This window comes from Taudactylus pleione, unplaced genomic scaffold (assembly GCF_031769625.1).
Source record: "Taudactylus pleione unplaced genomic scaffold, aTauple2 ptg000184l, whole genome shotgun sequence".
NCBI lineage: Eukaryota > Metazoa > Chordata > Amphibia > Anura > Myobatrachidae > Taudactylus > Taudactylus pleione.
This window is the reverse complement of record NW_028284586.1, coordinates 2,327,689-2,399,777: the sequence shown is the minus strand read 5'-3', so window position 1 is coordinate 2,399,777 and position 72,089 is coordinate 2,327,689. Positions and strand designations below refer to the sequence as shown.

General features: G+C 43.9%; 1 protein-coding gene across 1 annotated transcript; it reads left to right on the top strand.

The window, feature by feature from the left end:
- Positions 1-15,588: 15,588 nt before the first annotated feature.
- PDILT (protein disulfide isomerase like, testis expressed) lies at positions 15,589-61,877 on the top strand. Its single transcript, XM_088476193.1, has 11 exons — positions 15,589-15,787; positions 19,885-20,091; positions 21,791-21,924; positions 22,594-22,731; positions 25,159-25,269; positions 25,364-25,489; positions 28,200-28,397; positions 30,837-30,957; positions 35,154-35,335; positions 60,270-60,356; positions 61,821-61,877. The coding sequence occupies exons 1-11, from the start codon at positions 15,589-15,591 to the stop codon at positions 61,875-61,877; spliced, it is 1,560 nt and encodes a 519-aa protein (XP_088332319.1).
- The last annotated feature ends 10,212 nt before the right edge of the window (positions 61,878-72,089 follow it).

Below are 72,089 nucleotides of genomic sequence, written 5' to 3'. Positions count from 1 at the left end.
TCTTGAAGAGTACTTGTTTGTAATATTCGCAAGGTCTTGTCATGATGTGCAAACAGGATATTGCTTTGTGTAATTGTGGGAATATCTTTCTGCCAGACATTCACATTGTGTGTCCAGAATTTTTGCTCATCAACCTGTAACAAATGAGAGTATAAATATCATAGTTTATATGAAATTTTTTTCATTAATAAAATGAAGGACATAAGTGAATCTGAATCTTCTGGGGAGCTAGTGGCCTTTGGTAGAGAGTTGACATAGTGTCTTATCTGCAAATATGCATAAAAGTATTGAGATGATAACCCATATCTTTCTTGTAAATTTTGAAATGAATATATCGTGCCTCCCGAGTCAAATACGTCTGCAGTAGTTCTAATTCCCTTAATTTTCATCCGTGTGAAGATTGCGTTCTCCAGGCCAGGTAAAAACAGTATGTTACCCCACAGTGGTATAATGTTAGACCTTCTTGGGTTTCTTTAGAATTTCTTATTAATAGCCCACCAAGCATTATCAGTATCTCTAAAAAACTTGTTAGCAAGGATATTTGGTGGTATATGAGAATTGGGAGTATGTAACAAAGCTCCAGGTGAATAAGGGCTCATAAGAGCACAATCTAAATCATATATGGTATAAATACTCCTCTCCATTAGCCAATCCAGTACATATCGAAATAATATAGCATGAGAATATTGAACAAGATCAGGGAGGCCTAATCCACCCTTATCACATAACAATTGTAATTTGCTACGAGCTATTCTGGACTTTCCGTTCTTCCAAATAAATTTATAAAGAAATTTTGTATCTCTGTTTTTAAGGCGTATCGGCAACATTTGCATTATGTAAGAAAGATTGGGTAAAACAATTGTTTTTATGGCTGACACTCTGCCCATAAGCGACAAGGGAAGATTCATCCAATTGTTTAACATCTTGGTAATTTCTTTAATTATCAGTGTGTAATTAATGTCATATAAGATTGAAATTCGAGAAGGGATAGATATTCCCAGGTATTTAAACTGATGAGCCACTATCTTAACCTTACTGAATGGGTCTCCTTCAGCGAGGTAGGATAAGTCATCACAGAGTGGCAGAATCTCAGATTTATGTTGATTTTGTAACCTGAAAAGGTTCCAAAATTTTCAATGAGCTCCAATACCAGTGGCAGAGAGTGTTCAGGGTGAGATAGAAATAGCAACATGTCATCAGCAAATAAGGATAAACGCAGTTCCACCCCACCTATAGCTATTCCAGCAAATAATAGAGATTGTCGTATAGCTATTGCCAATGGTTCTAATGCTAACGCAAACAGTAACGGTGACATTGGACAACCTTGCCTCGTCCCTCTACTAATTAGAAAGGGATTTGAAAGATATCCATTACATAATATCTGAGAAGTGGGATTAGTGTATAACGTTTGCAAGAAAGAAATGAATTTCTGAGGAAATCCAAATCGCAACAGAGTACTAAACAAATGTTTCCAACACACCATATCAAATGCCTTCTCGGCATCTAAAGATAATATAGCTTTTGGGACAGTGTTGTTGGATTGCTGGCCGTGAACAATTGCTGCCAAAACTTTCCGTATATTTGTCACTGAGTTCCGACCCATTATGAAGCCAGTCTGGTCTTGATGTATGTAGAATACCCTAGAATACCCTTCAGTCTGTCTGTCAATATTTTTGTCAAAATCTTGTAATCAATGTTGAGCAAGGAAATAGGGCGATACGAGCCTGGTTGAGATAAATCTCTACCTGATTTTGGAAGAAGATTAAGTATAGCTGAATTAAAATAACTAGGAATATTCCCTCTATCCAATATTAAATTAAATACTGATGTCAGTATTGGAGTTATTCGATTTGACATCAATTTATAGAAATCTGCAGTTAGGCTGTCAGGTCCTGGTGCTTTACCCTTCTTTAGACCCGTTATAACTCGAGACACTTCCAGTTCGGCTACGGGTGTTATTAGAGAATCACAATGAGAGTCAGATATTTGAGGTAATGACATGCCACCCAAAAGGGGGAGTTATCTGAAAAAGTGGAAGGTGTTTCTGAATATAAATTAGCATAAAATGTTTGCATTGTTTCTGCTATTTGTGAATTTGATGTAGTAATATTTCCATTTGATAATCTAAGAGGGTGAATCACCATAGGGGGTCATTGGCCACGCAGTAGATTAGAAAGTAGTTTTTCCGATTTATTTCCAAATTTAGAATATCTATGATCTTTATGAAAAGAGTACTTAGTTTCCATTTTAATAAAAAGCCCATCAAAATAAGATTTGGCTTGTAAGTATTTATGTCTGTTTGCAGCAGTGGGACATGTTTGGTAAATTTGAAAAAGATTCTGTCAAGGATTGCTGGGCCTTAAGATAATATTTTGAAATATCTTTTTGCAAAGAAGAAGTATAAGATATTATTGTGCCCTGAAGGACCACTTTGGAAGCTTGCCAAAACAATAGTGGGTCATCAGTGGATGTGGATAAGTTATTGATGCTATACTCCTCCCAGGCTGATTCAACCTCACCTCTAAATTGAAGTGAATTTGCCAAGTTTGCGGGGAAACACCATATTCTGTGTGGACTTCTCTCTATGGTGGTATGGAGATCATGCCAAATTAGTGCATGGTCAGACATACAAATCGGTTCCATTTCCACTTTTGAGATCTTAGAGAGCAATACACCAGACACAAGCATATAGTCTACTCTGGACATAGTCCCGTGTGCAGCAAACATGAGAAATCACATTCAATGGGATGGAAAACACGCCACATGTCTAGTAATTGTAATCTCTTCGCAAAGGCAGGAGCGCCCAATGTGGGAGACCTGCTTCCACCTGCTAATGGGAATTGTTTGTCTAATTATGGTGACGAAATCAGGTTAAAGTCACCACACACTATCAACGGTATATCAAGCTGAGGACTAACAGTAGTTATCATTTTCTGGTAAAATATTTTGGAATATTTGTTAGAGGCATATATATTACAAAGAAGGTATTTCTGATGGTTAATAAGTACCGTACATAATAAATAACGCCCTTCTGGATCAGCCACAACAGAGGAAACCTCTACAGAGAGATGTTGTTTCACAAGGAGGGCTACCGCTCTCGCCTCAGATGTAAAGGGGGCTGAGGCAAGTAGTTTCCACTTCAACATGTTTAATTTGATTAATTCCGTGGGTTTCAGGTGTGTCTCCTGTAGGAATAGCATGTTTAATTGCATTTTATTCAAGTAAAGTAAGATTTTCTTACGTTTCTGTGGGGAATTGATACCCCCCACGTTCCAAGAACCTATTCTTATAGTAGACATAAGAGATTTAAGTATGTATCAAAAATTTTCGTTACTATCAAGAATGATTTAAATCGACTCAATATGATAATGGTATCAGAGTGAAGCATACCTCCGAAAAAAAAAGGAAAATAAAAATAAAAACATTGAGATAAAGGAAGAGAAGTGTAAATTCTCCAGATAAAAAAGGAGAAAACAGACAAAAAAGATACATAGTCCTAACATGTATTATATTTATTAATTATTTTGTAAGTGCTGTGAATCACAAGTTATGATGAATGTGAATGGACAAGCACAGTATGTAGGGAGGGGGGATGATGTATTGGACTTGGTATGAATGAAATGAAGACCAATACTAAAAATGAATGGTCAGTGGTAAATGTGCCGTCCAGTAACTGGCAAATACAGGGTACAGAGGGAGGGCATCCCACACCCCACTGTACCTAACAAAACAAAATCAGAGTCAGCAAAAGGAAAGTCAAAGTTTGGAAATGTAAATTCAGTCAGACCAAAATAGTGGTCTGTGGGAAGTCTGGTAATGGTTAAAATCCTGGTGAGGCCTCACCTTATGATGAACGTGGAGTTGTTCCTGGTCCTGTTCCATTCTGTCCTGGAGGTCCCAGCTCCCTCTCTGTCACCGCCGATGGTAGGGCCGTATTGCGGTAACTGCCTCTATTGCAGTTACAGGCTTGGTCCCCACAGTGTCCGTATGCCGAATCCCATGCAGCGCCACGATCTCGCGAGAGGTCGCGGGCTGTAAGGGAAACTGCCGGCTCCGGACTGCTGTGCGCTCAACTCGCCAAGCCTGTAACCAGAATACGGCCCTACCATCGGCGGTGACAGAGAGGGAGCTGGGACCTCCAGGACAGAACGGAACAGGACCAGGAACAACTCCACGTTCATCATAAGGTGAGGCCTCACCAGGATTTTAACCATTACCAGACTACCCACAGACCACTATTTTGGTCTGACTGAATTTACATTTACGAACTTTGACTTTCCTTTTACTGACTTTGATTTTGTTTTGTTAGGTACAGTGGGGTGTGGGACGCCCTCCCTCTGTACCCTGTATTTGCCAATTACTGGACGGCACATTTACCGCTGACCATTCATTTTTAGTATTGGTCTTCATTTCATTCATACCAAGTCCAATACATCATCCCCCCTCCCTACATACTGTGCTTGTCCATTCACATTCATCATAACTTGTGATTCACAGCACAAAATAATTAATAAATATAATACATGTTAGGACTACTAGAGTGTCTCAGACTCAGTCATTAATATATGCTATCATTTGTACACCATTTCCGGAGCGCAGTCCCACTTTTGATACATGTGTGAGTCCACACATGGGTCATTCCTAGTTCCAATTGATATAGTTAGACCTTGGGTAGTCTAATATCGGGATTTGCAGCACCTTTGTTTACTCACATTCCCTTATAAAAAAAGCGAGCGCCGATCTAAATTAATATAAAAAAGATACATAACCTATGTATAAGAACTGATTAACAGCAGTAAATAATGACAGCCAATATTATACATGCGACTTCCTGGCATTTAGAACAGCATGATATGAAGGAGAAAATAGGGATACAGAAAACAATAAACATTGCGTCGAGAATGGAGAATCCTTGACCCACATCACCCAATAAGACATGGTATAATTTTATAGGCAACAGGTACCAAACAAAGAAAATACAGTCAAGATTAATATTGGTATTAGAGCTCTCAGTGTGTCTAACACAGACTTCCTTAGGTGTATTTAGCTACTTTTGCTAAATGAACCACAATCTGCGGTTTCTTAATTATTAAGATATATGTTAGAGTGAACATATAGTTCATGAGCCAGTAGGACTGTGGGCAGCAGCACAACTTTCCTTCAGCTGTTGTAAGTAATTCTCAGCTTTGGTCACTGTAGTGAACTCCTTAAACGTAGAACCGTCATAGATCCTAAGACGTGCATGGTAAAGGAGGGCAAACTTGGTACCAGTTTGAACCAGGTGACTGCATAAAGGAGACAATTATTTCCTAGCCCTGGTTAGGTCAGCAGAATAGTCCTGAATAAGAAAAGTTTATGTCCTTCCCAGACCAAATCTCATTGTTTGCGTGAAGCCATCCAATTGGCTTCCTTGTGAATGTAATTGAGGCTTTTAAATATAGTCACTCTAAGTCTTGCCCCTTCTTGAGTACGCTGTGGTCCTATACGAAGGGCCCATTCAATGATCATATCTTCACAAACATCTTATATATGTAATATATCTGGGAGTATCTTGCGAAGAAAATCAAATAAAGGGGGACCCTTCAGGGTCTCAGGCAAACCAATAATTCTAAGGTTATTGCGGCGTGACCTGTTCTCAAGGTCATCAATTTTATTCCAAAGGTGATTATGAGATTTAGATGTATTAGAGATGATTTTTTTCAGTTCAACGAAATCTTGGAACAATTCTCCCACCCTAACCTCAGTATTTTTCACTCTATGGGAAAGTTGTGAAAGTTGTTTTTTAATATCAGCAGTCTGAGCCTGAAGCAGAGGGCTCTTATAGCTTGTACCATGTTCCCATAAGTAACTGGGGTGTTTGGTGAGGGTAGTACCTCATCTGTGCCACTGAGAGTGGAGTCTGAAGCTCCGGGGGTGTTTCTGCAGGAGGGAGCTGTGAGGAGCCAGCTGTGTCTGCGCCCATGTCCGTGTATTCAGCAGTGCTTGCCACCATCTTGGACACAGTGCAGCATCTCTCTCTGTCTTGCCGCTGACGTTGTTGCTTGTCCGGCATCAGAGGAAAGTATCTCTCCATGCAGTGTCGGCAGACCCAGTGAGAGGAGTGGGTAAGATGTGGTCCTATGTGGAGGCTGTAATAGCCTTGTAAAAGGTGTTTTGGATGCGGGATAATGGAGCTCCACTCAGACGCCTCCGACCATGCTGCAGCCAGAACCGGATGTCTCTTGACCTACACTCTTAATATTGGTCTCAGTGACTATATTACCCTCTCTTGCCAACAGTGCTATATCTAAAAAAATAATGTGATCAGAGTAATAAGTGCTGGTGAAGTGTAATCCAAAATTATTTTGATTTAGACTGAATAATATAATAGATTGGTGATCCCCCTCCCAAATAAAAAATAAGTCATCAATATATCTGACATAAAGAACCAGTTTTGCCGCATATTGCCCACCCCATATGTGCTGATTCTCAAATCTACCCATATAGAGGTTGGCAAACTTGGGGCAAACCTGGTTCCCATGGCAGGTCCCAGAATTTGCAAAAAAAATTTAGAATCAAAAACAAAATAATTGTGTTTAACAATGAATTTAATTTAGGTCAGAATAAATTCCAACAATGTATTTGAAATATTTTAATCCTATTTCAGGTAATATTCAACAGCTTCTAAACAAAGATCATGTGGAATGTTAGAGTACAATGATTTCACATCATACGTAACAAAATAATAGGTGGCTTTTCATTTAATATCCTTGATTAACCTCAAAAACTGTGAAGTGTCTTTAATATATGATTTCAACAGTTTCACATGATCTTGTAAAAACTGTCAACAAAACAATATAAATTGTTCGTAAGAGAACCCACACTCAAAATAATAGTTCTCCATGGTTGTGATGTGAGGTTTTTGTGAATTTTTGGTAAATAATAAAACATGGGGTCTACAGTATGAAATTAATATAAAAAATTAAAAGTGTCCTTATTGATAGCTCCTTCGGCAAGGCCTTTCTTTAGTATGTTGCTCAACCTTGTTTGGAAAAGGGTGGTGGGATTGGTAGATAGTCTTTGATAGAATCTATTATTCTCAAGTTGTCTGTATGATTCTTTTAAGTAATCAGAGGTGTTCAATATCACAATCCCACCAACCTTGTCCGCTGGCTTGATAATGATAGTGGGGTCTGTTCTTAAATCTTTTAGGGCTTTACGTTCATACAAGGTAAGGTTGTCTCTAATTTTCTCATTCCCCACTTTATCACATAATGTTTTAAAATTCTCCAGAGTGGATTTAAAGAAACTTTCTATAAAAGGTCCTCTCAATTGCATAGGATAAAAATCTGACTTTGATATCAGAAAATATTTCAGAAATTTGTCACTGCCCAAGGGATCAACCTCAAGAAGAACAGCTATGGCTGTGAGATAAAGAACATTGACAAGCAACTGCTAGACTAGATGATCCCCCAGCATTCTGTCAAACTGATCGGCGGCACACGTTAAACCACTATAGATATAGCTCTGGTCTGTAATCACTTGTTCCATGCCTGCATATTTTTATCCCCCAATCAATCACTGCATTGCGTAAGCTGTAGTAGGGTAACCTAGGTTGATTGGGGCTCTTCAGAGTGTTAATGGTGCTAAATGAGATAAGCTTCCAGTGCTTGGATAGTCTCATGGCTTAGCAATGCTAATGTTATGGCTTGTCCATTCACAGCTTCTACAGACCCTTGGCCTCATCTTTTACACCATATTTGCATCTCATTGGATGCCATCTTCTCTGTACAGCAGGACACCAAGGGTGACATGACAAAGTAGACAACCTTTATCTGGGAGACAGCTATTCACATGGATAGGTATCTTGTCCCTTTTGGTTTTAAAGCTGCATTTTGAGGTAGAGAATGTGGTATTTATGTATTAATTCCAGGAGCTTTTTTTTTAGAACTAACCACATGAGATAAATCTGTGGTGATGAGGAAAACCTAGTTATCCTTTTTGTAGCCTTTAAGGGTAATTATTGCTCCTAAGATAAGCTTTAAGTTTTAACTATAGAGGGCCAAATGTAATAGGGTGAGAGTGTAGAAAATGTGATGGTTTAGCAGTAAATTCTCACATTGGTCGAGTTTTATCTTCAAAATGGGAAAACATCTGGATGAGAGTTTAATCCGTGAGTTTTTCGAGTCTGAAAAGCATGTGAGTTTGTATGTTCTTGGACTCTATTACATTGGCCGAGTTTAAAAAGTGTGAGAGGTTACTGCTAAACTCACATTTTATAAGCTTTCACCCTATTACATTTGGCCCTTGGTGACTTAGTTATTATTCCCTACTCCAACCATACCTGTACATGATTTACCAGATCCGTAACTAGACAGTTTGGTACCCTGTGCCAGAAAGAGCATTCGGTATCCCACACCCAATAGGGATGTTAGAGGCGCGTACGGAAAAAAAATGTTCTTTGCCTCATAGGGAAGGGGCTTTGCCTCATGGCACACCCTCATGTTCATCAAGTTGGGGGTGTCCAGCACTCCTGGAGATGCTGAACGGCATCTATTTTGTGACAGTGCAGTGACAGCTGATGGGGGTGGCTGGTCTGTCGTGTTTCTGTAACTGCTGATTGCGGCCTGGCTGCGGGTTGCAGTACTTCATTGTGTGTACATCTTAATCTGTACTGTGATTCTGTACGAACACCATTGGAATGTTTGATTGTTGTAACTCAGATACATGCACAGTCAAACAACATTGTACAAGAGAAAACTAAAACACATCGACCTCCACAGGAAAAAAGAAAATGCATTGGCTCTCGACAGTGAAAAATAAAACACATTGGCCTCCACAGGAGAAAAAATACCAAACACATTGGCCTCAATAGGAAAAATAAAACACATTTGCCCCAACAGAAAAAAAACCCAAACACATTAACCTCTAAGGAAAAAAAAACCAAGCACATTGGGCCATGGCAAGATAAAACAAAACAATACAAAACTATGGCCCTCAAAAGTAAAAAAAAAAAACACATTGGCTGCCACAGAAAAATAAACACATACACACACACACATGAAAAAAATAGAATACATTAGTTCCCACCTTGTATGCTCAAGTCCCCACTTTATTTTCACTATATAGTATTCAATATTATACTTTAGGATTATATCACTTTGATATATAGATGATAAATAAAATTTTGATACTATATATAGTTTTTAATTATGATACTTTATTTTCTAGAATATTGTATTAGGACTATAAAAATTTTTTGGTATAATACACAACCTATTAATTTCCACAAGGTAATATTGATTTGGGTGATTTAGTAATTTAGTAACTTATATATAAAAAATGTTTTCATTATCCTCCGTTTCTGCTCTGCACTACTTTAATTTCTCAGTAGTAATACAGATACATTTTTTCTCCCCCTTTTTTTCCTCCTTTATATTGATCCTTTTATTATTATCATCTTCCCTACTGCTACCTATTTGACTTACCTGCTTAAACGATCTATTTTAGAAGATGTATGCGCTTCCTCTGAATATTTAGCTCTTGTAATCACTCTACGCAGCTTAATGAGCTGGTGTTTATTATTTACATTCCACTGCATGCACGCAGGGAGAACAGCTCATGATAAGCTGCTGACGTAACAGCATGAGCCTCCGTTCCCGACTCCGCCCCTGCTATCTGATTTGGCCAGTCTATTTGTGGCTGAGCTTGTTGATGATTGGCTGGTATAGGTGTCAATTGTCTCTTCCAGCCTCCCGATTGGCTCACTGAGCCTAGATAACCGGTGGGAGCCTGTAGCTATTTTGCAGCTGATTTTTCCGTGATCAAGCCTTGCTGGTGAAACGCGCATCGGTCTCCAGGGTGCCCTGCATGTGCACGATGTAGGACACCCCTACACTCAGGTTATATTTGGGACTTAATTTCTTTATTGTACCATAGTTTGGAGTTTTTCCCATGTACAGCGTTTATGACACTGACGCTCTATTTGCAGCAGCTGTATACTTATACTGATGTATTGCTTGTATCTATTACATGCCTGTGAGTGACTCTAATTGATACTAGTACAGATTTTTGTTGCCCTATTTAGGCTACATACAGATTACTACATTCTGCGGTATAGCAGACTTGGCTGCTGTTACATTTTTGTATTATAACCAGACAGTACTTTTTACTTTGTTGCTCGTATAAGTTTATAGCTACCACTCTTAGGGTCTGCTTTTTACCTTTAATTAGTGTAAATTGACAATTATTGTTATAGAAGCGGATTGTGTTTAAATGTATGTGTGTATAGGCAAATGCTTTCAGTATACAACTAGAAATTTGTCAATAAGCCGCAATACGCTAAGTACATGAGATGCAAATTGCTTACTGATAACCTGCCAACCCTCTCTCCCCCTTTCCATAAGGATTAACTATCTATTACCTGTAACTACATTCTCTTTGAATAGAGCTAATTGTTTTATGTTATTACATCTTGATACAGGTCCAGGTTGATTTATCTTATTTCCTATCTTTCCTCGCCTACAGCCGAGTAACTTCCCCCTTTTTATTGTCCAATGCCACTGTAGCAAAACAATAAAGGGGTAGAAATGAATGTCTGTTCAAGGGGTTAGATATTGTCTATATTTTCTTGGGGTTACTGTGAAACACGGGTCTCTCACCTCCCAGCCTCTGCTTATTGCAAGATGGGAAGCAGCAGAACTCGTTGATGGACCAGGCTTCTTATACCTCATACTTCTATTTTTCTGTACTATATGGTATTTACATTGTAATTTTATAAGGACCTTTAGAAATCGAATCTGATCATTGGTACACTATAACTATATATTCTTTCACTTCCCGCCTGCAGCCCAGTAATTTTTTCCTTCCTCTCTGTTCAATGCTATTATAGTATGACAGAGGAAGGAATTTAATGAATGCCTGCTACAGGGTCGTGATTTTTTCTTTATTTTCGAGGGGCTACTGTGACATACAGGTCTCTCACTTCCCATTCTCTGCTATAGCATGATGGCAAGCAGTAGAACTCTGTAATGAATCGGGACTCTTAATAGCCCTCACTATACCTTCTTTCTGTACTATATGGTAAAATATTCATAAACCGATTGGCCCATTCACAGGACCTAATTGTGTTATTGTGTTGGTATTGAATTTATGATTGTGACTATATTTGCAGTTTGTGATATTTCTCTATTCTATGCGTGCCATGACATTTATCCCTAATTAATATATGACCTGAGTGTATTTTTATATATTCTGTTTGTGATATACCAATACTGTTGAGTATTGGGTATAACTTTTGTGTATTTATGTTGTATTGTCTTTAGTATATTTCGCCTTTTTATGGTAATATTCTTATTATCAGCACATTTGCACCATTTTTCCTGTCTGTATGTCATGTTAGTCCGTTTTAGCTAGAATTCATTAAAAGTTACATTTTATTTACTTATCAGCTATAATGAGTGCGCCGTTATAGAGTCTTGGATTTGGTCCTTGGACCTCTTCCCTTTTTCTTTGTTCCATATTGTATCACTCTGAGCAGCACCACCACAATTCCATTTAGTTATTTATCAATTTGGATCTATAGGAACACTGAGAGTATAGCTTGTTTTCTTCCCCCCTTTTTTTCTTATATAGAAGAATATATTCTTTGATTTTCCTCTATAATTATATGGTGATTTTTTCGCTTGTGCGGTTAGTGTCTTTTTCCCTTTTTCCCCATTCTTATCCCTTTATATGCTCAAGTCCCCGACAGAAGATCTGTCAGGATGAATCTAGCCAGAACCAATTATCTTGTGAGCCGCATCTGACCCGCAAGTTAATTTCAGAGGCAACTGCAGGGTTCCCAGGAGCTCCACCTGGAGCAAGCACATGTTATGGCGCCCCTAAAATTATGTATATTATACTGTATATATTTATGTGTATTTATGTATGATTGTATATATGAATGCACTTTTGTCCGAAAGCCCTATAATTGGGAGTCATCCACACACCTGAAAAAGAGAGCAGCGCAGCACATTTTCCACCCTGCATGCCACCACATACCACTCTGACGTTCTCATGTGCCTCCAGATGTCACTCTGACCATCCCACCTGCTTCCACATACCCCAACACATGCCACTCTGACCACCCCACATGCTATAACCAGGGCTGGATTAAGGGCCACATGGGCCTGGGGCTGAAAATATTGAAGGGCCTATATTAAGAAGGGGAAAAGCTGTAACCAGTGCTGTGTGGGTGTGGCCAGAGTCACGTGTCTATGTACATAGCATACACTTATCAGTCCTACTGACTCCCTAAATATAAAAAAGATAGAGTGGCGCTGCAAACACAGGTCTTAGCCAATAAATCAATAGCAGTTATATAAGAATCCTTATTAAAAATACTCAGAAATAATAAGCACATTGAAAATCCTAGGAGTAGGCAATATATAAATGCACAATAAAAATGTGAATTAATCCCAAATACACAAATGACAATAAGAATACACAATTCACACAATAAAAATGTACACCATAAATAGTGAACAGACCAATCCACAAGCTTAGTAGTACTTGGATGAATGCACAATCATTTAACAAATGTTAAGTGCATAGTTCCATACTTAGACATCAAATTGTAATGTGGTTAGTACTTGGCAGAATGTAAGGAGCAACTAGTAAAAACCAATTAAGTATTCCTGTAAAATGTATAACTATTGAAAGCTGGAGGCTCCTATAGGATGGTTCATCAGTCTTACAGTATATTGCGATGATTGTGATATTTCCAGAGGGAGGTATGAGTTAAACTGTAGAATAGTATTGCCAGAAGGTAATGGCAGCGCTGCATACAGATGTATTGTTCTTGGTAACTGAGGTAAAATGGGGCAGGCACTGACAGCAAAGTGGGACCCCTGCTCCAGCCAGTGAGCAGGGGGCTGGGTAAGCTGGACTCGCCGTAAACTGCTGAAATTGCTCAGATGTAGACTGACGTGGTCAAGGTTAGTAGTGGCAGATGGATCTCCACAGCCACAGCCCGGAGCTCAGATCTCCTCCTCTTGTCAGCAAATACTAAGCGGCGTGATGCGAATAAAGGACAATCAGCTGTAGCTACTTTAGGACACCAGTTCCGTGGCCTTAACGCATTTCACTGCACACTGCGGATTTCTCAAAAGGCTTTGCCAACTTTTATTGGCACTGTCTGCTTAAAAATAAAATAATTTTGTGAGAAAACTATAAAAACAATTTTAATATTTATAATTTATGGCTGACTTTGTGACCAGCTAGGCAGCTGTCATGACTATGCTGATGATGGGCCTATTTTTATGTGGAGCAGCATAATCTTAACAGCAGACTAACCCTAACCACAGCCTAATACTTACAACAGCCTAAAACTAACCCTGCCCTAATTGCAGTCTAACCCTAACCGCAGCCTAATCCTAACCCTATTCTAACTGCAGCCTAACCCTAACCGCAGCCTAATCCTAACCCTACCATAACCACAGCCTAATCCTAACCCTGCCCTAACTGCAGCCTAACTGCAGCCTAATCCTAACCCTACCATAACCACAGCCTAATCCTAACCCTGCCCTAACTGCAGCCTAACCCTAACCGCAGCCTAATCCTAACCCTACCCTAACTGCAGCCTAATCCTAACCCTACCCTAACTGCAGCCTAATTGCAGCCTAATCCTAACCCTACCATAACCACAGCCTAATCCTAACCCTGCCCTAACTGCAGCCTAACCCTAACCGCAGCCTAATTCTAACCCTACCCTACCTGCAGCCTAACTGTAACCTAATCCTAACCCTACCATAACTGCAGCCTAATGCTAACTGCAGCCTAATCCTAACCCTACCCTAACTGCAGCCTAACCGCAGCCCAATCCTAACACTACCTTAACCACAGCCTAATCCTAACCCTACCCTAACTGCAGCTTAACCGTAACCTAATCCTAACCCTACTTTAACTGCAGCCTAATCCTAACTCATTCATGTATCAGCTTGCACAATAACGACATTATGTCAGTGTCGACATTAGCAGAGCAAAAAGGGGAACCGATGGTAGAGAGAGGAGGAAAGAAGAGGGCGGGGAGTAACAGAAAGGGATGGACCTGGAGACTGGTCCATGAGGAGGGGTCAGCCCAAGGAAACAAATCCCTCGCTGTCAGGGGCCAGCTTTAATAGGGCAAGTCCAGACACAGACACAGTGAGCCTCAGTGCCCAGACTACCTTTGCCTTTGAATAAAACTACCTTTGCCTTTGCACCTATAATCCAGAGACTACAATGTACACTACAACTCTGCCCGGGGAGGGGGGGGGGAGAGAGCCAGGGAAGGAGCTGGGCGCACTACTAGTAACCACATCGCTGCAGGTGATGGATATTGCTGGATACTGCAACAGCAGCCGGTTCTTCCGGGATCCTGTACTCTGTGTGGCGGCACTGGCCGCACGTCCCTAGTTATGGCCCTAGTTAATAAAATTGTTGCTCCATTCAGGCACGTATAGCCACAGCTGTACAAAGGGCACGAGTGCCAAATGTGCACGCCTAGAAGCACCATGCTTAGCCGTGCGAAGTGGCTAAGCCTGTCTAAAGTACTGCTTTGAGCGTCCAATGTGCTGACTTATTGCACATTTCTCCTCAATTTAATTGCTCCATTGTACACCCAAAAGAAATAGCATTGCCCCCTATAAATATTTAACATGGGGCAGCTCTGTATTCGTGTTTCTCTGTAAAGCAGAACTCTGGGAGGTTTAATACATCCTGTCTTATGAGACATACTTACAAGGTGTCTGCAACTTAAAATCACTAATTTTCCTTGGAGGTCAGCAAATGATCTGCAGAAGAGTGTGCAACAACAGCAAGCAAGAGCTAAATAGTATTCAAAGCAATGCAGCAAAGAAAACAAATTAGAAGATACATTTTCTGTGTTATGACGGATTATTCCCTAATTACTCTGGCAATAGCAGTTCATTACAAATTCACTTCCAATAGGCATTCACAGCAAATGTGCAGATAGGGATGAACATCGACCATTGATTTATTAGCATCGACTATCGATGGTTGGCAACGATGGTTTTCCTCCGTTTGCCTATGTTTTTTCTTTCTCCCCCAGCTGGGGGTACATAGCTTAGCTCCTGCACCAATATGCTGAACATAACCTGCCTCCTTCCCCCGATTGGCCTGCCACCCACATGTCCCTCTTCCCAGCCGCTGCCTGCACTATGATAGTCATCAATCTAAAACACTGATGGCACCATCGATGGTGAACCCTTAAATGATCTACATAGTGGCAAGTGCAAAGATATGTACAGTTCACATTAAATAAAAAAGTGAAGTCCTTAAAATAGATGAAACAAACAGCTTCATAGTATAATTCCTTATTTTTATCAACAATTAAGAACCTGTTTCCAGTTTATTATTCTATATTTTTCAAGTAGACAAAGCCTCTCAGTCAGTCAAAAAGAGTCTCCGATGTAAATTTGCCAACTTTTCTTGCCAATTCTTTAATCAGTTAATGTGACGTGTGAAACTGCCAGCTGCTCTGCTGGAAAGCTATTCTGTATCACTAAGAGTATAAGCAGAAGTTGGAAAGACGCTTCTCTTTTTCTTCTGTTACAGGTCCCAGTCATCATGAATGTTGCAGTCCTCGCACTGTGTGTATTGTCAGTGACAGCTCTCTGTATTGCCAAGGATGGGAAACCAGGAAAGAGGTCTAAAGCAAAGCAACACAAAGCACCAAAAATCAAGGAGGAGGATCATGTTCTTGTCCTCACAAGTTCAAATTTTGCTCAAACTCTCAATGAAAATAAATATTTATTGGTGAAATTCTGTAAGTACAATGTAATGGTTACACTATTTACATGGATAATCTGTCTATATTTAGTTATTTGTGTTTGTTTTGTCAGAATTTGCGGGGGGGTGGGGGGTTAGATAGTTTTATTTTCTGATGCACATGGACAAGGCTTTTTGTGACAGACCCTACCACAGCTCATTGAGATTTGAAAATGTACACTAATATTTCCAATGTTTTATTTAATTTTAATCAAAATGATAGAACCTATATTAAAGTATGCATTTTTATTGCACCTATCATGGTGCTTTCTTGGTTCACAAATATTTAATGTATTATATATACATGGATATGTAAATAATGGCACTGTATATAAATATGTAAATATATTACGTGTGTGTTGTGTGTGCGTAATCCTGCTATCCTACATTTCAGAGATTTGTTTCTTGTGATGACTTTGCCCAGTGTCTTTTTGAAATTATTAGTAAATGTTAGTATTTTATTTGCTGTATAGTTTAATACTGATTAAAAGTAAATATATGTAATAAACAAAAACAAAAACAAAATATATATCTAAATATATATATATATATATATATATATATATATATAAAAAGCCACCGCTGATAAGAGGCGGTGATAGAGAAATGGCTCTGAAACGCCGTGAAGCAAAATGGATTTTTGATTTGGGTACCGTTTCTCCCAAGGGCCTAAATTAACAAATTTCATTTAATGTGTATTTGTAATTGAAACGCTTGGTCACCAGACTTGTGTTTATTTATTATTTATTTATTTATGTTTTTGTTTTTTTTGGGTGTTGGCTGATTTTTTATTAAATATGTGTATGTATATTGTTATGTATGTGCATTGGTATACCTGCGGGTGAGAGCCCTGTATTGATCTAATGAGAAATGTATTTACAATTTTTCTTGGTTCATATTGTTAATAGGGCGATCACATAGCGCTGACAGCTGCACGATTAGAGGGCTAGTGTACTTTTTGCGACACACAGCAATGTTTATATTATACCTGACGCTGATGCCTGTGGCGTGGTTGCGCCCTGGCATGTATGGTAACATAGTGGGTAGTTGTCCTATGTTACCTTATACTGTTGAGATTCAGCCCTGCAGAGATTTGTTGTTTAATATGAGACTTGGTTTTGTCTCTGCCTAAGGGGGTGTGGCCAGACGTGTGTGTGTCAGCATGGTGTTAGTATGGAGATCTTGATTACTAGTCTCTCATCTGCTATGTATTGCCTCTGCTATTTATGAAATGGTGTTAGCTGTCTGTGTTACACTCCTGTCTTGATCATTATGTGACAATTCTGAACCTTGACAAAGGTCTCTCATGGGACCGAAACGTCGGATCTAGCCTATCATATAACACTGGTGGTATGTAATTAAAAGGATGTTTTTTTGCAATGGTGAGTGCCCTCACAGTTTTTGATTTTTTGGATACAAGTGGACCTCCAGATTTTTTCTGATGGTGTCATTGAGGTTGCATCCCTAATGGACGGTATTGCTGCAGTTAGGGCGGGCCCTATTGGAACTTATATATATATGTCTGCTGTTTATAATGTAACTGAATACTGTTATGCCTGCCTTGAGAAAAGGGTCGTCTCTGGCTCTGAAACGTCGGCAATGTGGCATGCATTAAATTTCTTTTTGCTTATGACAACAGTCCAGGAGTGCCGCTGATTCTTTGCATGGATATTGGATACACACAGAAGGCACCCTGGCACGTACTTTTTCTACTTTCCGAGTGCCGGTTCACACCTGGAATATATCTATATATATATATGTATTATATATAATTCATTAAAAAAGAATACCAAAGCAAAGTTTTAAAATAACATAAAATGTAATAAGACTAATAATATCCCATCCCACAAAGTCCTTATCACAATTAACAGATAAGCAGTTCAAAAGGTTTAGATTGCTGCATGAAATAAAGTAATTAATGGAGTGAAAGGGGTTTTGGGGCTGTTTAGGTTGTACTCCCGTAAACAAACTTTAATTGCTCTCCAGATAAGGGTTGGATCACCCTGTAGGAGACCAGGCCCCCGCCTAGAGCCTGCCTTCCATCAGTCCTGGCTTGAAGGTGGGCGACCACGGGACCAGCCACCAATGAACTGCACCACAGATCCATTCCTTTCTTCCCTCACCTGTCCATCCTTTCCTTCCCTTCCCACATCTCTCTTTTCCTAGTTGCACTTCCTACCATTTTAATTATTCATATTTAATATTAATCAGCATTATGCTGTGCTGAGGAAGGGGGGCATGATCCCCGAAACGTCGATCACGCAATAAACACCCGAGACCGGGTACACTGGTTTGAAGCCTCTGAGTGCCACCTCTTGCTTGTGGATACTATTTAATTAATATTAAACAGTAATTCAGTACGTGTGCAGGTCAACATACAACAAGTGGTTGCCAGAGTATGAAAACATGATACAACTGTGTTTACTTTTTATTTTAAATTATTACATTATTCCCATATGTTCATTCATGATGTGCTGTACCAATCCTATTCTTACACGTAGAACTTGCAATGCCTTCCCCTGCAAATATTTGCAAAGCTCTATTTTATTTCGCTGGTCTGTGATAAGGGCCATGTGACTGATAACGCTTTGATGTATTCCCCTTGCATAACCTTGTGTAAATTGTTTGATTTAGTGGGGAAGGGAATATGTGCATGTTCTTTGTAAATGAGTATATTTAATACTGGTTCCTTAACATGACCATCACACAGACTAGTCAGGTGTCACTCCTGTATTTTAAAAGCATGCAGCTGTTTTTCCCATAGTATCTGGGTTCTTTTCACAGCCCCAATTGAAAAGTGGGATTATGGCTACTAAATGGCCCATTCACACATTCTCCTCTACCATCATTTGCCGGTCTGTATTATAGGAAAATAAATCCAACATGGTTCATACCCTAGGGCACCAGCTAGGGAATTCAGGCCAATAGTAACATTTATGTGGTAGGTGATGGTGGAGCTTTATACTTCATTATAAAACAGTGTTTGTTATAAAAACTCTAGGAATTCAGTACACAGTCCTATCCTAGTTCTCATCCTATTTATCAAATCTCTCTTTAAGTGTTGGCTTCTCTGGATCCACCTCCTCTATCAGGTGGAGTAACACAAGGCTCAGTTCTAGGTCCTCTGTCCTATACTACGACCTTTAGAAACTAATAAGCTCATTTGTGTTTCAGTATCACCTCTATGCGGATGAAACCCAAATTTACTTATACTCTTTGGATCTCTCCCACTCTGTATTGGCCCGTGTTACTGACTGTCTGTCTGCCATTTCATCTTGGATGTCCTAATGACACATTCATCTTTCAAAAATTGAGCTAATAATATTCCCACCAGTCAACAGAAGCTGCCTACCTGAATTCCCATTCTCTGTTGACAACACAACAATAAATTCTTACCCTCAATCCTGTTGCCTAGATGTCATCCTTGATGTCTTTTGCTCCCGTTATTCAACCTCTATCCAAATCATGTGACATACACCTAAGAAACATAAACAGAATAAGCACATATCTCACACAAGGCATTGCTAAAACTCTAATTAATGCACTAATTATCTCCAACATTGATTATTACAGTAGTTTCCTTACTAGTCTTTCCCTAAACAGACTTTCACACCTAGGGGTATATTTACTAAAGTTGAGTTGTTGCCCATAGCAACCAATCATATTCTACATATCATTTATCTGGCACTTTCTAGAAGATAGTAGCTAAAATATGATTGGTTGCTATGGGCAACAACTCAACTTCTAAAAACCTGCACTTTAGTAAATATACTCTCCCCCCACAATCTATTTTGAATGCAGTTGCTATAATAATTTCCCTTGCTAAACGCTCGTCCTAATGATGCTTCACTCTGTCAGTCCCTACATTGGCTCTGTGCGTTTTATCAAATCCGATATAAAATACTACCACTAACATACAAGTCCATAAACTAGGGGCTTGGTATGGGAGGTCGACACATTTTAACGGTATGGGTGTTATGACTTACATCATGCCGGTGATACTAGTAAGTGTGAATTAGATACAGAATAGTATGTACACATACAGTGTTTTGGCCACTGAGCAAACATACAGTTTTCTGTTGTTTTGTTTTCCAGACATTGCTTTATCTGGGCCATCACAGACAGTGAAAGAGGAGTTCTCTATAGCTGCAGGACAAATTAAGGATTATATGTCAGATGTGAGATTTGGCCAAGTTGACATCACACAGGAAAAAGATCTTGGGAAGGAATTTAAAATCAAGGAGTTTCCAACACTTAAACTTTTTGTCAATGGTGACAGGAAAAACCCAATAGACTGTAAAGGTATGTCAGTGACTGTAATCTGCAGAGAGGAGGTTTTGTAGGGTTTTCTTTTATCTGCAACTGTGACCATTTATGTTTATGCATCAGCTAGAAACAAAAGATAAAGAAAATTGACAGCATTATTCTTCAATACTGTACATTTACTACAAAGGTATAAATAAAAGACCAAAACTGCTGTCAGCTTAGGCGAATCCTCCAGAAAAGCCACCGGAAACAAATCTCAGTAACAGCTACTTAGCCAATCAGAAGAAAGAGGAGGCACAATACACTTACTAATTATGAGGTCAGTTATTAATTATTTATAAGGGGGCAAAATAATAATAATGTTAGGGGGGCAAAATGATTTGATGAATATATGGGATTGGGCAAATATTATTTACTCATTATATTATGAGGACAAAAATTATTTATGATGGGGGCAACACTTATTATTTCATGATGTTGGCACCATTTTTAGTGCCATGAAATAATATGTAACGAGTGTGGATAAACCAGCTCAGCACAAAACATCCCTAGAAAGGCAGGGATTATGTAATACCATGGATGGTTTCATTCATAAAAATGCCATTTACGGTAATACATCTGAAAAATATACATTTACAGAAATAAACACAGTCACAGTGTGGTGTGGAGCCCCTAAAGTATTAATTACTCCCCTGGGCAGCACAATTTAATTCTCCTAATACTCCTTCATGAAGGAGGTTTTAGTTAGAGATGAGGAATAAAGACTCAAGATATAAAATGATGCCTAAATATAGCACTTCGGGGGCGGGCTCTCACATCACTAGATCCGTACCGTTTGCAACAAAATGCAAATCGCAAGTCCATGGGTAAGGGGCAGGGCTAAACCAAAAGCCCCACCCCCTTTATATGAACATGGTATTCCTGGTATTCTTTCACATCCCTCCAACTTCCTAGTGAAGTGGGCAGGATGGGGAGATGGTGAGAGATCTACCCACTCTTCCGGGGGTCTGGGGGACTGCCTGAAAAATCGTGGGTCTGCCGTAGGCAATAATGAATGACACGTTAGAGGAAGTGACATCAGCTGATCTTAGGGTTGGAGCTAAAACACTACTGTTACAAAACTATTGAACAGTAGATGACAAATTAGCAACTTTAAAAATGTGTTGAATTCTCACCTTTCGACTCCTAGCAAAATAGTTTCATATAAAGGATACAAATTTACTATACAAAGCTCTGTAAATCTACAAAATAGAAAAAAGACTTTGTATAAATAAACTGAGGCTTGTCAGTAATACTGATGTCCTCAGTTTACACCTGGCACTCATGAAACACAACTGTAATAATTTAGATAATTACAAATACATATATTTTTGTGAGAATCAGATGAATAAATGAATAAATTATTGTTCTCCTACACAATCAGCAGCGTTGCACAACTTAATGTCAGTTGCTAGTCTGACATACACAACAGAAAACACAAAAAAGAGAAGAAATAAGCTGCACTGCTGTGTGATTTAAACGTGCTTGATTAATCTCAATGACAAGCTTCTCTGAACTACAAAAATAATTTACAATTATTCCTGGGAGACAAACACAGTTAACTTTAGCACTTTATAAAACTAGTCACTATGAAGATCAAACACAATCATATTATACATGGGACATGGTGCTGAGATATCATCATCGTCTTAGTGATGACTGTAACTGTTTATCTTGTCTGATCTTCTCATTTAAGGTGTTAGAACAGCATCGGCCTTCGTGACTTGGATAAGGAGAAGAGTGGGCTCTAGCTCGGTGTTAATTAACACCACTAACCATTATGAATCTTTCATTCAGTCAGATACGGTGACTGTTGTTGGATTTTTTAAGGTATGGAAAACATTTTAAAAAAAACAGAATGGAACAACTATAGATAATTCTACTGGGGGTCTTTGGCTACAGGTCACCCATAAAGATTAATGCAACACTTACATATGTGGGGTCTATTTACTAAGCAGTATTAGGAGACAGAGTGAAAAGTGATAAGGTGCCAGCCAATCAGTTCCCAACTGTCATTTTTCAAACACAGCCTGTGAGATGGCAGTTAGGAGCTGATTGGCTGGCACCTTATCACTTTTCACTCTGTCTCCTAACACTGCTTAGTAAACAGACCCCTCAGGATTGATTGTAGATCGCATGTAGCCCAAACTTTAAATATTAGAGCTTCGGTTAACGTCCTTACTTTAACATGTATTACTATTATTATTATTTTCTTTTCTATAGTCACAAACATATACTGAGCAGAACAAAAACTGGGTACACAGTGGGGACACACTCATTATTTTTGTACTGGCTTCTCTGTTCTTGCTACTGGACTCAGTTATGGATTACAGTAATAGATTTCACTCCTCTGGGATACTCAGCAGTACATTGGGGATAGAGCCTTAGCAGTTATAAATTCACCAAAAAGGGACAAGTGCAAGTTTGTGAATTCATATTTAAGATGGTGTATTTCCTGGTGAAACACGCACAAATTAATAATCTGTTTTCAAATAACAGGATCCAGGGAGTAAGCTGTCCGAATACTTCTCAGACGCTGCAAGAGATGTCCCTGAGTTCCCCTTTGGTCTTGTCAGTAATGAAGATGTTTTGTTAGATGTTGGTATTACCAGGAATATGGTTGCAGTATACAAAAAGGTAAGGGATAATCTGGTATGTAAATAAACCATTATGCCTGTAAAGTGATTAACATAGCTGGAAACATGTTTACACTGCCAAGTCATCCATATGAATCATATCAGGGCAGCACGGATGGTGTAATGGTTAGTTTTACTACCTCGCAGCACTGAGGTCCTGGGTTTAATTCCCACCACGGCCCTAACTGTGTGGAATTTGTATATTTTCACCGTGCTTGTGTGGGTTTCCTCCGGGTACTCCGGTTTACTCCCACTATCCAAAAATATACTGGTAGATTAATTGGCTCCTGACAAAAAGTGAACTGAGTGTCCAGGTCAGACCGTGAGATGTCCCATGTGTGACAAGAAATTGAAGCTTATACATTAGTTTTACAATTTTGAAAACATTTTCACAGTGACTTCAGAAACAAATCACCCAAATGTGAAACAAATGTTCTCTATTTCTTTTTAATCTTATGTTAGTGTGTTGTGCTTTTTAAGGGTATCACCACCTGGAATATCAAACCCACATTATAATGAGTGGGTACCTGTCGAACTACTTTCGAGGACGTGGCATTCCATGCTTTAACAAAAGCTCTATTAAACCATTATTCTACAGCCAATTGTTTACAGGCTTGTCTAGTCCAGTAACTGCTCTAATACCCTTCTTGGACACATGTTGGTTTTAACCTCGACTGCATGGGCAAGTGCAGAGAGCGTAGGGATTACTGGTGCCCCAAATCTCCACCCCCCCACCCCCATGACCAGATTTATAATAAAAGAATGAAGATCAGTTGCACTGCCATTTCTAGCATGGTATAAATACTTGCAATTACAGCTTTTTGCATAGGACTGTGACTTATAAACTGTTCTACAACAGGATGTACATGTAAAATATGCATTTTAGTGAAGTGCAGAGTTGTAATACCCCCAATCAAGGGGAGATGTACAAAGCCTTGGAGAGAGATAAGGTAGAGAGAGATAAAGGGACATATTTAATAACAAATTATATTCTTGTTATCACTCGTTACTAATCTTAAATGTTGCTCAAACCAATCAGTTCCTAACTGTCATGTGTTTGAAAAATGACAGTGAGGAGCTTACTGGTTGGAGCACTATTTAAGATTAGTAATGAGTGATAACAAGAATATCACTCGTTATTAAATATGTCTCATTGTACCAACCAATCAGCTCCTAATTGTCATTTTGCAGGTTGTATTTGAAAAATGACATTTAGGAGCTGACTGGTTGATACTTTATCCCTCTCCAAGGCTTAGTACATCCCGTGCAATTTACTGTATCAATTATTTCATGCCGGGAAAGCTGCTCCGATAAGCAACTTTTCAGGCGAATGCTATCACCTACTACAATCAGCAGCAAAAGATTACACTGTCATTTCTGTCCCGGCAGTGTTCCTGTTTATATGTGAATTTAGGTTGCACAAATGCAACCTAACTTCTTCATATCCTGATAGCTCTTTCCATTGAAAAGGGCCTGCTAACGGCATTTGAAAATGGCGTTTACTATTGGAGGCAAGACACAAAGAGCTAAGCTATTCAAAGCGTGTTAAATTGTGGGGAGGCATTTCATGGTCTTGACACAGGAGATTTCTCCAATATTTCTTGTATTAAATACCCCAGGTGCCTAAATGTGATTTATTCATGTAGAAATGGGCAATTTCACATAAATATTGGTGGAAAAGTGTTTAGAAATAATAGTACATTGCTTTTTGCATTCCCAATGATGGCCAAGTAAAGAACAAACCACACAATGGGGGAGATGTACTAAGCCATGAAAAGTGATAAGGTGGTAGGAGATAAAGTACCAACCAATCAGCTACTGTCAATTTTCAAATGGGTTTGGTAACCCTCCCTTGGTGGTGCCTAGCCTTAACACTCCGGGGGGGGGGGGGGGATAGCCTGCCTAACCCTAAGTGCCACAGGGGGTGCCTAAACCTAACCCCTCCTCCCCACACCCTACACCTAACCCTCCCAGGGGGTGCCTAACCCTAACCTCCCCCCTGTGGTGCCTAAACCTGACCGCCCCCCTTCCCCGCAGCCTAACCCTAACACTCTCAGGGGGTTCCTAAACCTAGAACCCCCCCCCGTGGCTACTACTTACCTCTTCTCGGTGTCCTTACGATCGGGATGCCGGCTGCTGGGATTCTGGCGTCCGCAGTGCTGTCGGGATTCCAGCGCCGGTCTTGGTGATCGGGATTCTGGCGCCGGGATTTCGTCAGATGTCATCCCGATCGACAGGATATTGACTACATCCCTTTTCAAAAAAGCCTGTAAAGTTAGAGTTAGGAGCTGATTGTTTGGTACTTTATCTCTCTCCGCTTTATCACTTTTCAAGGCTTAGTACATCTCCCCTTAAATCACTTTATATCTTAGGTTTTATTATTTACAGTTAACATAATAAATACATTTTTTTGTACATTTTTCTTAAGGATAAACCTATTCATTATTTAATATCGGAAGAGGAAATTAAAAGCAAATTGGACCTAATCCGATTAATTCGTATCTACATAATGGATGTGGTAACAGAGTATAACTTGGAAGTAAGTTTTGTGTATTTTTGTCAAAGAATTTGCTTTCTATATTATATATGAATTCATATTTTTATTAGCTTTATTATTTTTGCTTATTTTCCAGACATCTGTGACTATATTTGATGTCCCCATCGACAGTCACATTCTACTCTTCACATCAAAAACATCAGATGCATTTAACACAATATATGAAGGCTATGAATCGGCCGCGCTGGAGTTTAGGGGAAAGGTTTGTATTGTCATGCTATTTCCAGTAGTCATAGATCTTAAATGAACAAATGAATATAGCAAAGGTAATTTCCAAACCCATGAAATATGCAGCTCATTGAGTTTTCTCCAAATGCTATTGGTCAGAATGTAGTACTTTTGATTATGCGGGAGAGTGCTATATTGCCAGCCTCTCATTCACAGTTTATGTCTGTTTCATTCTTTTGTGGGATCAAAGCTGGATTAACATTTGTTGTGGCCCTAGGGCAACTAACATGTGGGGGCCCCTACTGATAAAATACTAATAAAACTAAAAATTTAAAACTGAAAAAGTAAATCATGAATTTATTTACCAGTCTCAAAAAACATAGAGCTGCTCCGTCCCTCGCTCTTCCATCTCTGATCGCGGCACCGCCAAGTCCCAACACACACAGGATCTGCCTGCCCCTTACTGTGCCTTCAAGCCTGTTGGAGAAAGAAAGCCTAGGGAGATGATGACTGCATCTCATGGGACCAATAGCTCTGCGGCCGCCACTCTCCTAATAATGGAGCGGCTTAGGAGGACCGGCACAGCCTGTTATGGATATTAGCTATGTGGGAGTGTGGGGTGACCCCCGACTGTATTCCGACACTGTGTGGGATTGTGAGTTCAACTAGAAATGTGCCTTATGTGGACTAAAACCATTTCTTCAAAATCATAATTACTGTCACTTTATTACCACTCCTAATATTAATTTTACATCATTTATATTGTACAGACAAGCAAAGAAAGTATTAGACATTATCCACTTAACTGGCTAATTTTTTAATCGGATCCCACTCCCAGTGGTATCCAGCACCCCTAGTGCCCATATGTATCCAATGGAGTATTACCCCCTCCTCACAGTTGCAATAAAGTAATAGAACTCCCTACACCCCAAATGGTAATAAATCCCCTTGAACATTCCACTACCCATAAATCCCTGAGAGCATCTATACCCCCATCCCCATCCCCACAGATCCCTCCCATAGACACGCCCTCCTCTCACTATAATGCGATCATCAGTCCCCCAGCTGATGGAGTGCAGAGATCAGTGAATAGTGCTCTGAGGGGAACTAGAGTTTTACTTTACTGTGGGACGCATGTGCTCAAAATCGTCATGTGATGTTGATGGTCAGAGACCACTACATCACTGTCGGGGGAAGGACGAGAAGGAGGAAATCTTTTCTGCATATTCTGTGTAGAATGGAACAGGGGTAGATGATGGGATTGGGGACTAGGATGGAGGCGGACCCATTGATAAAACTACTAGTTCGTAATATAATACAAAAATAACATTAAGTATTTCTAATAAAAATGAGTGATTATTAATGCCATGGACTGTAGCTTTATAGCAAATTATTTTTATTAGAAAATGGTAGCAGGTTATTACAAAAAGAGAACCATTTCAAAATCGATATTACAAAGTGAACCTGCAAAATGAGGTTTCAATCAGATCCGAAAAATGATAAAATTTCCTAATCAGAATATAAAGAACCTCTATAATCAAAATAATAAAACATTTAGGGAAGAGACAAAACAATGAGGGGTGGAGAGGGGAAAGAGAGAATTGCTGCATAATTAGAATATAGATCAAAAACAAAGCCACGACAAATTTAATATTAATATATATCAGCTCCACTGGGTCACATAGGGTCCAGGCAAGGAAATAGGCATAACTTACACAAGTGTAGGTCGGCTAGAGAGAATGGTTTTATAAGATACAGAATCCCTAAAAACCATCCAACGAGACCAGGTATCCCTAAAGGATTCATAGTCGCCATCTGTGGAAGTTATCAAATCGTCCATCTCCATATATAAATCTATTCTCGTGAACCAGTCAGTCACCACGGGAGGAGAGGAGGAGCGCCATCTCACTGGGATAACAGCCTTTGCTGCATTATTCAAATTACATAATAAAGACCTTTTGTACCTCGAGAGGGTCCCGGACGACAGATGGAATAACCAAAACAGGGGATCTGTGGGAACCGGTTCACCCAGAATTATGGCTGAAAGGCGAATAACTTCCGACCAATAGGGCTGAAGAAGTGGGCATTGCCACCAGATATGAAAAGGGTTACCCGGGGCATTTAAGCAGCGCCAACATATATTGGGCACCCCAATCCCCATTTTAGAAAGAGTATCTGGGCATCTGTACCATCTCAAGATAAGCTTGTACTGAGTATCAACAACGGTGGTACTCTTGGAGCAGGCGTGTGCTAGTGCAAATATCTTTCTCCATTGAATTTCATCCAGACTGGAACCGAGGTCATGGTTCCAACTGTAGCTTTAATAACACATTTTTGCAAGATATTATTGGTAAGATATTAATCACATCACTTCAAGGTTTAAACCATCATTAGAAATAGACATTGTCAGTTCAACTAATTGCCTATTATAGTAAGTTTACATAATTACATACATAATTGTAACATGTAATTATGCGGTCAATATCCAGACCGTGGGGATTCCGGCGCCCAGAATGCTGACAAAAGGAATCCCGACACTAAGTTCAGGCACCGACAAGTGTTGGTATTCTAACCCTATTGAGATGCCTGCCTCTGGATTCGGACCGCCGAATTCCCGAGCGGCGGCATCCCATACCCATCCCTGTAATTATGTTACATAATTATAACAGAATCACTATTTCTAGTCACCTCTATAACATATTGACTTCCTGATTTTTGACACTTGGATATTATTCTAATTCCAGATTGTCTTTGTTTTGGTTGACACTGATGAAACTCGTAATGGGCGAATCTTTGAGTATTTCCGAATCACAGAGGTTGATACCCCAGCAGTTCGGATTCTAAACTTAACAACTGATGAGAAGTACAGAATGCCGGCTGATGATGTCAATTTTGAAAATGTCAGACAATTTTGTCAGAGTTACTTGGATGCAAAGGCCAAGGTAATACATAGTAAGGAGTTCTGTTACTTTGTAATTGGCATGTTTGCATGGTAGAGGGATCAAAGAAAGGAAGATGTTTTCTGATTGTGATACTCTCTCTAATGCTGGGTATACACTGGCTGATATATGTCCACATAGGCAGAATGTTCACAATGTCGTCATATGAAATATCAAAATTCTGCATGGACCAGAGGGTTAGGGTTAGCTGCGGCACTGGAGAGTTAGGGTTAGGCTATGGGAGGGGAGGATAAGGCAGTTGGGGGAGGGTCAGGGTCTGGCTGCGGGAGGTTAGGCTTAGGCACTAAGGGGAGGGTTAGGGGTTAGTGATACTTGCCGCAGGAAGCGCCGCAGGATCAGTCATAATCATCTGACAACTGGAACTGAAGACACTGCTGGATTTGCAGAACCAGGTAAGTCACCACTGGATCACCAGGAACGTTTTGTCGACATTCTAATCATGTCGACATTTCATCAGTGTCCATGTTGACATGATGAATGTCAACAAAATGTACTGAACATGTTCTTTTCTACAAACCCGGAATCCATCTATTGCTTATAGTAGCCTTTGCAACCTCTGGATTCCGATTCACTAGGGATCCAGATAGTAGGTCGACAATGAATAGGTTAACACCAGATGGTAGACATGCAATAGGTTGACAGGGACAAAAGGTTGACTGACAAAAGGTAGACAGTGCAAAAGGTTGACAGGTTTAAAAGGTCGACACATGTTTTTTCAACAATTTTAAGATTAGGGTTAGGGGTCAGAGTTAGGGTGAAGATTAGGCACTTAGGGGAGGGTTAGGGTTAGGCTGCCAGAGGGGACGTTTAGGGATAGGCACTAAGGAGAAGTTTAGGCTGCCGGAAGGGATTAGTGGCACTAGTGGGAGGGTTAGTGTTAGGCTACGGTTATGTTTAGGCACTGGGGGGATGGGAGGCATCAGGGTTAGGGTTAAGAAAGATTACGGCTAAAATAAAGAAAAAAACTGTGACAACCATTTTTGAGTCGACCATAGGCGGGATGCATGATGCATCGCAGTTTGCACAGCGATGCTTACCACCACTCTTCGCATGCATGCTGGCATTAATGCTGGCATCAACAGAATCGCAAAGGACAGCTCTCTCAGTAAGAGCTGTCCTTTGCGAGTGAGGGACATATGGGTCTATGACCCAGAAGTCCCTTTGGTGTCATTCTGTGAATGCACAGAGTGACACACGCGCCGCAGGGGGTGCTGGGAGGGATCCGATTGGATCCCTCTCACATCACTCTGCAAAGAAAAGCCAATAGGCTTCTATAGGGTAAAGCCATCTGAGGATGGCGTTACCCACCGCATCCAAGCCATGGACGCTTGGTGCATATGAAAAGTGCAGTCAAACCCCTAAATACGGCATTTCGTCCTATTAGTGTGTTGATCATTCAAACCTGTTGATTTTTTGCACTGTTGACCTTTTGATTGTCGATCTATCTAACTTTTGAGTTATTTGAGAGATTAGGTAGAGGAAATGTGTAATTACACGGTTATGCGTAGGTAATATATTACATATTTTCTTGCCTCTTACTTGTCCCTCAGAAAGGGACCATTCCTTACTTTCTCTAAAGACCTCTTACACTTTGTCTCCTCAGGACTCTAGTCCTTCTTGGCTTAAGATACCTTAAAACAAACTAGTTGATTCCCTTATACTCACTCCTTAACTGCTAATGGCCCACTCTGTCTCATAACGGTAGATAAGTTTGCTCCTTCTGACTTTGTCAGAAAATGTTTATTTATTGCAGTACATGATAGATAAATGGTAAAACAAAAATCAGAGCCAGTACAAATGGCATATTACAATACAATTCGCAAATTGAAACTTGAAATGGGAAAACTGCTAATTAGCAATGACTATCCAGACCCTGTTCTTGTTTTCCAACTCTCAGTATCTGCAAAGATTCCTCCTAGTCTGTTACAGATCCTCTCTTTCCAGGACTTGCAATGTACGTTACAAAACATCTCCTGTAAGAAAACAAAAACACACCTATCCACTAAGGGTAGTTGTTATCTCCATGTGTTCTGCTGGAAAGAGGGCATTAGCGCACCCAGCTGCTCCAGACTGGAGGCTGCCCACACACTTCTCTCCCCTCACTTCCATATTCCCATTATGTTGGGAGTCCTGCACCAGCAAGACTTGGATAATGTGACAGCCTCCATGCTGCAGACATGATCCATCAGCTGATTTCTACCAATGGGTACATTTGTAGTTATCAGCCACAAAGCACACACACTTTTTACAACTATTTTAGAATATTCCCGAATATCCAAACATTAGAAGAAGAATGATAAATGGAAGCTGCATGTTGCTTAGACTTTATTTTATATTATACTTTATATTAAGTTTATAATACAGTATATCTAAATTATTACTTGATAAATGAATTAGAACGAAATTATTTTTCTTTTATAGCCACAACGTGACAGTGAAGATATCCCTAGTGATTGGGATAAACATGCTGTAAAACTGTTGGTGGGAAAGAACTTCAACAAAGTTGTTTTTAATAAATCAAGTAATGCCTTTGTTATGTTTTGTAAGTATGAATCATTAAGTTTTTATGGTTTTATATCTTTTCTTATATGGTTTTCACACAAAAGTCTACAACCTCTTTACTACACAAAAACAAAAGTTACAAATATAGGCAGTCATAGTGAGGAATTAAATTACCTGCCGTAATTTACTGCGGGTAATAACTGGAGGTAGCCTCAGGCTTTAATGTCCGGACTATTCATTTAGCCTCCCATATTCGCCCAATAGCTGCGTTAATGCCCATTAAATGAATGTGTTAATGGGCGTTAACACTTGTTATCAGGGGTGGGATGCAGTAAACGAAAAATGCGCCAAACTCCCCGTTTAACGCATTTTTCGTATGCATCATTCTGCTGGCCGCCGGGCTCTGATGCGGAGGGTAACGCCAGCTTTTGCTGACGTTACCCTATGGGCCTCTGCTGCATCGCGCTGCTATGAGGGATCCGATCGGATCCCTCCCAGCATGCCCCGCGGCCGCCGCATCACTCTGCGCATGCGCAGATGGACTCCCGGGGTATAAACCCGGAAGTCCACTGTGCTGCAAAGATCGCCATGGACAGCTCTTATCCGAAGAGCTGTCCTTTGCTGTACTGATCGCATATGTTAGTGCATATGCGATCAATACTAATGCGATATCCGGCGGTAAGTGTTAGTGCATGCCGCCCCAGGTGTTAACACACTGAATCTGTAAAAAAATTGACGGATTTGTGCGTTAACTGGCTGTTGTCACACGATAATAGCACAGGTATTCAGGATTTCTTTGTGTCTCACGAGACCCGAAAATAAATCCCCGTTAAGTGAGGCTAATTGAATAGCCCATGGTGATCAATTAGCTTGTGGTAATTTACGGCGGCTAATTGAATCTCCCCCATAGTCTTTTTCTGACAAAACTGATATGAAGAATGAATTCTTAAAGTTACCACCCAAGATAATTGTGGTAGACCAAGATGGTGGCGGTAGAGTGGGGTCCAAGAGGGCATGGCAGTATCACTGTAAAGGATATTGCCGACCATGTAGCAGATAGAGCTGAGGCCCCAGCCATGTTGAGAACCTAAGGAACTGGATGCTTTTAAAGAAATAATATTTATTATTAGTGGCCATGGTAAGGAGTAGGGTGGATTAGATGTAACTCTATTCATGAGAATTTGTATAAACTTTCTTTATTGAATTCTATAGTTATAAAAATTCACATGTGCAAACCTTACATTACTCTATACAGTACAATACTGTCAGTGTCGTCATGGTAACAGAAAGTAGTACAAACAGTGCAGAATTCTTATGAATTCTAGTTAAATACTGTTCAATCTTCTGACCGCCTCTACTAGCTAAGTGTAGACAAATGTAACTGGCGGTAAAAAACAAGGGAGAACAAACTAGATGTGGGTTGATAGAATATAACATGTTTTGGGAAGAGATGGGAAATGGATGAAAATGGGTAATGAACTGTATCTGTGCTCATGAAAAAGGGGTCTAGCACAAACCTCCTAAAACAGATAGCGCCATACTAGGGCACTTCTGCATCCTGTGCTGGTCCCTGCGGCCCCTCATATAGAAGAAGAAGTTAGGAGAAGAATGCTGGACAGCAGGAATGACCTAAGGATGTACTTGGTGCTGTTCCAGACCATGAGGTGCCATTGTAGGCACACTAGAAGCCACATAGGTACCGCCAGGGCAGCAGCGGTGCTTCTCCCTCAGCCTAGACTGTACTGTGGCACCGTTCCCACCACCCTTGGTATGGCCCTGCAGTCATATCATATAGTTAGACAAACAACTCGATAACATATAGTCCACGCCCCAAAATCTGTTTCAAGATAGGGTTTTGACAATACTTCCAATAACTGCCAATGTTTACAGTGTCTTCCTATGTCACCCTTATCTGTTCATTGAACTTCACAAAATAAAAACATAATGCTTTATTCATCTGCAGTTCAATCCTGTAAATCCCAGGATTGGAAGCGCCAATCCCGGGATTCAAATCCCAGCGTTTTTGGCCTAAAATCCCGGGATCCCGCCGATCCTGGGATTGTCCTCCCTAGTATAGTATCAATGGGTTTATATTTATATGTTCTATTTTTTGGTTGTTATTTCCAGCCAACATGGTTCAGTTTATGTTGGTTTCACATAATTCAGGATTGCTGTCTTTTCCATTGATTATCTCATTTGCTCGTTCTGGTGATATTTTTCAGGATAAACTTTTCTCCTAGTTCTTTGGGCTCAGCTCTTGCATTTTTCTTTTAACTTCACAATAGCCTCAGTTGTGACTTGTGGGCATTTTCCATGATGAGCTTGCCTACTTTGTATATTATTATTTTTTAGAAGTGTTCCATGATCCATTTACAAGGTTCATCAACCATTCTCTTGTTCTGTGAACATTTTTCCACAGATTAATATTAAGTGTAGCCAGTATGGAATATATTATTGCGTACATATGTTACATTAGAAAACCGCAGCAGCCGCCTATTTTACTCGGTGTCTGTTACTGAACTTGGGACTGATCCAGAGTTGTACACTGCTAGCATCCAAGGACGCAGCAGCGATGCTAACATATGCTAATGCAGCAGGATGTATGTGGTGTAAATACTAGATACCTCCTGCATGCTTGGGTGATTCGCAGCTGCATCTGAGGACACAGCCATTGGATCACTTGCGAGACCATTGGACATTTGAGTAACCCTCCGGTTACTGAGGTGGCATCTCAGAATTGGAGCCGAGGCCAGGAAATCTTTGTTGGATCCTGGCCTCGGCACTCCCAGAAAACGGGGGCAACACGCCCTCGTTTTCTGGAACCCAGAGGAGACCTGCCCATTCCCTGCCAACAAATGATAACAGCCAGTCAATCAGACTGCAGCTTTGGGGAACTGTGAGAGATCACTATAGAATAGCGGCGCATGCGCAGTACAGATCCTGCACATGCGCTGATCTTCTAACACTGGAGTGGTATGAAACCATCGGGTTTGCGCACCAATCTGAATCTTGACTCTCAGGGGTATATTTACTAAAGTGTGAGTTTCTAGAAGTGGAGATGTTGCCCATAGCAACCAATCAGATTCTACTTAACATTTATCTAGCACATTCTAGAAGATAATAGCTAGAATCTGACTGGTTGCTATGGGCAACATCTCCACTTCTAAAATCTCTGACTTTAGTATATATACCCCTTAGCGTTTAAAACATTTTTTTTTCTTTCTCTGACTCCATTGGGATGGGGTTGGCAGGGCCGGCTCTAGGGGTGTTCAACCTGTGCGGTCGCACAGGGGCGCCACCCATACAGGGCGCACCCCTCCCCAACACCCTGATTTCAGCGGGACAGTAGTGTCCCGCTGTTCCAACCGTGGGCCGAAGTGGCCCGCGGGTGGTCAAATCGTGAGGTTGGTGACCCCCACCTCCGCAGCTGTGCGGCGATGCCGGACTCCGGAGACTCTGAATGGATGCTGCGCGCATGAGCACGACATCCATTCAGTGACGGGAGAGGGTCTGGGGGAAGCCCAGCTAGTGAGGCTCCCCCCAGCCTGACATTATTTGGAGGCAGGCACGCCTCCTAATAACGTCACGTAGGGGGCATGACCTATGATAATTAGGTAATCTCCATTGTCGGAAAATAGGGCGCACTGGAGGTGGCTGGCACAGGGTGCTCCGACCCCTGGAGCCGGCCCTGGGGGTTGGTATGATGTAGATCTAAATCTTTTTGTTGCTATATACTTCACAAAGTTCTTGAAATGCTGGACTTCTGAATGCTTTTCTTTGATCACTAAGCACTTTCTCTGGGCTTCTATACACTTGACCAACATTTTTTATAGAACTTTTACCTGTCAGTTTCTTAATGAGGTCTTTGACTGTTACCGCCACTTCATAATCGATGTTGTGGGCCATGATCATTAAGACGTAAAAATAAATCCCACATTATTTTTCCAATTTCAAATGGTCAGTAGTGACTAGTTCTAGAGGTTGTCTACTTGTCCTTTTCAAAGTACATGAATTACATTTCCCACCATTGGGCTATATATTCCTTCAATCTTGTGCACCAGTCTGTGCACAGTAGATGAGGGTCCGGAAATAAAAATCTTTTTGAAGATTGAAGCATTAGCACAAATGACTTTGTGATCCCAAACTAGCTTAAAACAGTTACGAATATTTTTTAAGTGTATTTTTCATGCTTGTCAGAAATAGCAAATACCCAATGGTTTGCTCTTCTTATTACAGATGCTCCCTGGTCCATACAATGTAAAGAACTTTTTCCAGTGTGGGAAGAATTAGGAAAAAGATACCTAAATAATAAAAATGTGACTATTGCCAAAATAGACTGTACAGCTAATGACATCCAACTCATAGTGCTGGATCGCTACCCCTATTTTCGGTTCTTCCCTGCTGGATCAGATAACAAGGTATGTTACTGGTGCATCACAAAACATGACACATTCAGAGATGTTTAAAATAATTCCTAAGTAAATGAATAATCTCCCATTTGCTTACAATTTACCCGACTTCCAGTCTGCATTCAAGTGGAATTAGACAAAATGTGGCAGTGTGCAGAAAATGTTGGGGCATCGCATGGTGAATGCTGTACCATTGGCTAAGTGCACTTTAACTTTTCTCATTGATAGTCATATTTAGAGTGAAGGGTGTGCGACAGATGCCGCTGTCTATAGCTGAGAGGGTGGTACAGATGCTACTGTGTGGGGTAAATTTACTAAGATTCAAGTTTGGTCGAGATTGCAATCTCCGGTGAGTTTAGGCATTTTTTTCAACTCGCAGATTTACTAAAGGCAAACTCGGGTGAGATTTCTCTCTTTTCATTGATAAACTCGGGTGAGATTTCTCTCTTTTCACTGATAAACTCGGGTGAGATTTCTCTCTTTTCACTGATAAACTCGGGTGAGATTTCTCTCTTTTCACTGATAAACTCGGGTGAGAATGCAAACTCGAATAAACTCCCCATCGGTCAAACTATGAAGTACTTTTCATGAAAAGATACAACTCGGGAATTTACTAATAATAAACAAGATTACAATCTAGGGTGTAATTGTAGCAAACTCGCAGCTAATTAGAAGTTGCAAATAGACCACCTCCTGAGCTGTACGTTTGTCAGAAACACACACAGATCAGTGTGATTTGTGTATGTTTACAGGGGCGCCAAGAGGGAGGGGAAGCGGGTACTAATTACCCGGGCCCAGGCTTGCTGGAGGGGCCCGGCTCTGCTTACCCTCCCTCTAACATAACAGACAAATAGATCCTGCACCGGAATATAATAGACAATTCAAGAACCAACAATTGTCACAATTGGTCAATAATAGAATAGTCCACTTTGTTGGTGGTGCTCCCTGGGAAAAGTATAAATCATACTCATAGTTAACAAAAAACCTCTAGACTAGAGCTAGAAAAAGAATTGCCCTTTCTGGGGCACTTTTTATTAGATGTATAGTGTGAAAAGATAATAAAATTAAAACTTAACCTTTGGGGCTCTATTTACTACAATCCGCATTAGTAATGCAGATTGTAGTGTGATATTACCGACTGAATTCGCAATGCGAATTCAGGCAATATCACAGGGATTTACTACAAATCCCTTGCAGGGACAGAGCTTGCGAGAAAGCTCTGTCTCTGAGAATCCTCTCCGCACACTAGTCACGGTATTTTCGCAAAAAAATACCGTGACCAGTGCCCCGCGCATGCGCTGACCAACCGTCGCTGCTACCCCCCGGTGCTAAGCCCCGCCCCCGTCATTAAGTCCCACCCCCGCGACCCCCCCTCTCCCTTAATTACACTTACCTGCATGATCCGGGCTCCGGTGATGTCCTCCATGTCCTCCGGTCAGGTGATATCCCATACTGCACTGGGACCCGATCACCTGAAGACCAGGCCGCAGTGCAGCATGGGAGACCAGATGACCGGAGGGAGGACATCACCCGGAGACCCAACCACCGGTCCCTGGAGACAGGTAAGTAAATTTTTTTTTTACTTTTTTTTTTCTTTTTTCTGCAGTGAATCAGCGTGTGGTCTGTTTAGACCACACAGCTGATAACTGGGGCCAGCTCCCAGCTCTGCTATCCCTGTTAAAGCAGGGCAGGAGTCTGGTGACGGGGGGAGACCCTGGATAACGGCACCTCCAGGTGGCGTTATTATCACAGGGCTTTCCCTGGTATTTTTTTACAATTTATTTTTAGTAACTTTGGTCGGATCACATTTCCCATTACAATTATGGGAAATGCGATCTGCTTACTAAAAAATAAGTGATACTTAGGGGTTGGAGTAGAATTTTACGAATTCTACTTCAATTGCCCTATAGTAACTGTAGGTGATACTAAAATAATGTGAAAAGGATGTGAAAACACCCTTTTTCACTTTATTTTAGTAAAAATAATGTTATTAAATAAAGCCCTTAATATTGTTATAATGCTAAAAATTTTTAGGAGATTTGTTTGAGACCAAGTACTCTATTTACTACAATCCGCATTTGTAATGCAGATTGTAGTGTGATACTACCGACTGGGATTTACTACAAATCCCTTGCAGGGACAGAGCTTGCGATAAAGCTCTGTCCCTGCGGTTCCCCTCCACTCACTAGTCATGGCATGTTCGGAAAAAATACCTTGACAAAGTGAATACCATCGCGACCATCGGGGCTTACGACCAGACCCTAAGGTTGGGTCTGGGCACTCGCAAGCCCCAGGGAGCTTCCTGCTCTGAAAGAGCAGGAAACTCCCCACTGACATCACTGATGATGTCAGTGTGGCCGCCCACAAAACGGTAGGCGATCCTAAAGGAACGCCGTTTTGCAAACCACCTCCCCGGCCCGCCTACAAAAAGGGGTGAGCTGTCGATCAACATCGACAGCCGCCCCTTTTGTAGCGAGTTCCAGAGCGACAGAGTTTCTGTCGCTCCGGGGCTTGCGCACGCGCAGTGCGGCCACTACGCATGTGCAGGACCAACCATCGAGTCGGTTGCGAGCGCATCGGCGCTTGCAACTGACTCTGAATGAGGTCCTCTGTCCCGTGTGCGGTGTTAGGCTGTCCTTGTTGCCTAGGCAGCGCAAGGACTGGATGCGCCACCGGGAGAAGTCTTTGCCCACTGGAGAAAATACCTGTGTCTGAAAGGTATCAGAGCAAGTTGTATTACTCCATGCTGTACCCGGGAGGGATGCCGTGGACGCGCGTTTCACCCTGCGGGCTAGGATTACATGGGTAAAATTAACCAATCCTGGTGATGCCTTATGTGCTAGTAGGTTCTCTTAACCCTAGCTCTGCCAAAGTAAAGATCTCCCCCCTGATGTCTCCTATTGTTATGTGGAGATAAATTAATTATACCCTGTGTTCCATATGGTTAATCATAATGGTGATATACAGTCAGGTGCATAAATATTGGGACATTGACAGAATTTTCATATTTTGGCCTCTATTCACCACCACAATGGCTTTGAAATGAAACAAGCAAGATGTGCTTTAACTGCAGACTTTCAGAATTAATTTGAGGGTAATTACATCCAAATCAGGTGAACGGTATAGGAATTACAACGTTTTCTATATGTGCCTCCCACTTTTTAAGGGGCCAAAAGTAATGGGACAAACTAAACAATCCTAAATCTAACTTTCACTTTTTAATAGTTTGTTGCAAATCCTTTGCAGGCAATTACAGCCTGAAGTCTGGAACGCATAGACATCACCAGACGCTGGGTTTCATCCCTGGTGATGCTCTGCCAGGCCTCTACTGCAAATGTCTTCAGTTCCTGCTTGTTCTTGGGGCATTTTCCCTTCAGTTTTGTCTTCATCAAGTGAAATGCATGCTCAATCGGATTCAGGTCAGGGAATTGACTTGGCCATTGCATAACATTCCACTTTTTAGCCTTAAAACACTCTTTGTTTGCTTTTCCAGTATGCTTCGGGTCATTGTCCATCTGCACTGTGAAACGCCGTCCAATGAGTTCTGAAGCATTTGACTGAATATGAGCATATAATATTGCCCGAAACACTTCAGAATGAATTCTGCTGCTTTTGTCAGCAGTCACATCATCAATAAATACAAGGGAACCAGTTCCATTGGCAGCCATACATGCCCACGCCATGACACTACCACCACCATGCTTTACTGATGAGGTGGTATGTTTTGGATCATGAGCAGTTCCTTTCCTTCTCCATACTCTTCTCTTCCCATCACTTTGGTACAAGTTGATCTTTGTCTCATCTGTCCATAGGATGTTGTTCCAGAACTGTAATGGCTTTTTTAGATGTTGTTTGGCAAACTCTAATCTGGTCTTCCTGTTTTTGAGGCTCACCAATGGTTTACATCTTGTGGTGAACCCTCTATATTCACTCTTGTGAAGTCTTATCTTGATTGTTGACTTTGACACATATACACTTACCTCCTGGAGAGTTTTCTTGATTTGGCCAACTGTTGTGAAGAGGTTTTTCTTCACCAGGGAAATAATTCTTCTGTCATCCACCACAGTTGTTTTCCGTGGTCTTCCGGATCTTTTGGTGCGTTTTTTCTTTTTAAGAATGTTCCAAACAGTTGATTTGGCCACACCTAATGTTTTTGCTATCTCTCTGATGAGTTTGTTTTGATTTTTCAGCCTAATGATGGCTTGCTTCACTGATAGTGACAGCTCTTTGGATCTCAAATTGAGAGTCGACAGCAACTGATTCCAAATGCAAATGTCACACCTAGAATCAACTCCAGACCTTTTACCTGCTTAATTGATAATGAAATAATGAGGGCATAGCCCACACCTGTCCATGAAATAGCTTTTGAGTTGATAGTCCCATTACTTTTGGCCCCTTAAAAAGTGGGAGGCACATATAGAAACCGTTGTAATTCCTACATCGTTCACCTGATTTGGATGTAATTACCCTTAAATTAAATCTGAAAGTCTGCAGTTAAAGCACATCTTGGCCCTCATTCAGAGCCACTCGCAAACAGCAGTACGCTCGTTGCGTTCCGATGTTGAATAACCGCGCATGCGTCGGTGTAACACTGCGCATGTGCGTACGGCAGATTGCGAGCTTTTTTGGTCTCGTTCGTCAAATAGCGTACAGGAAGTGACATGTCAAATGTGATTGACAGAACAGGGCGTTTTTGGGTGTTGACGGGGTGGAGATGGAAAAACGCAGGCGTGGCGAGGCGTTTTTGGGGCGTACATACATTAGCAGATGCAAGCGTAAAATGTGTTCGGACCGACTCATACGTCACTGGATGATCCTCTTTCCCTTCAAAACGCTCGCACAGCTTAGGGTCTGGATTACTCGACCACATTGGCGATGGCCTTCTCCTCCGTCCCGGGACTCCACGATGTTGTTGCGATTAATCGCGGGAGGTCTGAAAAGCAATTAGTGTTGGATTGAAAACCGGCTTGGTATGTGTTTTGAAATCAGTTTTTTGGGATAGCACAAAACCGTACGCAGGTGGAAATCAGAGCTGCCAATGTCAGGATGACACAATAAATTTGCGTACATTTGTGGGGGTTTATTTTGGCCTCAATTTGGTGGTTAGGGCCTATTGTAACAATAATGTCATCATGTTTTAATTTTCTCACCATTTTATTTTTGCCTCTTGAATTTGCCTCGTTATATGAATTTTTAAACGTTCCTTAAAGAGCCCTTTTTAAAAAAAAATTTTTAGATTTTTTTTGGCAAGTTTTTGCCTTTTGGGCCAGGATTAAATGTAAGCCATTTGTACAATAATTTCACAATACAATGTCAGATTTTTGGTGTCAATTTATTGGTCAAACCAAAAATAAATTAATAAAAAATTTGGGGACATCTTTTTTTGGCAAAGATCGGTCCCAAAATCAAACAAATTGGCCCAACATAACTGTTGACATAAACATACAACAAAAAATTAAAAACATTTCACAAGAAAGGAGAGGGAAGTTTTGACCAGAAAGGAATATGAGCCAAGCACAGAAGGAGTGTGGGAAAAGTCGCCATTGCTGTCACCGTTTTTTCACCCGTTTGGATGGGGGAGGGAGGGCGCCAGACCGGGTCCGGGATGTCATCGGGCTGGCCTGTCCAGAGGCAGATGTTGTGGCCTCTGGACTAGGCACAGGGCTAGGCACATTTGTAGGATTGGCTGATGTTGTGCCAGAGGTGGAGGATGCTGATGTTCCGGCAGGAAGGGAGGTCGGCTCCACCATGTGCTGGCGAACGAGCTGCTCCAGGGCATTGGCGATGCGGATGTTGGCCCTGGTATTTTCCGCCAGGGCCTGACCAATGGTCACGTTGGCCGCAGCATTTTGCTCCAGGGCCTCAGCCACCCGTAGCAGACTGGCGTCCATCCTCTGCAGAATCTCCGTATGGAAATCCGATTTGAAATTGAGTTCTGTGAGGAGGGACACTGCCTGCGAGGGGGATTGCCCTGGACTGGCTTCTGCAGGGTCCTCAGCCGGATGTACTGGTTCCTCCCCTGCAGAGCCAGCAGAAATTCGGCGGCCAAGGCTCCCCTCTGAAGGAGACTCATCCGCCTGTGTCTCTGTTAGGAAAAAAGAGAAAAGACTCACATTAGAATCTACATATTGGCACAATAACATTTCAGAGTTGGTGACATCAAAAGATTTACCTGGGACAACATGAGGAGCCGCAAAGTCTGGCATGTCCGTATCCATGTTGGACACGCCAAACACCTCCACAGGCTGCACACACCCCTGTGCCAGCTTTTCTAAATCCGTCAACTCCAATGACACAAGGGTGGGACCCCCACCTGTCCCCCTTGCATGCCTAGCCCTGTCCGCGAGTTTTTGCTTTAGGCGATATTTGAAGTCGCCCCATCTGTGGGAAAAAATGGAAGCCATTATCCTTTTGTTTAAAATGGTGTTTGTTTTTAGGGGGGGCAAGTGTTTACTTACCGCCGTTTGACATCCCAGGCTAGACGGACATAATCACCCACCCTATTGACAGCAACGGCTACCTCTTCCCACATTCTCCCCTTCTGGCTTAGACTCATATTCCTGTCTGCCTGTGGCAGGATGTCCACACACTTCTGTATCAAAACCTCCATCTCCTTTCTTGTGAAATGTGGCTGCCTTTTTTTTTTGGCAGCTTTGGCCGGAATACTGGGCCCAGCAGCCTCTTCCATGTCATCCTCCTCACCTATTTGTGTAAATATTCAGATTTCACAAATTCACAACTTGCCCAATCTTGCATGAAAGACTTACCGCCTGACTCTTGGGCATTGTTTCCCTGGTCTGTCGCCATGTCTGAGGTCCAAACAAGAAATACACCAGAATTTTAATGTGTTTTCGTAACGTATTTATACATGCGTCCTTATTTTGCGGCAGCATCATTGATTGTGCGTTCCTATGATCCCTCCTTAAATTGTGCGGGAAACGAAACACTATTTATGGCTTGGTGTGTCTCGAGTCGAGGTGGCGTTTTTGGATTGTTGGAGGTTACCTTGGTTGGAGTTTCTTGTTTGCGGATAAAGGAGTTGGCGTTTGGAGTTTATTTTGTTTGCTAGATTTGCGTTTTTATTTTCCGTTCTCTTTTTTGTTTTTTTGTTTTTTGGCCTCGTTTCTTGATTTGGTAAGTTTTGTGAAGTCTAACTTTTGTTCAATTGTTGTCTCATTGTGTTTCTTCTTGTTTTTAATTTTTGGATCCATAATTTCATATATTTTAGCTTTTTATTAATTTCGGACCCAAAGACCTTTTGATTTGGACTCTTATATATTTGCTCTTGGTAAGTCCATTTTTTATCTTGTATTTGTAAACTAATTAGCGCATTTTTCTCAGTTTGAATAGTGACTTGTATTTGCGAACTAATTAGCGCATTTTTACTACTTACTATTGTGACTTGTATTTGCGAACTAATTAGCGCATTTTTACTACTTACTATTGTGACTTGTATTTGCGAACTAATTAGCGCATTTTTCTCAGTTTGTTTATTAACTTGTATTTGCGAACTAATTCGCGCATTTTTAAATGCTTATTAATCCTGTAAAATTTTTTGTGGTTGCCCTTTCGCTTTTTTGGCAAACATTTCAACCCATTTTGATGTACTGTGTGCAATGTCGTTTTGCTCTTTTGCCAAATGTGTGTTTCGCATATTTTAAGTTTTGTCTAGCACAAAATTTAGAAACATAAATGCGCACTCTTGTGACTTGTATTTGCGAACTAATTAGCACATTTTTACTACTTACTCTTGTGACTTGTATTTGCGAACTAATTAGCGCATTTTAAAATGCTTAATAATCATTTTAACTTTTTTGAGGTTTCCCTTTCGCTTTTTGTGCAAACATTTCAACCCATTTTGATGTACTGTGTGAAATGTCGTTTTGCTGTTTTGCCAAATGTGTGTTTCGCATATTTTAAGTTTGGTCTAGCACAAAATTTAGAAACAAAAATGCACAGAGTGAAATTTGTCAAATTATTTTTGTGATTAATTTCAGTTTGGACGTATCATGACAATACCCCGGCATGTAAGCAGCAATGGATGGTATCATCAAGCTAAGTTGTTTTTAATTTTCTTTTGGGGTGGGTCCAAAGCCTTACATTCCAATCTTGCCATTTCAGGTTGATCTTGGGCGGATTGTTCTGGCCATGCTCCCGGAAGCCGACCAACCTCAATCTCTTCCCAGGCGTAGGCATCGTAGGCGTGCAAGGCCCCAGATATTTCGAACACGTGTCACCCTTTTTGGAATGCCCGATGATGAGGTTTTAAGACGCTACCGTTTTCCTCCCAAAATCATCATAGACACTCTCTCATTAATAGAGAGTGATCTTGAGCGGCAAATTGACAGTCCAACAGCAATACCACCACTGACGCAAATTATGGCGGTGTTACATTTCTGTGCCTCAGGATCGTTTCAAACAACGGTGGGAATAGTGGCGGGCATCTCACAATCCTCCTTTTCCCGGATCCTGAGGGCAGTGATGGAGGCACTTTTCAAGCACCTCCATCATTTTATTCAAATGCCTTTGGATATGGGTGCCCTTAGTGTGACCAAGGCCAATTTTTACCAAATAGCTGGCTTCCCACACATCATAGGGGTTGTGGATGGTACTCACATACCACTTCAGCCTCCAGCACGGCTGGAGGCCATATTTCGAAACAGGAAACACTATCACTCCCTGAATGTAATGGTGGTATGTGATGCCTCCCTCCAGATCCTGTCCCTGAATGCAAAATTACCAGGAAGTGCACATGACTCCTTCGTCATCCGGCAATCAGGGATATGGCACAAATTAACCAACCTACAAGCTGGTGATGCGTGGCTTCTGGGTAAGTGTAGACCTTTAGTACATAACAATGTTAAGCTTGATACACAGTGATCCTGATGTTGTCTATTCTTTTTCACAGGGGACAGTGGATACCCTTGCATGCCCTGGCTGCTCACTCCTTATTTGGCTCCCACACCAGGTCCACAAAGTGAGTTTAATACCGCACTTACAGCCACCAGGCAAGTGGTGGAGCGCTGTATCGGCCTTTTAAAAGGCCGATTCAGATGCCTCCACCGCTCATGTATTTGCCGGATATGGTTTCGAAAATTGTGGTCCTGTGTGGGATCTTTCACAACATCGCCATAAGGAGTGGTGTTCCAATGCAGCCAGAGGATGCCTTACCTGAGGATGGCCCCCCCGAGGTTGGTCGGAGGTCAGTATGTGGGGGGGCCATACGCGATGATGTGGTGGCCCGATATTTTAGGTAATTATTGACCAAACAACAGTGTGTATACCCAATGTGTTACGGTTTTTTAACGTTCATCTTTTTTTATATTAATTCTTGCACCATCTTCTGTTTGTTTGCATAATCTTTGGCACTCCCACGATGACTACTTCCTGCTACCCTTCAAAAACCTTTATGTTGAAACTTCGGGAATATATTCTGACACCAATATTGCAACGCCATATTTTTGAAATCATGTGGGCATGGACCTTCGTCAACCAGTTCTTGATTTGTTGTGTGTTTGTTTAGTGTTTTTGGTATGTGGTGTTTTTCTGATTATCACTGTGTGTTTTGTTTGTGAGTGACCACTTTGTATTTTGATTTCTGTTGTGAATAAATATTTGGAGAGTGTAATTTGTTTCCTTTTTGGGCACGTTAGAAGCAAGTGTAAACAAACTCCCAAACGTTAATTTTACCTAAGGGGTAACCCAGTAATGAAGCAAGTGGAGCTAAAATGTAATATGTTTTCGGGGTACTAACCAACACAACAAGGAATCGTGTACAATCAGTTCGTAAGATTGTCCGAAGCAGTTTGGCCACCAAATAGGAACTTGAAAAATGGTGTAAACTATCATGTTGACCACCACAAAAAAGGAAAATGACATTGGTACTGGGAGGTGTTTCTTGTGCCTGTTTGCGTTCAAAATACAACACACAATCTGTAGTGAGATTCTGTGGCAAACCTTGCTTGAAGAGTCTACTTATGTCAGTGTAAAGAATCTTGGATTTACTCCAAACGCATGAGACAGAGCTTGATTTAAAACTGATTTATTAAGAAACAATTTGAAAAAAAAAAAAAAAAAAACTAATTCCTAAGGAGGACCAACAGATGGTCAAGGCCCTGCATAGGCCCGGTGACCTGCTCCCGCATACGGCCCACGCAATTCACTAGCTCTTCCCGACGCCTCTGTTCCTCTGTGGGTGACAAAAGTTTGGGGATTAATAAATCGATAATGAAGCAACATTCTAAAAAAACACAAAACAAGCAAACCAAAACTTACAAGCTTGTGGGCCAAAAAAACATTACACGGATAAAACCCAGCACCCCAAAATGTCTAAGGGCAAAAATACAAGGGCCCTAAAAAAAGGCACACAGGTGTGATATGTGTATGGTGACATCAGCAGGAACAGGTAAAGACAACCCCCAAAAATACCCTAAGGCGACAAAAAGTAAAAAAAAATGGGGACGACACATGATTACATACAAACAGTTTGTGGTGTCCAAAATAAACTTTAAAAACATACCGTTCTCCAAAACGACAGAGCCAGAAGCCACTCCCTGGACCACCTCGGAGGTGGCTACATTCCCCAACCCTAGGGGCAAGGTGTTTTCGGAATCCTGGGAGGGGGTATTTGGAGGAGGGACGGATGGAGGAGAGGGGGAATTGGGCTGGAGGGGAAGTAGGCCTGAAATTTCGGCCACAGGGTCTGGGGAGGAGGGGGTAATAGAGGAATTGGGGGTTGGAGAGAGGGGCCGGGACCGGCATCTTGTGTGGCGATGCCGCCGTAGTGTTTGCTGTGCCCCTAAAAAATGACAAAAATATTGTGGTTAGTTTCAACAGGAAACCAAAAAAAAAAAAAAACACAATAGGACAGACATGAAAACATGCACATGCAGATATGACTACAATGACTCAATAGGACAGACATGAAAACATGCACATGCAGATATGACTACAATGACTCAATAGGACAGACATGAAAACATGCACATGCAGATATGACTACAATGACTCAATAGGACAGACATGAAAACATGCACATGCAGATATGACTACAATGACTCAATAGGACAGACATGAAAACATGCACACGCAAGATAAACTTGAAAACCACAGTCCAGAACACTTACTTTCCGCAATCTGCATGCGAAAGCATGCCAGCAAGCGGGGCGTCCGCCGGTGCAGGTCCGACCACCTGCGCTCCAGCTGGCCAATATGTCGGCGTGAGCCGAAGGAGCGCAGGCGTCGACGTACCTCCGCATATGCGGAACGCTTGCGCCTATTGGAGATGGGTGGAGGCTGACTGGTGATCCTCCTGTCCATCACCTCCGTCAGCACCAGCAGTTCGCGCCTGGTGAATGCGGCGGATCTCATGATGGCAATGGTGTTTTTTTGACAAAATATTTTTAATAAAGCACCACAAAAAATTTTGATTGGCTAATGTATTTGGGAAATTAACAGGACAAATTCTATTGGTTAGTGTATGAGTCATGTGTTCGACAGGGCCACAAATCTCTTGAGAGTTATGATAGGCTTGATGCAGTGACATGCGTAAGCAAATTTAAATAAAGAAATGAACCACAGAAAAATTGTGGGGAGACAAACAAATAGAACAATTGTTTAATTGGGGCTAACATGTCTTTTGAACAATAAAAGCGAAGGTTTCAGCCGTACTTATTCTGCGAGCAAATACAAACACGGACAAGATTAAAGTTTATTGCATTGTGTTGAAAAAAAAAAAAAAATTAAGCTAATTGATACATTGATTGCCATGATACGATTGAGGGAGGTAGGCCGAAAAAACAAGCAGGTAATCGGAATCTGACAGTCCCACTTCCGGTTTGTACTTGTGCGTGCGTTCCCTTCAAGCCATTTCGGGGATGTACGCTCGCTATTTGGCACGCTCGTTAGTTAGAGGAGGGGTCGCCTGAGTTTGGGGCGGATTTTTAGCTGCGTATGAAAATACGAGCGAGTGCTTGAATTTAAATATTTTTTTACGTACACCGAACGTGCGTACGCCCACTTGCGAGTGGGTCTGAATCAGGGCCCTTGTTTGTTTCATTTCAAAGCCATTGTGGTGGTGAATAGAGGCCAAAATATGAAAATTCTGTCAATGTCCCAATATTTATGCACCTGACTGTGTGTGTGTGTGTATGTATATATATATATATATATATATATATATATATAAATTATAACAATATTAAAGGTTAAGTTTTAATTATTATCTTTTCACACTATAGACCTCCCTCTTACATCACAGCAGCCCAGCCCACGCAGTGGGAGACTGCTCGCAGTCTCTTATGCCTGCGGGGGGGAGCGATCACAGTGATTGCGCCCCCACCACTGGCTATGTGCCAGACTACAGAAGCGGCGCTGCACAAATCTTGTCTTTACTGGGTTTTCTTGCCTAAGAGGGCGTAACCACGCCTCTCGCGATTAGGCCATGCACCCTTTTACCCGGGCCCCGCGCGGCTCTTTGCATGACTGTATGTTTCTGCATGTAAACCATATCTAAAGGTTTAATATATAAAAAAAATTATGTAGGGCCCCCCCCCCCCAAACAAGCATAACCAGCCCCGGGCTCCTGAGCCTGTCCTGGTTCCTAGAAATATGAGGGGAAAAACGAGTAGGGTTCCCCCGTATTTTAGGAACTAGCACTGGGCTGCTGAACAGTCTAGGTTTTAAAAACAGGAAGGGGGATTGTGTAGGGGTCCCCCTATTTTTAAAACCAGCACTGGACTCAACTCCGGCTGTGGTGTAATGCCACAGCCAGGGGACCCTATCACCGGGTCTTCTCGGACAAAGCATTATCAGCCCAAGCCAATGATCTCATGGGAGGTGGGGACACCTCCAATAAAGGGGTTCTCCCCTCTCCCGAGCACCCCAGGCTTAGGCTGAAGCCCGGAGCTCTTCCCTGCACCCCAGGAGCAGTGGTTACGGGAGTAATAGTGTTGAAAATAGTGATAAACTATTGTTTTTTACAGTGGAACTACAGGTGCCAGCATGCCTGGCCTTTGGCACTTGTGGAACTAGTGCCAGCAGGCGGCCGGCTTCTGTACCCCTGCTGTAAAAAAAAATTGTTAAAAAACCACAGGACACACACACCGTAGTAAGTAAAGTTTTATTTCACACCTACCACACTCACACATACTTACCTGCTGCCCAGTCATTTGGTCACTTCTCTAAGTAGAAATCTAATGGCTGTACCTGTGAAAAAAGATCCTATACTCACCTCCGTCCCGGCGCTGGTCTCTGTAGCATCCCAGGTAAGTCCCGACCAGAGCAGACAGTAGCAGTGTATGTGCTGTCACATCCACCGCTACCCGGCTGATGACAGGAGACCTCTTGTGTAAACTGTTCCTAAAATACGGGGGAACATTACACCTTTTTTCCCCCCGTAATTTTAGAAACCAGGACTGGCTGAGCAGTCCGGGGCTGGTTATACTTTTTATTGGGGGGGAACCCTACATCATTTTTTTTTAATATTAACCCTTTTTTAAACAGGTAGAACACACAAGCAGCCTTCACATATCTTACTGATATGTGCAGGCTGCTTGTTCGGGAGAGTTAGGCAGAGAGAAGACACTTGCAACTCAGGTGAGAAATCTCATTATAAACTTGCTACTCGGTGAGAAATCTCGATCTGCTTCACCATCGGCCAACTTGATCTCAGTTAAACACACTTCTCAGTAAATTTGAGAGTTTCAGAAGCATTAAATCACCCAAGTTTCGACTATGCTAATCGAGTTTTAAGGAAAACAAACTCGATCAGACACGATTCTTAGTAAATTTACCCCTAACTATCCAGGAGTTCCACTGTAAGGAAAGACGCAAACTGCATAATTAGTAGATGAGCATTAGAATCTACGTTGGATGAATTTAACTACATGTATTATTGGAATTATTTAAGATGACTGTATATAGGAAGGGTATATAAATCCTTATAACCCGCTACCTTTATCTTAGGCGCACATATTCAAAATAAGAGATTAATAACACTCTATACTACTAATAGTATCAAGAAGCAAATAACAAGATGGCAAGATAGACTTTTTAGATTATTTTCTTTATTATATGTTCACCAACCTCTCCATTTTTCTTTTGTATGTTAAATGTTGATTTTAATATTTCACTGCAGAGGCAGACTTTTTTAATTAAGAAATAAAAGTTATATTTTATACATATTTTTCCAGTGCGCCAGTGAGAGACAACTCTTGTATATACCCTTCTTTTTATATTTAGGTTTACTCATTGTCTATGGCAGCACCCCCACGATATAGAAACAATTGATTGACAATCAGATTTCCTCTATCCCTGATAATTAAATTTAAAAAGGCAATGAATTTACTGGCAAAACACGGCTAGTAAAATCATTGCCCTTTTAAATATTGGGCATAAATACGATCAGAAGCATCGGGTTGTAAAACCCGATGCTTCGTAAATAAACACCAAGGGCCCGATTCATCACAGATCCCAACTGCAACAGCGTACACAGATCGGCCAATGGCGTGTACTGAGCATGTGTATGCTTCGCAGTGTGCCTGCGTGAGTTAGCATTGCAATCGCACTGCGATCACCTATGCAGATACAAAGCCATCGCAGATCGAGGGACGGGACACCAGCGTTTGGGGGTGGTGACAGGGGAGTGGTTGGAGAAACGCAGGCGTGCCTTTCCATTCGAATGCCGTTGCATGAGCGTGCATAAAATAGCCACGGCATACGCAGCTTGTGTACTCAAGGCCTGTGGGCCTGATTCAGACCTGCTCACGAGCGCACAGTCCTCACAAGCGGGTCGATGGTCCCCCACTGCGCATGCGCGAGCCCCTGAGCGAGAGAGAAATTATCTCGCTCCGGGACTCACTACAAAAGGGGCGGCTGTCGATGTTGATCGACAGCTCGCCCCATTTTGTAGGCGGGGCGGTGGAGTGGCTACACAAACGGAGGCGTTCCCAAAGGAACGCCTGCTGTTTGTGGGCGGCCCTACTGACATCACTCGTGATATCAGTAGGTGGACTTCCTGCTCTAGAGCAGGAAGTCCACTGGGGCTTGCGGCCACGAGACCCTACCACAAGGGTCTCGTCGCAAGCCCAGTGGTCGTGATGGTCTTGACCATCGCGACCATCACCTGGCCGCTCGCATAAGCTGCGGGTGGTTACCCACAGCTATGCGAGCGGCCAGGAGGCTGTCTTTAAAAAAAAAAGAGACGCCCTGATTCAGAGCGAGCGCTCTCAAAGAGCGTCCGGCTCTGAATCATGCCCTGAGTAAGGTCAGACCTGCTGTAATTGTACGCGAGGGGCCGATGTTACTCCATGTTCCCAATGTATACACAGCATTGCAAGGTATTATGGATGTGAGATAGCGATAGTGGGCGTCTCTATGCTGGCTGTGCGACGGCTTTGCGATTGCAGTCATTAGCATATTTTCACAGCAGACCTGTGTGCGTAATTGCAGCCGTGATCGCAATAGCGAATCCATAGTGAATCAGGCCCCAAATGCACAAAGTTCTGTGTATATTTTGCTAAGGCCATATCTGGATCCAGGTCTAATGTACAGAGACATATTAGTCGCATTGTAAAGCTGGGTACACACTAGATCACCTGTGTACTCGGGCCAATGGCAGATGTGACGGAACGATATATTGTGCAGTCCGTACACACTACATGATCTGGTGAATGATTGCACGATATGTCGTTCCCCCGTCGCATCCAAAAGCATGGGGTCGTCCCCGCGATTCGCCGTATTCAATTCCAAAAGATGCGAAAATGTAACCCGGCGAATGCAAAACAGGTGAAAAGTGCTTTCAGAATTGGGGAAATCAGCCTGACACCCCTAAAAGATGCACTAACATTGGGGATCAATGTACATGCCCCCGATTTGCCCTAATAAAGCTATTTGGGGCACTTAAGGTATGTCAATATCTTCTAATTAGCGTCTTTGCACAAGTGGTGAAAAATAGCATTAAGCAGGTTTTTTTGGTGAAAATAAGTAGTCCTGTCAAATTTGGGGTACTTGAAAATGGGTGCTAGCATGGTTTAAAGTCGCTAAAGTAAAGTTTAAAAAAAACATAAAAAATGCACTTGAAGCAAGCACCTGCAATCCAAAAAACACTTCACCCCTACTTGGAGACCCCCCAAAAGTGTATCTCGCTAGTTTTAAAGCTTGCACCCCCACTTTGGACTTTTTTGCCCCCTTTTTCTAATTCATTTTTGGGGGTGTTCCTCTAATTTTTTTAGGAGGTTTTGATGCAGTTATCCTTTGGGGGGCTGTCCTAAGGGTTCTGAGTAGTTTCCCCACCTTTGCACCCCCAAACAAAAATTTTGCACTTTTTCTCTCCACCTATTCAGAGGCAAATCTTTTTCACCTATTACATTGCATTGCGTTTTCGTGTACATGAAAAGCGGACGAAATTGAATACGGCGATACTTTTCCGACAGGCGGAAAGTCGCAATCGGTGATACCTTTTTGCGGATCTTGGCTTTTCGCACCTAATTGAATACGGCCTATAGGGCCATATTCTGAGATATAGGCTAATGCCACCGCAGCTGTGAAGTTGTACGCAGCGGCTGTGTGAAAGTATGCAAATTTATAATATGTTGGGATATGTATTGAGACGTCCACCTGCGGCTTTGCAAATCCAAGCGACTGCGTGCAGAGACTCAGAATCAGTCACAGATCATTCGATAATTGGCCTTCTGAGTAACCCTAAGGTTGTGGAACTGAGACACTGGAACCATTTTTACTGCGTATGGGATCGCAGAAGCAGGCTGTGACATGCCCCGAAGTGGTTACGCCTGTGTATGAGCCGCCACTCCCCAGTTATCTCCCACAAACAGCCCCTGTCTGTCAATCACTTTGCAAGTAAATAGTTTTTACGACCAGCGCTGCAAGACCATCGTGACACATGCGCAGTGCAACTCAGATGCATGCGCAGACCACTGATAATTGTTCAACTGCATAAATACTGGCGTTACATACATTTCTGAATCAGGCCCAAAGTCAGTGACTTGGAAGTTGAAATAATAAAATTGTCAGTATTCACGAGTATCTCAATTCATTTTTTTAGCAGTTACCTGCACTGTGGGACCATACTTTTCAGTTTTATGCATTGACAAAGGGGCCTATTAATTATCAGGGGCCATCCGGCCCCCAATGATAAAGTATCCAACTCACAGCGAGTTGCGGCAGTGGATACTTAACTACCGAAGCAATTCAGTATTGCTCTGGTGTGGGGACACACTGGCAAATGTAGGATTTTTAAAAGGGGGGTTTCCAAATACTTCGTAACAGAACCAATGAAAAAATTCTAACCGGAATAAGCCTGTAGTATACACTTCATTGTGTAGTTCAAGTGTTATATATCTATTATACTGTATATACAGTATATCCCCCTCCCCCGGCACCCATTTACATGTGAGTCAGACAAATACCTGCATCGGCTATCAGCAGTGGCGGGCTGGGCCGGGGGGCAGGGTGCCATGTGCCCCCCGGGCCGCAGCGCCATGCAGGCCGCGGCCACGGGGCCGCGGGCAGTCTGTGTCACTGTGACGCAGACTGCACCGCGTGTGTAGCGCTGACCGGACGGAGTTCGGTCAGCGCTACACAAGTGACAAACACAGCCGCCGGCTCCGGCAGCTTTGTGTTTGTTGTAAGCAGCAGCCAATGAGAGTCTGTCAGACTCTCATTAGCTGCTGCTGCGCCCACTGCAGGAGCCGCTCCATCTTCTGGCTCCCGCAGTGGGTAATGGGAGAGGCATCATGACGTCATATGACGTCTCTCCCATAATGCAGAGCGGCCCGGACAGACGGAGGAGCGGATAGCAGCGGCGGAAGCGGGGATTCAGGTAAGTGTTTTTTTAATTTTTATATTATGTGTGTCTACTGCGGGGGGTCTGGCACTACAAGGGGGAGACCACTACTGGGGGCACTACAAAGAGGGGGACTACTACTACTGGGGGCACTACAAGGGGGGACTACTACTAATGGGGGTAATACAAGGGGGGGACTACTACTACTGGGGGCACTACAAGGGGGGGACTACTGCGGGCACTACAAAGGGGGAACCACTACTGGGGGCACTACAAGAGGGAGGGACTACTATTGGGGGCACTACAAAGGGGGAACCACTACTGGGGGCACTACAAGAGGGAGGGACTACTACTGGGGGCACTACAAAGGGGGAACCACTACTGGGGGCACTACAAGAGGGAGGGACTACTACTGGGGGCACTACAAGAGGGAGACCACTACTGGGGGTACTACAAGAGGGAGACCACTACTGAGGGCACTACAAGGGGGGACCACTACTGGGGATTATAACTGGGGGCACTTCAAGGGGGGGGACTACAACTGGGGGGACTACTACTGGGTGCACTACATGGGGGGGACTACTACAAGGGGGGACTACTACTGGGGCACTACAAGGGGGGGACTACTACTACTATGGGAACTACAAGGGGAGGGGACAACTACTAGGGGCACTGCATAGCAGGGAGGGGACTACTACTAGGGGCACTACATAGGGGGGAGGGGACTACCACTGGGGGCACTGCATCGAGGGACCACTGCTGGGGGCTCTATAAAAAGGGCAATACTGGGGGTACTGCATAGGGGGGAGATTACAACTGGGGCCACTATTTAAGGGGCACTGCATAAGGGTCACCACTATTGGGGGCACTGCATGGGGTGTGGACTGCTACTGGGGGCACTATATAAGGAGCACTGCATAGGAGGTACCACTACTGGGGGCACTATATAAGGGGCTTACTACTGGGGGCACAAGGGTCACTGCACAGGGGGGACCACTACTGGGGGCACTGTATAAGGGGCACTGCATAGGGGGGATCACTACTGGGGGCACTACTGGAGGCCTGCATAAGGGGGTCCTCTCCTGTGACACAGGTGGGCACTGCATATGGGCACCAGGGCGGGGCTGTCCCTAATCTTTATTTTTACTTTACATTAATCCCATATGGCCAACCTCCTCCCTGGAACACTTGAGGGGGGGGCGCCGTAGCACGCACATTCTTCGGGCACCCTGGCTACACGCTACTCCTCTGCCAGGGCCGCCTGCATGCATTTGCCCCCCAAGGCTAAAAGTTGCCAGCCAGCCCCTGGCTATCAGGAAATCAGGAGTGGAAGACAGTGAGTGCCTCACCCAACCAACATCATTTATTAAAGTCTACCCACCCCTCACCCTGGGGGATATATATATATATATATATATATATATATATAATTGGACACACACACATAGTATATACACTGGTCTTTTCACGGTCTTTCTAGCTGTGATGGCACTTCAAGTCCCAGCACATCCAGTTGACAAAGTGTGATGGGACTTGTAGTCTCATCACAGCTGGACAGTCAGTGATCTAGTTGCACATACTGCCGTACAGGACACCTGCTTCTTACCTTTCCAAGTAAAGCTCGAGCAGGTCATGTTGTTACAGTGCAGCTGCAGCAGGGTCCAGGATCACTGCTCAGACCGGGCTGGACCACTGGGAAGGGGAGCTGAGAAGGATGAGGAGGCTACTTCCACAATCACAACCCGTTCCTGAGTCCTGACAGCTTTGGTGAGTTGGTCTCGCCATTGCCCGCTGTCCACTCCACACTGCTAAGGGGCGGTCTTGTGCACAAACGGACCACCCCTTGATTTCATCTGTAGAAATTATGTAAATACACCTTGCGGCTCAGCAGCCGCATTACAAACACAGCTTGCCGGATCTCCTTTAAAAAAAAAAAAATTGGTCAGCTGCGTGGATGGATCAGCAGGCAGGAGGGGTTTCTAGGTACTTGGACACCCCCCCTGCGTGCGCAGCTGTCCCTGCGATCCCTAACACTGCTACAGCAATAGTAATTACTGCTGGGTCTGCACAGTGCACATACGTGACCTGAGTTCACACATGCGCTTGGCCACAGGCCTCGCCATGTGGAGGCGGCAGAAGAATGCATTCAGATCCCTCTTAGCAACCCTGGACCTCCTTCCAATAGGGAGGATCTGGGCTCCGGAAATCAATGCCATTTGAAGGTGGAGTTGGTTTCCACAAGCAAAATCCTACAACTTTCAGTTTTAGGAGTTGGCCGAATACTAGGCAGCCTCATCAGGCCCCTAATAATGAATGGGCCCGTTACAAAAAAATTATAGCAAACTAGGCCCCAAAAAGAGGTAAAACTTTTGCTGAAAGTTAAACTTCAATAACTTATTAACTGATATTAACTGAGCCTTTCCTATAGGACCAATATGATGCTGTACATTTTTTTTTAAAGAAAAATTGTATTGATACACCATGATAACAAGTTATATAAGGTACATTTACATACATAATAACAAGTTACAAAGAGAAAAAAACATCCAATTCCGGCTTGTGAATTATACGCCTCTGTTCTAAGGTCAGGGTCCCAATATACTGTAGCTTTCCCAAGATTGCAAAAATGTTGATACACGAGTTTCTTTCTCTAGCATAGTTTTGATCCAGTCCATGTTAAATACGTGGAAAAGCTTTTCCTTAAAAAGTCGCAACATTGGGGGTGTGGCAACGATCCATGTCTGAAGTACATTGCTATACATTTTTACTGAGCCCTGCTTCTCTCTGTGGGGCCTATTCATCATCATAGGTCATATGGCCTCCGCTGATGAAGTATTGAACTTGCTGCGAGGAATACTTAAGTGTCCAACATGCAGCGGGGGAAACGCGGCACCGGAGCAATTCATCATTCGAAAAGCAGCTGTCCCCTTGGTTAGTATCGCAGCTACAGATGATACTTACCTCCTCCCCATCGTTCTGGCTACGAATGCGAGACCTCGGGTCACGCATGCGCACAGCCACCGGGGAGGTAGTGAGAAGGCGGCAGAGGGATCCACTCAGGTCCCTCTTCGCATGCCCGGAACTACTTCCCATAGGAAGGAGTGGGGATCCGGGAACAAGCACCGTCTGAAGATGGCGCTTGTTCTCGGAAGCAAACTCCGAAAACTTTCAGTTTTCGGAGTTTGCTGAATATCAGGAGGACCCCTGATGATGAATAACCTGGTAACCCAAATATGCTGAAACTAGCGTTTCCGCATGGTTACCGGGCCATTTATCGGTTAATGAATAGGCCCCTGTATGTTCTTCAGTTAGCACAGTCTGTTGTCTATAGTATCTCAGCATTATTTGTTTTAAACAATCTACAGTTAAAATGGACATGCTTTGTCATTATGGGGGAGATGTATGATGTGGGCGGCTTCGGCTGTTATTTGTGTGTAACACCGGATTGCTGTGAAATGGGTTCTCATATGTATGATTTGAATTTTTTTCGTATTGGGTAACTGCTAAATCACCTGTCTGTTGCTCTGCGCTCTCCCAACAGTAGCTCTCCTCGTATGCAGTCAAGTTTTTTTCTGGCGTGCGTGTGGTCACACATGCGCAGTTGCTGGGAGAGGCGATGTGTGACCCGCACCTGCATTGTCTGAGCAAGCGCCAGTCTTTTTTCCCCCCAGCAGCACCTGCAGTATTTTTCTTCCTTCAAATAACTTTGTTATTTTTCTACGCACAATCATTGGCTGTCAGAGCCAAATCAAAATCGATAGCTGCAGCTGTTGGAACAGTCAGTGTCACTGACCGTCCATACATATGCCTACACATCTGCGCCCTATCTTGAAGATAGGAGTGCCGATAATGACAAGGCGCATATAGCCTCCATCTTTATGCACACATCTCTACATCACTACACAAGGGAGAAGCGGTATCAGCATACATAACGTGCGCTAATACCACTTTTCCCCATAACACCCTTCATCCCGACCATCGGCATCCCGAAGGTAAGTATCGGGGTGTTAGGCGGAGGTTAGGGTTAGGTAGAGGGGTTAGGGATAGGCACTAAGGGGAGGGTTAGGGTTATGCACTGGGAAGGGTGTGTTAGGATTAGGGTGCGGGGAGGGGTAGGTTAGGTTTAGGCACTAGGGGGGGAGGGCAGGGTTTAGGCACCGGGGAGGGAGGGTTAGGTTTAGGGTAGGGGTTAGGAAAACACTTACCGTTCTTATGGCTGTTGGGATTCTGCCTGTCGGGACTCCGCTGTCAGTACTCTGACCAGCGGCATCCCGACAGACGGGATTTCATACTCAACCCCTCTCAGTAACACCCATTATTTACGCTGGCAGTTTTAATGCCAGCGATCACATATGCAACACTATAGTCCGTGTACACTCAGGATACACATGTGCCGGAGGGATTTTCAGCACTTTTCATGTATGCACAGTAGCAAAAAATCATTCAACTGCACAAACATCAACACTGCGTCCACCTCTGCCTCAACACTGTGTCCACCTCTGCCTCAACACTGTGTCCACCTCTGCCTCAACACTGTGTCCACCTCTGCCTCAACACTGCGTCCACCTCTGCCTCAACACTGCGTCCACCTCTGCCTCAACACTGCGTCCACCTCTGCATCAACAATGCGTCCACCTCTGCATCAACATTGGGTCCACCTCTGCCTCAACACTGCATCCACCTCTGCCTCAACACTGTGTCCACCTCTGCCTCAACACTGCGTCCTCCTCTGCCTCAACACTGCGTCCACCTCTGCCTCAACACTGCGTCCACCTCTGCATCAACATTGGGTCCACCTCTGCCTCAACACTGCATCCACCTCTGCCTCAACACTGCGTCCCCCTCTGCCTCAACACTGCGTCCACCTCTGCCTCAGCACTGCCTCCACCTCTGCCTCAGCACTGCCTCCACCTCTGCCTCAGCACTGCCTCCACCTCTGCCTCAGCACTGCCTCCACCTCTGCCTCAGCACTGCCTCCACCTCTGCCTCAACACTGCGTCCACCTCTGCATCAGCACTGCGTCCACCTCTGCATCAGCACTGCGTCCACCTCTGCCTCAGCACTGCGTCCACCTCTGCCTCAGCACTGCGTCCACCTCTGCCTCAGCACTGCGTCCACCTCTGCCTCAGCACTGCGTCCACCTCTGCCTCAGCACTGCGTCCACCTCTGCCTCAACACTGCGTCCACCTCTGCATCAACACTGCGTCCACCTCTGCATCAACACTGCGTCCACCTCTGCCTCAGCACTGCGTCCACCTCTGCCTCAACACTGCGTCCACCTCTGCCTCAGCACTGCGTCCACCTCTGCCTCAGCACTGCGTCCACCTCTGCATCAGCACTGCGTCCACCTCTGCCTCAACACTGCGTCCACCTCTGCATCAGCACTGCGTCCACCTCTGCCTCAACACTGCATCCACCTCTGCCTCAACACTGCGTCCACCTCTGCCTCAACACTGCGTCCACCTCTGCCTCAACACTGCGTCCACCTCTGCCTCAACACTGCGTCCACCTCTGCATCAGCACTGCGTCCACCTCTGCCTCAACACTGCGTCCACCTCTGCATCAGCACTGCGTCCACCTCTGCCTCAACACTGCGTCCACCTCTGCATCAGCACTGCGTCCACCTCTGCATCAGCACTGCGTCCACCTCTGCCTCAGCACTGCATCCACCTCTGCCTCAGCACTGCGTCCACCTCTGCCTCAGCACTGCGTCCACCTCTGCATCAACACTGCGTCCACCTCTGCCTCAGCACTGCGTCCACCTCTGCCTCAACACTGCGTCTACCTCTGCCTCAACACTGCATCCACCTCTGCCTCAGCACTGCGTCCACCTCTGCCTCAGCACTGCGTCCACCTCTGCCTCAGCACTGCATCCACCTCTGCCTCAGCACTGCGTCCACCTCTGCCTCAGCACTGCGTCCACCTCTGCATTAGCACTGCATCCACCTCTGCCTCAACACTGCGTCCACCTCTGCCTCAGCACTGCGTCCACCTCTGCATCAGCACTGCGTCCACCTCTGCCTCAGCACTGCGTCCACCTCTGCCTCAACACTGCGTCCACCTCTGCCTCAGCACTGCGTCCACCTCTGCCTCAGCACTGCGTCCACCTCTGCCTCAGCACTGCGTCCACCTCTGCCTCAGCACTGCGTCCACCTCTGCCTCAGCACTGCGTCCACCTCTGCCTCAGCACTGCATCCACCTCTGCCTCAGCACTGCGTCCACCTCTGCCTCAACACTGCGTCTACCTCTGCCTCAGCACTGCGTCCACCTCTGCCTCAGCACTGCGTCCACCTCTGCCTCAGCACTGCGTCCACCTCTGCCTCAACACTGCGTCCACCTCTGCATCAGCACTGCGTCCACCTCTGCCTCAGCACTGCGTCCACCTCTGCCTCAACACTGCATCCACCTCTGCATCAGCACTGCGTCCACCTCTGCCTCAACACTGCGTCCACCTCTGCATCAGCACTGCGTCCACCTCTGCATCAGCACTGCGTCCACCTCTGCATCAGCACTGCGTCCACCTCTGCCTCAGCACTGCGTCCACCTCTGCCTCAGCACTGCGTCCACCTCTGCATCAACACTGCGTCCACCTCTGCCTCAGCACTGCGTCCACCTCTGCCTCAGCACTGCGTCCACCTCTGCCTCAGCACTGCGTCCACCTCTGCATCAACACTGCGTCCACCTCTGCCTCAGCACTGCGTCCACCTCTGCCTCAGCACTGCGTCCACCTCTGCCTCAGCACTGCGTCCACCTCTGCCTCAGCACTGCGTCCACCTCTGCCTCACCACTGCGTCCTCCTCTGCCTCAGCACTGCGTCCACCTCTGCATCAACACTGCGTCCACCTCTGCATCAGCACTGCGTCCACCTCTGCATCAGCACTGCGTCCACCTCTGCATCAGCACTGCGTCCACTTCTGCCTCAGCACTGCGTCCACCTCTGCATCAGCACTGCGTCCACCTCTGCATCAGCACTGCGTCCACCTCTGCATCAAGCTGTCTATTTCTCTGTTTCAGTTCTTAGGTCAAAAATGTTGGTAGGTATGTATGTGGGGAATGACCATATGAATGACCATGTGACCATGTGAGAAATGACTACATTCAGTATCTTAACAACCATTTCCTTTATTTTTTTTACTAAAGTCTGTTCGCTATACGGGAGAAAAGACTATTGAAGCTTTCACAGAATTCTTAGAAAATGAACTAATGACATCATATAAGGAAGAAGAGGTAAAACTACTTATAATGGCATGGCAGTATGTCAGCAGAACTGATGCAATTGTGATTGTTTATTTAAGGAGAATGCGGATATTCTGTCAACCTTTGTAGGTTTATATTACAACCCATGAATGCGGCAAGTCTGTTCTTCAGAGCTTACTGCAAACTAGCTGCACACACACAACGATTTTGTTACCAACGATTTTCTGTCAGATTATCTGTCAGTTTTTTTAAAGTGTAATGAACGATTTTTTTTTAACTACAAACGATTTTTGCATATTCCCTTAATGAAAATCGTTCAGTTGGTCAGTCTGACTGAACTACAAACTACAAACTTGAATGCGCATGAACGATAATCATTTATCATTGTAACTCAGAAAGTGAACGATTTTTTCAAATGTTATCGATAATCGTTCAAAAAATCGTTGTGTGTGTGTATGCAGCTTAAGAAGTGGACTCACTAATGGGTCAGTTCACATTAGCAGGTTCTCAATCTTGGTTCCAAACAGAAAGTAACCCGTACTTACCTACTTTCTCTTAATTCTCCCCGGGAGAAGCCCGGAGAGGAGAAGCAGTTGGGCGGTGATGGGGGCGGGGCCAGGCGGGGTGTGTCATTAAGCCCTGCCCCTATGATTACCACCTATTTAAATAGGTGGCAAGGCCAAATTATGCTATTGTTATAGAATCGCGTCATTAAGCTCCGCCCTCTACCCGCGGTCTGCCATTTCCTGACAAAATGCTCCCCATCTTGCCCACTTCACTATGAAGTGGGCAGGATGTGGGAGAAGTGCCTACTTTTCCGGGGGAGCGGGGAGATACCCGAAAAATCGGGAGCCTCCCGCAGATCTCGGGAGAGTAGGCAAGAATGAAGTAACCTTGGAAAACTGCTGGAGAATTCGGGCCTGCGTTGAGTGCAGCCGCGTCTGTGTCTGCCTGATTTCCGGGTCACATGTCTGTGACTTTATGCAAATGGCGCTTCAAAGCTTTTCCTTGGTGTACAGCCATGCGTCCGAATATGCCATCATCGCGCCATAGAAACTAATACAGACCTATGACAGGTGCAGATTATCCGTTTGACTATGTCCTCCATAGTGAATGATTCTGCGTCTCTGTACACAATCGTTAACAGCAAGACGCTGGCGACCCTCCCATTACCCGCCCATAAGACAGACCATCTCCATGTGTTTGCTTAGCCACCTCCCTGTCACTGCCCAGGAACGCACAATACATTTTCAAAACCTTTCTGAGAGCATATGTCTCCTGTGTGTATCAATCACCACAGCGACTCACGGTGCTCTGGATCATGACTCATGAGTGCTTACGGGCTCTGTGGATGGGCATCTTGTCAAAATCTTTTTCTATGTGGTATTGCAACAACCTATGACTACTGCAACATCAATTTACAACACACATTAACATTTATTTGTGCAATATATCCATAAATGTCCTTTACTAACTCCCATCTCTTATTTTAAGGTGTCAAGACAATCATCAAATGAAGAAAATGAAAAGCAGAAGAAAGAAGAACTTTAGGAACGTATATATATCTTTAATGCTACGTTTTTTTTATGTCAAATACTCCATGTAATGCAAAATAAAAGCCAGTGGTGATCTAATTGATGGATGTTTTCATATATTTAAAAAACAAAAAGAAACATGTACCAAGTCCCAATTTGGCGGCTCTTAAAGGTCATTACAAAAATTCAGAGCATTTCTATTTGTGCAATTTAACTGTTATTATTAAAATCTACCACTTGCTACCAGAATGTGCCCTTATTTCTACAATTTCATATATTGTGGATTAAGTTATTTTGGATAATCCGACTCTTTTTGCACATCCCTGTCCCCTCCCCAACCATATGCTTGCACTACAGGTGGGAAACATAAGTCCTATTGAGTACTTTAATATGTACCTCCTACAGTGCCGCAGAAAGCAATGATTTCATGGTGTGGTCACAGTAAGATTAGATGTACTAAGCTTTGGAGAGTGATAAAGTACCAACCAATCAGCTCCTAACTGTCCTTTTTCAAACACAGCCTGTAACATGACAGGATCTAATTGGTTGGTACTTTATCACATATCTCCCAACAAGGGGGGTAGCCTAACAGTAAAGGGGGAGCGTGGACCTGACAGCACCCTCTGCCCCCCTCCCCGTTTGCATCACTCAGGGGCGTACCCTGCACTCTCCAAGATGCTGGGCTGCCTCTGGGCTTCCCCCACATTGTGAATAGATGTGGTCCATGCGCGTGGTATCTATTCTCCCTCTGCTTACTCGCTGCTCTGAAAGCAGCGAGTGCTTCCCCCAGCACCCCCCCCCCACCTCTGCAGGACACTGCGGCCCGAAAGGTGGGACAGCGGGGCAGTCTCAGAAAAAAGGGACTGTACCACTGAATGTGGAACAGTTTGGATGTATGTTATCACTGTCCACTTTACCACTCTCTTATGCTGGGTGCACACTGACAGATATATTCGCCGATCAATTGATCAGCCAATATATCTGCTGCACATCGGCCAGTGTGTACCCGCGATAAATCTGTGAATGGCGTCGTTCAGACATATCGCATTGGCTGTGCTGCACAGCCGATGGACAGATAAGTGTGTACGGGCGGTCGGCATACCCCGCCCACCAGGACACACCCCCAGCCACCGGGACACGCTGCAGCATGCAGATGATGGTTGTTCAGTGTGTATGAACGACCATCATCTGCAGATATATCGCTTAGTACATTTCCCTCCCAGTGGGATGAGATGTCTTTTTTTGCTATGCCAACCAGACAACATATGGATATGGTTTTGCATATAAATACCAAATTCTGAATGAATCTCTTTGTAGGTTAGTAAATAAGGAGGTAAGAGGGTCTGGGTCTTGATTGGGGAGGATGTCACTTGGCGGTGGATGTTGCATAGTAATGCACCTGGAGATACACGGAGAATTGATGATTAGGTATCCTGGCTTTTTCCTCCAATGAATAGGATGAATAATACCAGCTGGGTCAAAGATATTTTTTATGGACAATATTCCCTTATTTCTCCCCCTATCTCTCCACATGAAACCTGATTGGTGCTACTGATTCATGGACTCCACACTTCGATTTCCTCCACCTTCGGCGCACTCTGCTCAATTCCGTGTACATCCACTAAGAGCACGGCCTACTAGTACTGTATATGCCTGAGCAAGGGATCAGTAAGCACCTGTCTGGGCATCAGGAGCTTGATTCAGCGATGGACGACTAGATAATCACAACTGCAAAATATGCTAATAGTTCCAAAGCTTACCCAAGCATAGGAACGCTCACTGCTGCCTTCTCATCTGCATAGTTTATTTCTTATCATTTGAATGTGGTTTGCAGCTCCTTTTCCATAGTAGCTGATTACATTATTTTATGTAATACAACACCACCACCTAGTGGTCACATTTCATAACTGTTTTTTCTTTCTGCAACATTTTCATCTGAACACACAATTGTTTTCTTTACATATCTCTCCACTTTAATTTTCTTTCTTTGGGCTCTTCTCTAAATATAATGTAGTGCACGCTACTCTTAAAGGGTCATAGTGTATATCTCAATGACAGGCTGTGTGTGATCATGCATTTGCTTTGCTGATTTTGTTTGCTTAATGTAACTGCACATTCTGGCAGGGTTCTCCCTGCTGTGGACAGATATTTGGACAAATCTAGTTCATCTTGTCCAGCTACACAATCCACATCTACTAGAATGGGTAATCATAGACTCCATCACAAAAATCGGTGGCTGCTGATCTGCCGTCTCTTCCCCCAGTATCCTCTGGCTCAGAGGGGGGTTCTTCACCCACTACCTCTAAGAGTATTACAATCCCTATTTCAGTTGATAATGCTAAAGAAGTTATAACTATGTTAATGCCCTTATTAGATAAGAAATTTGAGGACCATCATGATAGATTAGCTGGGTCACTGGCTAGAATAGATACTAACACTTCCAGAATTGATACCCTAGAACAAAGGACGAGTGAGGCTGAGGACTGAGGGCCTGATTCAGACCCGCTCGTGAGCGCTGAGCGCTCACAAGCGGGTCGATGTTGCCCAAATGTGCATGCGCACGATGGAGGCTGCTCCGTCGTGCGCATGCGCGAGACCCGGATAGCGATGGGCACTCCGTCGCACCGGGTCTCGCACCAAAGGGGGCGTGCTGTCGATGTTGAGTGACAGCACGTCCCTTTTGGTGGGCGTGCCGGGGGCGTGGCTGCCCAGACGGAGGCGTTCCCATGGGAACGCCTAACGTCTGGGTCCGGCCCCACTGACATCACTAGTGATGTCAGTGGGAGTGATTTTGGCTCTGATAGAGCCAAAATCACTCCAGGGCTTGCAGTCAACGAGACCCTACCGCAAGGGTCTCGTCGCAAGCCCGATGGTCACGATGGTCTTGACCATCGCGACCATCATCATGGATGCTCGCATAAGCTGTGGGTGTTAACCCACAGCTATGCGAGCGTCCAAGAGGCCGCCTCGCAAAAAAAAAACGCCCTGATTCAGAGCGAGCGCTCTTGTCAGAGCGTCCGGCTCTGAATCAGGCCCTCAATTCATGCTCTCCAACAGGAATTGCCATTACAATCTCAAACTATTCAAAATATGTCTGAAAATCTAGATGATTTGGAGAATCGTAACAGACATAGTAATCTATGTTTTATAAGGATCCCGGAATCCATTACAGATCAGTGGTGTAACTAGGGTATTTGGAGCCCAGGTCAAATGTGAAAAGGGAGCCCCCCCAACATCCCGATATGTGCGTGGTCACTTAAAAATGGGGCGTGTCAACATGACACACCCCTTTATTTTCACGCTGAACATTCCTATCCATATGCACCTTAACCCCAGTAGTACCTCTTATACAGTACCCCCAGTATGCAGTTGTGGTCCCTCTTATGCAGGCCCATAGTTGTGCCCCTTATACAGTATCCCCAGTAGTGGTCCCCCTTATACAGCCCCCAATTAGTTCCCCTTACTCAGTGCCCCCAGTAGTGGTCCCCCCCAAATGCAGTGCCGTATGTAGTGTTCCCCCTTATGCAGTGCCCCCAGTAGCAGTCCCCACAATGCAGTGCACCCAGTAGTGATATCCCCTTATGCAGTGCCCTTTATATAGTGCCCCCAGTAGTAGTCCCCCCCCTATGCAGTGCCCTTTATATAGTGCCCCCAGCAGTAGTCCCCCCCATGCAGTTTTCCCAGTAGTGGTCCCCCTTATGCAGGCACCCAGTAGTGATCACCCCCTATCTAGTGCCCCCTGTAGTGGTCCCCGTAGTGCCCCTAGCAGTAAGCCCCTTATATAGTGCCCCCAGCAGTAGTCCCCCCCCCAATGCAGTGCCCCCAGTAGTGGTCCCCCTGATGCAGGCCCCCAGTAGTGACCCCCCCTATCCAGTGGTCCCTGTAGTGGTCCTTCCTGTTATTGCCCCCAGTTGTGGTCCCCCCAGTGCAGTGCCCCTAGTAGTAGGCCCCTTTTATAATGCCCCCAGTAGTAGTTCCCCCCCCCAACTAGTGGTCCTAAGTTGAGGTTCTCCCTCCCGATTAAGTGCCCCCTGTAATAGCCCCCCCCAGTAGAGGTCCTTCCAATAATGGTGCCCCCAGTAATAGCCCCCCCCAGTGGAGGTCCTCCCAATAATGGTGCCCCCAGTAGTAGCCACCAGCCCCCGTTGTGCTTGCACCCCAGTAGAGGTCCTCCCAGTAGTAGCCACCCCCCTCCCCCCTCCCCCATTGTGCCCCCAGTAGTGCTGACAGGTTTAAAAAAAATATATATAAAAACATACTTACCTGAATCCACGCTGCTGCTCCGGACCGTGACACCGCTCCAGCCGCCGCCGCCAGTCCTCCCGGGCTGGCGCGCTCAGCATAATGGGAGAGACGTCATGATGTCACATGACGTCTGTCCCATTACCCACTGCAGGAGCCGGACGGAAGTCCGGCTCTTGCAGTGGGTGCTGCAGCAGTCAATGAAAGTCTATCTGACTCTCATTGGCTGCTGTTTAACACATGCATCGCCGCCAGCGCTGGCGGCAATGCGTGTGTTATGCACAGCCTGAGCCCGCCTCCTGGCGCTATTGGGCAAGCGCTCAGGGGGAGGGAACGGGCTCAGGTGTGCAGCACAGGACCGGCGCTGGAAGCCTAGCGCCGGTCCTGTGTAAATGTGTAGCGCTGACCGCACTCATTGCGGTTGTTTCTACACTGGCTAACTAGGGCGGGCGGGCTGGTACCATGGCAAGCGGCGCCCCCCGCGCCGCCAGTCCAACGGCGCCCAGGGCACGCACCCCGCTCGCCCTGCCCTAGTTACGCCACTGTTACAGAATCTCAACTAAATGACTTTGTCAGTGAGCTGATCCCATGGGCATTGGAGATATTTGATGATAATTCTCCAATTCAAATTGAGAGAGTTCATAGGATGGGGATAGGTCGGCGTGAAGAGAGATGCTCGCTCTAGACCTACCATTGCCAAATTTCTAGACTATAGAGACAAGGATAAAATGTTGCAAGCATGTCGGGCTAAACCAGATCTGAGGGTGGATGATCATCGCATTCTCATATTCCAAGATTTTTCTATTTTCGTCTCCCAAAAGCATTGAGCCTTCTCGGAGGTGTAGATAATAGCACACAGATGCCCTGACCCCGCCTGCTTTCCAGCCTCTTCCAGGAGAGGATGCTGGATGAGAGGGGGGTCAGTGGCTGTGCTGATAGAAATAGTAGAGAAGTACAAACTATCACTCACATGCTAGGTGTTAGGTGACCTCTGTTGTCACAGAAAGGACATTGCAGAGGTCAAATGTGCCGTGTGAGGACTATCTGTACAGAATAAAGTGACCTGGGAGTTATCTCAGAATAATCTCCTAATATAGCAAAGTAGCGTATTCCCCGCAAATATGATCTCCTGATATGGCAAAATAGCATATTCCCCGCATATAAAATATGCGCCGCAGGGGAAAGGCAGGTTTATCTGGTATACTACTTATCAGGGCCTGCTCCAGGGGTCAGAGCACCCTGTGCCGGCCCCTTCCAGAGTGCCGTGGCTTCACGCGCGGCGACCGAAAATGGGCCGTGGCCTAATTACCATAGGTCACGCCCCCTACATGACATTATTAGGAGGCGTGTCTACCTCCAAATAAAGGCCCTCATTCAGACCCACTCGCGAGCGGCTGTCCGCTCGCAAGTGGGTCGATGGTCTGCACTGCGCATGCAGAGGGAGCTCCGTCGTGCGCATGCGCAAGACGCGACGAGCGAAGGACTTTCCTTCGCTCGGAGTGTCTCATCAAAGGGGGCGTGCTGTCGATGTTGACTGACAGCACGCCCCTTTTGGTGGGCGTGCCGGGGGCGTGCCTGTCAGACGGAGGCGTTCCCAAGGGAACGCCTACCGTCTGAAGCCGGCCCCACTGACATCACTAGTGATGTCAGTGGGAGTGATTTTGGCTCTGATAGAGCCAAAATCACTCCTGGCCTTGCGGTTGAGAAACTCAACCGCAGGCTTCTGCTCGCAGTTTCGATGGTCGCGATGGTCAAGACCATCGCGACCTTAATCCTGCACGCTCGTATATGCTGTGGGTGGTGACCCACAGCTATACGAGTGTCCAGGAGGACGCTCCATATTAATGGAGGTGGGCCCTGATTCAGAGCGAGCGCTCTGGTCAGAGCGTCCGGCTCTGAATCAGGGCCAAAGTCAGGCTGGGGGGAGCCTCACTAGCTGGGCTTCCCCCAGCCCTCTCCCGTCACTGAATGGATGCCGTGTGCATGCGCACAGCATCCAGAGTCTCTGTGGTCCGGCACCGCCACACAGCTGCGGCGGTGGGGATCCCCAACCTCCCGATTTCACCACCCGCGAGCCACTTCGGCCCACGGGTGGAACAGCGGGACAGTAATGTCCCGCTGAAATCGGGATGTTGGGGAGGGGTGCGCCCTCTATGGGTGGTGCCCCTGTGCAACCGCTCAGGTCGAACACCCCTAGAGCCGGCCCTGCTACTTATACACACATACCATCTTAAATAGTGTACACATATATTTGATTTAAAGCCTGAGATACGATTATAGTTTAAACTAGAATAGAGTAACCTGGGAGTTAACTCAAAATGCAATTTCCTAATATAGCAAAGTAGCGTATACCCCGCAAATATGATCTCCTGATATAGCAAAGTAGCGTATTCCCCGCAAATATGATCTCCTGATATAGCAAAATAGCGCATTCCCCACATATAAAATATGCGCAGCAGGGGAGAAGGCAGGTTTATCTGGTATACTATTTATACTTCCAATTTATTCTCTGCGCTAATTAAAATGAATGGAAAATATGGCTAAAAATAAAAATTATTTATAAAAAATAATTTAATATCAGACAGACATTAATACAATATACCAGTTTGACCGGTCAAAATAAAACAAAAAAATATATATACATTACAATGGAATAGTTTAAAAATAAAAAATAAATGAAAAATAAATCACAGATAATAGCTTTAGTATATCTAAAGGAGGTGGATCCTACAAAAGAACTGGTATATACCAGTAATCAAGAGTTTGTAATCCGCACCTGCAGTATGACCAGAGGGCCTGATTCAGACCCGCTCGCAAGCGGGTCGATGGTGCCCAAGTGCGCATGCGCACGACGGAGGCTGCTCCGTCGTGCGCATGCGCGAGACCCGGATAGCGACGGGGAAGCCGTCGCTCCAGGTCTCGCACCAAAGAGGGCGTGCTGTCGATGGTGAGTGACAGCATGCCCCCTTTGGTGGGCATGCCGGGGGTGTGGCTGGTCAGACGGAGGCGTTCACTAGTGATGTCAGTGGGAGTGTTTTTGGCTCTGATAGAGCCAAAACCACTCCAGGCTTGCGGCAGACGAGACCCTACCACAAGGCCTTGCGATGGTCTTGACCATCGCGACAATCTTTTTGGACGCTCGCATAAGCTGTGGGTGGTAACCCACAGCTATTCGAGCGGCCAGGAGGCCGCTCCAATTTCAGCTAGGACGGCCCTGATACAGAGCGAGCGCTCTTGTCAGAGCGTCCGGCTCTGAATCAGGCCCAGAGTCTCATTCAAATAGTAGTGTACTTGATAGTATGTCTCTACATGTCATACATAATAATTGGATGGATAGGCTTCCAGACCAAATCACATGAAGTCATGCACTCAGGAGAAATAGAGAAGAAATAAATTGAACACTGTCACTTCTCCGGTGGGAGGTATCCGGCAACAATAGTGGATGTTGCTAGTGGTAATCGCTCAAGCTGGACATAGGTACATGCGAGGGAGGCAATATCTCCAATGGGAGGATCAGGGGCCGCGACTACCTTGCATATGTGAAGAGTCCTGTAGATTGCGTCTGCATCCCCGCCTCGACCTCGGTGCTCAGTGAGCGTCCAATGAAGCTATGTGGTGTAAGTCTCTCCGGATCTCCTGGGCTAATGGCAGGTGACTGCAGATAACAAATATGGGTCCAGTGTCCCAGCTCTGACTAGTTTCACACCACTATTTGGGAGCATCTTAATTAGTGCAGAGAATAAATTGGAAGTCTGTTGTGCACCTGTTTTACAGGTGCTTAGTTGGGTGTGCTTTCACAAGCACACTGTGCTTTTCTGCTGTTGCATTTAAAATTTATTCATATATTGTATTCATTATATACATTTTTTATGATATACATTTTATCTTACACATTACTAGCGCTTGGGGTATTTTTCTGGTTTCATACTATTTATACAGACATACAATCTTTTATAGTGTTCACATACATTTGACCTATAGTCTGAGGTAAGATTATAGATTGTACTGAATATAGTAACCTGGGAGTTAACTGAAAATGCAATCTCTTAACATAGCAAGGTAGCATAATCCCCACAAGTATAATCTCCTGATATAGCAAAGTAGCATTTTCCCCGCATATAAAATATGTGCAGCTGGGGAGAAGGCAGGTTTATCTGGTATACTACTTATACAGACATACCATATTTTATAGTACAGGTTGAGTCTCCCATATACAAATATTCCAAAATACGGAATTATTTTGGCATGACTGAGATAGTGAAACCTTTGATTTTTTTATGGTTCAATGTACACAAACTTTGTCTAAGGCACAAATAATTAAAGATATTGTATAAAATTACCTTCAGGCTGTGTGTATAGGGTGTATATGAAACATAAATGAATTTCATTTCTGTACACAAACTTTGCTTGAGCCATAAAATTATGTAAAATATTGTATAACATTACCTGCAGGCTGTGTGTATAAGGTGTATATAACACATAAATGCATTCTGTGTGTATATTGGGGTCCCATTTCCAAGATATTTCATTATGATATGCAAATATTTCAAAATACGGAATATTCCGTTATCCAAAATACCCCTGGTCCCAAGCATTTTGAATATGGGAGACTCAACCTGTATTCACAAACATTTGATTGTAGCCTAAGATAAAACTATAGACTGTAAATCACACGGCATATACACCAAAAAAAAAAAAAAAGGTATAATAATAGAGATAGTAAAAAAGGACAGCACACAGATGCCCTGACCCTGTCTGCTTTCCAGCCTCTTCCAAGAGAGGATGCTGGATGCCAGTTGCTGTTCTGATAGAAACTAAAGAAAAGTGCAAGTTATCACTCACATGTCAGGTGTTCGGTGACGTCTGATATCCAAATAAGACATAGCAGAAGTCAGATTCGCCGTGTGAGGACTGCCTGCATTGAAGAAAAAGAATAAATACCTGAGAGTAAGATACAGGACTAAGGACCTCATTCACAGTCAGTCGCGAGCGCCGATGCGCTCGTAACCGACTCGATGATTTGGCCTGCGCACGCGCAGTGGCCGCACTGCGCACACGCAAGCCCCGGAGCGACAGAGAAACTCTGTCGCTCCGGAGCTTGTTACCAAAGGGGCGGCTGTCGATGTTGATCGACAGCTGCCCCTGTTTTGTAGGCGGGCCGGGGGGGTGGTTTCCAAAACGGAGGCGTTCCTTTACGAACGCCTACCGTTTTGTGGGCGGCCACACTGACATCATCAGTGATGTCAGTGGGGAGCTTCCTGCTGAAACACAGCAGGAAGCTCCTGGGGCTTAAGGTTGACGAGACCCTACCCTAGGGTCTCGTCGTAAGCCCCGATGGTCACGATGGTCTTGACCATCGCGACCATCTCCCTTAGCGGTCGTTAGAGCTGTGGGTGTTAACCCACAGCCTAATGACCGACATGGAGGCGGCCGTTCAGGATGCAAGCGGTCGCCCTGTTTCTGAGCGACCGCTTACATCCTACGACCGCCTCTGAATGAGGCCCAAGGTCTCCTATTACTCCAAGGTAGCGTATCCCCGCATGGAAAGTATGCTGGTTGGGGAGAGAGAAGCAGGACGCGCGCTTCGCCGGGTAAGCTTGTTCACCTGTGATGTAAATGCCATATCCAAGCAGCGCCATCTTGTAGAGGCACATGGCCAATCACCAGGTGCATATAGTGAATGATGTGTGACTCAGCCAATCACCATTCATTTAACAGATGGCAGGTAGCAGCCAATCACTGGAGGTTTGCCATTAACTGGCAGTTAGTTAGCCTATCATATTTGTGATATGTGAAATCACATGGGGTTTGTGCATTGTGTGGGTAATATGAGACGGAGAACTGGTCATTTGCATACATACTATGATTGGTGGGGAAGTTCCTTACCCATTCCTGTGGGTTAGTGAAAACAGATAATATATAACATGATTCTTTTATATCTCTTGAAGCTTATAACTATCAAATATAGTATGTCAGCATCCAGATA

Excerpts from the sequence above, each read along its gene's own strand:
- PDILT (XM_088476193.1), top strand. The coding sequence starts at position 15,589 with ATGAATGTTGCAGTCCTCGCACTGTGTGTATTGTCAGTGACAGCTCTC. Across the intron at positions 25,270-25,363 it reads TAACAGAGTATAACTTGGAA|ACATCTGTGACTATATTTGA; the intron begins GTAAGTTTTGTG and ends CTTATTTTCCAG. Across the intron at positions 35,336-60,269 it reads CTGCTGGATCAGATAACAAG|TCTGTTCGCTATACGGGAGA; the intron begins GTATGTTACTGG and ends TTTTTACTAAAG.